This window comes from Lygodium microphyllum, chromosome 20 (genome assembly GCF_053477565.2).
Source record: "Lygodium microphyllum isolate KBCC chromosome 20, Lygodium_microphyllum_v1.1.10, whole genome shotgun sequence".
NCBI classification, from domain to species: Eukaryota; Viridiplantae; Streptophyta; class Polypodiopsida; order Schizaeales; family Lygodiaceae; genus Lygodium; species Lygodium microphyllum.
The window spans coordinates 47,448,281-47,520,369 of record NC_141154.1 but is presented as its reverse complement, the minus strand read 5'-3'; the positions used below and the strand labels follow the sequence as shown (position 1 = coordinate 47,520,369).

The 72,089-nt window shown below is 41.0% G+C and overlaps 1 pseudogene; it reads right to left on the bottom strand.

The window, feature by feature from the left end:
- Window positions 1-21,472: 21,472 nt before the first annotated feature.
- Window positions 21,473-71,706, bottom strand: LOC148018895 (uncharacterized; annotated as a pseudogene).
- Window positions 71,707-72,089: the final 383 nt, after the last annotated feature.

The window sequence follows — 72,089 nt, the reverse complement described above, 5'->3', positions numbered from 1 at the left end:
GAGGGGGAAAACAAAGATATAAAAGGGCTAAAGAAGGGATTTTTGCATGGGGGAGAACAAGGGGCTTAAGGACCACTTAAAGGTCCTTCAATGGCAAATTAGGGGGGAAAAAAGGGCCTAAGGGAGCCCTTAGAAGGGAATTATTGCGAGGGTGGGGAAAAAAAACTTAAGGATCCATATGAGGTCCCTTCACGGCAAAAGTCGGGGGGGAGGGGGGGGAAGGGGGCTTATAGAGCCCTACGGGAGAAATTTGAGGGGGGGGTAGTCTTAAAGGCCACAGGAGGGGGGGCTTAGGAAGCCCACCCTTGGAAGCTTCTAAGAAGCTTCTTGGAAGCTTCTGTGCTTGTAACGTGGCGTGGAGAGGGACAGCGAATTAGTGTCGGGGACTGATGGTGATGACAGCTGCGACCTGAGACAGAGTTGGTGGCAGCATTCAGCAACAAAGCTCCTCTCAGGCTTGCAGCGATCCGGCTCAGCTCCTTCTCTCCTCTCTTGGCTGGCAGTGCAATTTATCACTGCCTCCTGCTCATCACCCTTCCACAGCGTCTGGACTATTCCTTTCCTTCTCATGGCTCCCCATAGCACAAGTTTTATAGGGAGAGGGAGAGGTTCCTCCCTCCCCTACGCGGCAGGGCCATGGCCTCCTTCCCTCTGCAAGCTCCAGCAAGGAGCTTGCACATACCTTCTATTCCCCTTCCCCTCCAGCACGATAGTCGGCTGGGGGGGTAAGGAAATTTATTTTAAAAAAAAGCCATTATCTAATTCAATTAACCTTTATAGAGGCGGTTCATGCGTGAAGTTCGGAATGTTACATTCTCTCCCCCTTGGAGGAATCGAGATGTCCTCATCTCGGGATGAACTGGGGATATTGGTGGTTGAGATTGCTCTCATCTATCCAAGTGGCATCCTCTTCGGGATAATCTTTCCACTGGACGAGGCATTCTCTCAAGGTTCTGGATCTCAGTTGTCTCTCCCTAACATCTAAGATCCTATCAGGCCTTAGTTCAAGGACTCCTTGACTAGGCATTACAACTTGTTGGTCATCAAGTACATGTTTAGGATTCGGTACATACTTCTTCAATAGGCTGATATGGAATACATTGTGAACCTTTAGGTTCTCGGGGAGTTGCAATCTATAAGCATTAGGTCCTAGGCACTTGAGGATCTTGTATGGTCCACAATACCTTGAACTTAGCTTCTTGCAATCTCCTAAGGATAGGGAACTCTTCTTAGGGCGTACGCGAATGAAGACCATGTCTCCTTCTTCGAAGACTCTATCTTGGCACTTCAAATCCTCGTATGCCTTCTATCTATCCTTGGCAGCTTGGATGTCCTATCTTATTGACTTTATTTGGTCATCCATCTCTTCCAACATCTGCCTTGAAGCTTCAACCCTCAAGGTTGGATCTGAGAAGTTTAGGGGGCTTCGACAGTCATGACCGTACAATGCTTGGAAAGGGGTCATCTGAATGCTTTGTTGGTAAAGAGAATTTTAGGCAAATTCAACCAAAAGGCAAGTATTGAATCCACCTTTTTGGCTCACGACAGCAGTATGCCCTAAGCATATCCTCGACGATTTGATTGACTTGCTCTATTTGGCCATCCATTTGGGGATGGTAAGCTGTGCTAAAGCAGAGTTGAGTCCCAATGGCTTCAAAGATAACTCTCCAGAAGTGTGATGTGAAGAGAGAATCACGATCACTAATTATTCTTCTGGGTAGCCCATGTAGCTTGCATATCTCCTTGATAAATAATCTTGCAATGTCTGAGGCTTTATAGTTTGTCTTGACTAGAATAAGGTGTGCAACCTTAGTAAGCATGTCAACCACAACCATGATGGAGTTGTATCCTTCCTGAAATTGGGGTAGGCCAACAACAAAATCCATACTAATGAATTCCCATTTCATTTGGGGAATGTCAAGCGGTTGCAGCTTCCCTGGCATCTTGACATATTCGGCTTTGATAAGTTAACAAGACAAACACTCGGTGACATATTTGAGAACGTCACCTTTAAACCTCTCCCAATGTGTAACGTTCTAATTCTATTTTTCGTGTGAACTACTTCTAAAAGGAAATGGGGATAATGATATAGCAATTTTTATAAATTACTAAGGATAATGGAAAATTTTTTCCCTTATCCCCCCCAGCTGACGGTCGTGCTGGAGGGGGAGAGGGGAATAGAATATAGAGCAAGCTCCTTGTTGGAGCTTGCTCACACTTGGAGCCATGCCAGTCGACACGTAGGAGAGGGAGGATCCCCCTCCCCTCCCCTATTTAAACCAAGGGGGGCTACTACCATGAGGGGACAAAAGGACGAAAGGAAGGAAGGAGGGCCGCTATGATGCCACTCTGAGCAGTGGGCGAGAGAGAGAGAGGGCTTGAGGGAGGGATAAGCCGAGGGTGTTGCCACTCTGCACGGACGAGGGCTGCCGAGCCGCTAGCCGCCTGTACGTCGCCGCCAACAGACGGCTCCAAAATCCCCCCCCTGTAAGCTTCTGGAAGCTTAGAAGCTTCCAAGGGGGGGCCTTCTTAGCCCCCTTTCCTTTGGGCTTGAAACCCCCTTTCCCCCTGCTTTAAAAAAATTCTTAGTCCCCTTTCCCTTGGACTTTGGAATTACTCTCCATCCCCCCCCCCCCGTGTTTAAACCCTTAAGCCTTTTCCCTTGGACTTTGGGATTACTCCCCACCCCCCCGGTGTTTAAACCCTTAAGCCATTTCCCTTGGACTTTGGGATTACTCCCCCCCCCCCCCCCCCCCCCCGTGTTTAAACCCCTTGGAGCTTTGTATTTTCTCCCCCCACTCGTAAATGAAAAGAGAGTGTTGAGGGTCTTTTTACACTTCCCCACGCAAAAGCCCTCGTAAGGGATTCCACATCTTTTCATTCCTCGTTTGTGCGAGTCATTACAAGTCCATTAAGCCCTTCCCATGGCTTTAATGGGTCTTATCCGCAAATCATTTTGAAACACCCCTTCTTTCGAAATCCCTACTTCAAGGAGGGAGCCTTCTAAAACTACTTCCAACAGACGGTGCAAGTTATTGCAAAAGGGAGCCACAGTGGAATGTCAAAAAAGGAGTTGTAAAGCTTCTTTCACGTCCGAAAGACTACAATTCTGATCCCTCCTAAGAAAGTGCAAGGCGCAGCCGCCGCGAGAGGGTCGTCTCCCAGCATCCACGTGGACATCTCACCCCAAGCCCAGGTTTTCCTTCCTAATTTTTATTTGGTATTGTTGTAATTCAATCATGCAAGGTTAATTGTTAGAAGTATGATATATTTTTGTCCTAAATGCTCACGACGAAGGAACTTAGTCATTAATACTTTTAATGAAACATGCAAAATAAAGAAAGCATAAATGCATTTCTAGCAAATAGCTTTATGAATTGAAATGAATTAAAAATTAGATTATTGTCCATTAAAATAGTATACTTCATTTAAGCCTAGAAGTATAAACTGCATATCACACTATTAACCCACTTCCTCTTCGCAACGAATCATCGTGGAAAGTGCAAGGCATGAAATGATTCTTACAATGCATAACTCTAGGAAATTATCGTTGTCAACTTCATAAATTATAAAGTAAAAGGTTGCTTGTTTAGCATGAATTTTGTTCGCAAAGTATAGGAAGATTAGTTGGAATTAACCTAACCTATGCTTGACCTCAAATCAATAAGTTAGGGTTGAAAAATCAATTTACGCATAGACAACAAGTCATGTAGAAATGATCACGTAATTATTTTCTAGAGTTAAACAAAGTGGCATAAACCTAAAACACCTAAGCCGCGGATCACTAGGAAATTAATACATGACCTAATCGTACGTATTGCTAAAACTGAAACTCCTATACCTTAAATACTTGCCCACATCCACTGAATGTACGGATAGTGAAATGTAATTGGAAAGTGAGCTAGGGTTTGTCCCTAAGAATCTTACAAGATAAAACTTGGAAACCCTAGGTCTAACAACGTCAGCCTAAAGTAACTTGAAACAGATTGTTTCATGACTCCATAGTCTCATAGTTCGATGCGACACTTGCACAACAAGTGCGGAGTCATATGATCTTGTGATTGGATCACAAGGGAATGGCCAAATTCTCACAACGAGGATGGCAAGTCCTTACGCAAGTTATCTTGCAAGAGGATGAATAATCATACTAATTTAGTATCTTTCTTGAGTAAAGAAGATTGCTTGGAAGCAATAGACCAACCGATAAACTGAAATAACCTATGAACTTAAGGTTTGACCAAGTCGGGTTAATAGGGTATGCCCTAACCTAGGACATGGGCGATCTTGCCAAGTTGCAAGTCATCCCGGATCGAGTGCTGGATGCATTCAAAAGGAAGGATTCATTCCTTAGCAGTTTGCCAACAAAAACGATCAATGGAAATGTTTGTGCTTGCTATAGATTTTAGAGCACTGTTTTTGCTTGATCAATGAATTAAAAGATAAATGGATATCTATACTTCAGGTTGAAGGCCTCAAGGGAGAGGCAGCTTCAGTTACCCCCGACTGCCTGCCTGACCCTAACCAAGGGGGTTGTTAACCGCGCCGGGCATATGGACCGAACCCACCGCGAGAGGTCTCTCCGTTTAGCGCTACTTGGAGCAGGAGGATGCTTGGGTGCCAAGCGGGGCTCTGGCCGTAAATCCCTCGCCTTCCAGGCCTTGCACAAGAGGCTAACGTGACTTGGGATTGGATCTCGAGGCCCGCATCCTAGTCTACAGGCGGAAAACTTGGATTAGTGATCCCTGCGGATTGCTGGATAGTCTTCAGGCAGATTGTGGATAAGCCTACGGGCTAGACTCTTTGTATTTCAAAGATAGATATGATAACCTATTAATAAGGAACTTGTTTGATATTGTTTTTCTATGTGAAGTGATAAGATTACGTGAAGGAACCAGTGCCTAACGAGTTAATTAAAGAAGCTGATTCTTACATGTCCAACTAATGTGTTAGGTAATTAAATAACTAAAAAAACTCGAGGAAAGCGCGGAGGATGGGCCATAGGTTCGTCCTACGGATGGGTGGTCCCGGTTGGCCGTGAACTTTTCTCAAATCACGATGGACAGTAGGAAGATTATCAAAGAACACGAACAACAAAAGCGTTGACCTAGAGTTATGATTGAACCTGATTTACGCTGTTTTAGGGGAACGGAATGAAACTATGCCTTATGGCAAAGAGGTTGAGCTTTGCATCCCTCTCGTTTTCCATTCTCCTTGAACCAAGTGCAGCGTGAATCCGCTTTGGACCTGGCATTTCTGCGTAAAGTAGTTCGCTTGGGTTCGATAGTTGCCATTAGGAAATGACCAATAAGGAAAACCCTAATTCAGGTCGATCCTAAGTGGAAATGGCTGAAATACTTCCGCTACGTAGTAGAGGTGGAAAGCCCTAGATCGCAAACCCCGTAACATTCCATGGGAGTATCGGGCGGAGCTTTCTAGACATCCTTTCCGATGGACTGCTAAGACATGTCCTAAAGATACAAGTGGACACGTTACACAATGGTAGCTCTTCCTAACTGCATTGAGAGTCTTGGCATAGCCAAGATGTCCTGAGAAAGGGGAATCATGAGCTTCTCACAATATCTTCTGCTTAAGTGACTGGCTTGCCGGTATGCATAGCCTCGTTCTATAGTAGACAAGTCCATTATGGACAGAGAATTCATGATACTTAGCCTGCAACTTTTGATCTTGATCCTTGATAGAGATCTCCCTTAGCATCTTTTGATAGGCTAGATCATGGCATGCTTCATCTCTAGCTAACTCAAGTATTGGATTGTTTGGCATAGATACTTTTGTAGCTAGAGATCTAGCCATTTATGGGTTCTACAAGATTAGGGAATTAAGGAATGCCTTGCGACTAAGTGCATCGGCAACTACATTCTCTTTTCCTGGTCGGTACTTGATCTCAAAGTCATATTCCTCCAGCACTTCAATCCACCGACGTTGCCTCATGTTGAGCTCGTTCTGGGTAAAGATCCACTTGAGACTCTTGTGATCCGTCACTAGAATAAACTTGTTACCCAACAGGTAGTGTCTCCAAAGCTTTAGAGCATGGATGACAGCTAGCAATTCCAGATCATGGGTAGCATAATTCCTCTCATGACTCTTCAATTTCCTTGAAGAGTATGCTATAGGATGACCTTCCTACATGAGCACACATCCTAAGGCAAGTGCGCTAGCATCAGTTACTACCTCGAACTCCTTACTAAGGTCTGGAAGCTTTAGGATAGGTGTTGATACCAAACTTTGCTTCAATCTGCTAGTTTGTTCGGGAGTTGACCATGCAATGGATGTTTGCTTATTCAGTAAGTCCCTCAGAGGTGCTGCAATCAAAGCATAGTTTTTTATGAAAACCCTATACCATCCTATCAATCCAAGAAAGTTGCGTATTTCTTTGACAGATGTTGGTATTGGCCATTCTAGCACATCCCTGACCTTGGCTGGGTCCACTGAGATTCCTTCCACTGATATGATGAATCCCATATATTCAATCTGACGTTTGAAGAATGCACACTTCTTCATCTTAGCATACAGCTTATGTGACCTCATTGTCTCAAAGACAATCCGAAGTTGGGTCTCATGATCTTCTTCCTGTTTAGAATAGACTAAAGTGTCCTCGAAAAAGACGAGCACGAAGTCATCAAGATATGGCCTAAAAATATCATGCATTAATCTGTTGAAGGTGGCAAGTGCATTCGTAAGCCCGAATGACATAACTAGGAACTCAAAGTTCCCATATCTTGTGTTGAAGGCCGTCTTTGGGATATCTTCTTCCTTGATCCTTATCTGATAGTAACCCGACTTGAGATCAATTTTGGAGAAGATCTTCACACCCTGAAGATGATCAAGAAGCTCATCTATTCTAGGAATAGGGTACTTGTTTTTGACAGTCGATTGATTCAACCCTTTGTAATCAATAAATAGTCGAAGTGTTCCATCTTTCTTTTTCTGGAACAGTACTAGAGCTCCCCATGGTGAACTGCTAGGACGGATGTAGCCCTGATCTAGCAGTTGCTTGAGTTATTCCTTCAGCTCAATTGCTTTCGATATAGACATTCTATAAGGTCTCTTTGCAATTGGTGTAGCTACTGGTACTAACTTAATCTCATGATCCACTTCTCTTTAAGACGGGAGTTCTGTTAGTTCTTCAGGAAATACATCCGCGTATTCCTTTAGCCAAGAAGATCCTTCACTAGACTCCTGCTTCTGATCTAACTTGTTGAGCTTAATCAAGTAGACATGTAGTACCTTTCTGACTCCCTTTATAATCCGAGATGCCTTGGCCAATTGAATTTTTGGCACTCCAGCCTTACCTTGAGTTGTGACTAAATCCCCTTCAGAGTTACGAAAGGAAATTTGGCCCTTCCCACAATGAATGTGGGCATCATTAGGCTTAAGCCAATCCATTCTGAGTAGACACTCATGGATACCTAAATTCATGACTCTGAATTTGATCAAAGTCATTTTTCCTCCTAGAAAGAATTCCACCTTAGCAGTTTGCCTGGTACAAGTAACCTCACGACCATTTGCCAATTCCATAAGCAAGGTAGGTGCTTCTACTGTGGCTATTCCTAATCTTTTTACACAATCTGGTGAGATAAAGGAATGTGTACTGCTACAATCAATCAAGGTCTTGAAACTTTTACCTTGATAGTCTGACGGTGTCTGAATCACCGAGAACTGGCAATTCGGCTCTTTCTTATGAAGAGCGGCATGGACTGTCGCCCTTTCAAATTCTGCTTCCATAGGCGGATCTTCTTCTTCTTCGCATATTTGCCTATTGGCAACACAGGCGGTTCTTCCTTTGCCTCGGGTAGCGGCTCCCTAACCACGGCCTGTTCCTTGGAAAGGTGCTTGGCGATGTCCTCCAAGCTTGGGACATTGCCTCTTGAAATGACCAAGCTCGTTGCAGTGGAAACAACGGAGATTTTGGTCATTGCTTTGAGTAGGGACAAAGTTTTTGACGTTATTAGTTCTTGCTTTCTTTCTTTGTCCCTAATTCTATCCTTGAACTCTCTTTATTTGAGGCCTGAATGCTCCTTTGTTCAGGTCATTATGAGACCAAGTTTTGTTACCCCTTGGTCTAGCCTGCACCTCCTGAATTATAGGCGCAGCTCGAATGAAAGCGTTGTGAAGATTTGATGGACGCATAGATTCGAGACAGGTATTCACTGTTGTGTCATGTCCATCTGCGGGCATACTTAAGAAGTGAGACAAATTTGGAGTAGTATGCATCGAGAGTGAGTCCCAGCTATTTTAGCTCGTAGAACTCATTCGTTTTCTGCATGGAATATGAAGGTGGTAAATATCTTCCCTGCACAGCTTTCTTCAGCTTCTCCCAGGTAACAGATCCTTCCGCGATCCCTTGATCCCTGCACCATTGATTCCACCAAAGCCTGGCTTCGCCGATGAGCTTCAGCTTGGCGAGCATAGCTTGATTGGCAGGTGCAGTATCGACTGCTTCAAAGTAATCCTCCATGGATTCAATCCAAATTTCAGCATCTGCTTGAACGGACCTGCCTCTCCCATCAAATTCAGGTGGCTTAATCTGCTTGAGAAGAAACTTCTTATCCTGGATTACAGCAGTACTTGATGTAGGAGGCGAACTGGGAACTTGTACCTGGGGTTGTGCCTGGATAAAGGTTTCTTAATGTTATTACAGGATAATCGTTATTGATTTATATTACATCTCCAATTCCACTATCATCTAAGCAATCTAACCACTTAACTTTTTATCAATTCTCATGCAACAATTAGACATTAAAAAGAAGCCTTATTTGTATTTATATGGGCATAGCCCTTTCGGAATACAACATTTCTTGCGATGATAAGCCAACTGTTACATTTAGTTTGGGGAGAATAATGTTGTATTACATTTATCTACAGGAACTGTATAATAGTATGGTTTCGGATCATGGATCTTTAGGAATCGGTAAGTCATTGGAAGTTCAGGGTATTCTTTCCTTTGGAACCCATTCTTCTCATGGCGCCCCAACACTTTAATCCTGTCGGCAGGGATTACACGAGTCACTTCCTCATATACATATGAGTTCAGTTCAACCCTCCGACCTCGAATATGTAAAGTTGAGTTTACGTGAGCTTCCACAAAAATGAACAGCTTCACGACTTTTAGGTCTTCCAACCACTTGATCCTCTTTAGGTTGGTTTGAAGGTATGCAAACCGGTGGGCAACTATATAGTAGATTCCTGAGGCACCTGTCCATCTTTTTTTCCATGTGCAAAGGTGATGAATTATAGATTCGCTCTAGAATTTTCATCATCTCAACCCTTTGTCGATAATCAGGGGAATGCATCGCAGTCATAAACATGACTCGAAACACTAAGAACTTGTTCCATGCTTCATAATTCTGCGAGACAGCATTGAAAGTAAGGAAATGTTTGGACAGCAATATTTGCTTTACTTTATCTTATTAAGAATTCACAAAAACAATTCATTTGTTGGTTCGCTCTAATACCAACTGTAACATGTCTACATGTTATCTTTAGGACACGTCTTAGCAGTCCATCAGAAAGTATATCTAGAAGGCTGTGCCTGGCACTCTCATGGAATGTTACGGGGTTTGCGATCTAGGACTCTCCGCGTCTGCCACGTAGTGGAAGTATTCCGGCCATTCCCACTTAGAATCGACCTGAATTAGGGTTTTCCTTATTGGTCATTTCCTAACGGCAACTAACGTCGAACCCAAGCGAACTACTTTACGCAGAAATGCCAGGTTTGAGGTGGATTCACGCTGCACTTGGTTCAAGGAGAATGGGAAATGAGAGGGATGCCAAGCTCAATCTCTCTCCCATAAGGCATAGTCCCATTTCGTTCCTTTAAAACAACGTAAATCGGGATTAGTTATAACTCTAGGTCAACGCTCTTGTCGTTCGTGTTCTTTTGAATGATCTTCTTGCTGTCCATTGTGATTTGAGAAAAGTTCCTGGCTAACCCGGACCACCTATCCATAGGACGGACCTATGGCCCATCCATCGCACTTTCCTCGGGTTGCTTTAGTTATTTAATTATCTAACACATTTAGTTGGACATGTATCAATCAGCTTCCTTAATTAGCCCGTTATGCACTAGCTCCTTCACGTAATCATATCACTTGACATAGAAAAGCAATGTCAAACAAGTTCCTTGTTAATAGGTTATCATATTTATCTTGGAAATACATAAAGTCCAGCCCGTAGGCTTATCCACAATCCGCCCAAAGGCTATCCAGCAATCCCCAGGGATTACCAATCCAAGATTCCGCCCGTAGACTAATATGCGGGCCTCGAGATTCAATCCCGAGTCACGTTAGCCTCTTGTGCAGGGTCCGAAAGGCGAGGGATTTACAGCCAGAGCCCCCCTGGCACCCAAGCGTCCTCTTGGTCCAAGTAGTGCTTAACGGAGAGACCTTCCGCAGCGGGTTTGGTCCACCTTCCCGGCATGGTTAACAACCCCATTGGTTAGGGTGAGGCAGGAAGTCGGGGGTAACTAAAGATGCTTCTCGCTTGAGGCCTTCAACCTGAAGCATTAGATATCCATTTATCCTTTAATTCTTTGATCAAACAAAGCAAAACAGTGCTCTTAAATCTGTAACAAGCACAATCATTTCCATTGGTCATTATTGTTGGCCAACTGCTAAGGAGTGAATCCTTCTTTCCGAATGCCCCAGCACTCGATCTGAGACTCAATTGCGGTTTGGCAAGATCCCCTATATTCTGGGTTAGGGCGTATCCTATTAACCTGACTTGGTCAAAACCTTAAGTTCATAGGTTATCCCAATTTATCGGCTGGTCTTTTGCTTCCAAGAACTTATCTTTACTCAAGAAAGATACTATATTAGGATGATTATTCATCCTCTTGCAAGATAACTTGCATAAGGATCTGCCAATCTCATTCCGAGGAATTGGCCATTCCCTTGTGATCCAATCACAAGATCATGCGACTCTACCACTTGTTGTACAAGTGTCTCATCAACTATGGGACTATTTACCCATCAAACAAATGGAGTCACGAAATAGTCTGTTCTTGATGGCATTAGGCTGACTTGTCAGTCCTATGGTTTTGAGTTTCATCATTTTAACGAGAGATTCTTAGGAAAACCCTAGATCACTTCTTACAAGTAGGTCCTACTCTCCCTACATTCCGTGAATGTGGGCAAGTATTTAGGGTTTAGGAGTTTCAGTTTTTGGCAATGCGTGCAATTATTTACCCATCGAATGGAGTCACGAAATAGTTTGTTCTTGATGGCATTAGGCTGACTTGTCAGTTCTATGGTTTCGAGTTTCATCATTTTAGCAAGAGATTCTTAGGAAAACCCTAGATCACTTCTCGCAAGTAGGTCCTAGTGTCCCTACATTCCTTGAATGTGGGCAAGTATATAGGGTTTAGGAGTTTCATCATTTTAGCGAGAGATTCTTAGGTCACTTCTCGCAAGTAGGTCCTACTGTCCCTACATTCCGTGGATGTGGGCAAGTATTTAGGGTTTAGGAGTTTCAGTTTTTGGCAATGCGTGCGACTAGGTAAATGTCTCCACCGGGCTAACCCTCGTCAGTTCCTTGGGATACGTCGTATTAACTTAACCCTTTTCTAAACAAGTACTCCGCGGTTTTTAGGTGTTTAGGTTTATGCCAATTTTAACCTATCTATTCTTGAAGATAATTATGCTATTATTTCCATAACCACCTGACTTATTGTCTTTGCGTAAGTTGAATTTTTAAATCCTAACTTTTCACTTTAAGATCAAGCATAGGTTAGGTTATAGCCTAATTCCGATCAATCATCCTATAACTTGCGAACAAGGTTCAAGCTAAAACATGTAGCCTTTTCTATTAATTATACAGTTGAAAAATGATATTTATACAAATTTATGCAACTTAGGAATCATTTCATGCCTTGCAATTTCCTATGGATTATTAGCCCTTTCCAGAATGACTCATTGCGAAGAAGATATGGCCTAATAATGCTACATGCAATTTTATACTTCCATGCCTAAACGGAGTGCACTATCTTAATTCTGTTTTTGTAAATATGGACTAAATGCATATCAATTTTCTAAGGCATTTAAGACGAAAAATGCATCCTATTTCCAACAATTATCCTCGCACGATTATAACAATACCAAATAAAAATTAGGAAGGAAAACTTGGACTTGTGGTGAGATGTCCATGTGGATGTTAGGAGATGATCCTCCTACGGTTGAGCCTTGGGCTTTCTTAGGAGCCATCGCAAATGTAGCCTTTCCATCTTGGATGCGGCTTTGCGAACTCCCTTTTGAAATGCCACCGTCCTTTATGAGTTTTCTGTTCCTTCCTTTCGTAGAAGCTCTTTGAAGGGATACTTGTGGAGGAAGGGGGTGTTTTTAAAAATCTCCGTGAGTAAGGCCCATTAAAGCCACGGGAAGGGCTTAATGGCTTTCTAAGGACCCATAGGAAAGGAGAAGATAAAAGTTGTAAAAGACCTTTACGAGATTTTTTGTATGGGGGAAGAAGGTGTCAAAAACCCCTAACAGTGGATTTTGTGTGGGGCTTAAAGAGGGGTCTTTTCGTTTTGTGTGGGGGGGAAAACAAAGACATAAAAGGGCTAAAGAAGGGATTTTTGCATGGGGGAGAAAAAGGGGCTTAAGGACCACTTAAAGGTCCTTCAGTGGTGGCAAATCAGGGGGGAAAAAGGGGCCTAAGGGAGCCCTTAGGAGGGAATTATTGCGAAGGTGGTAAAAAAAAACTTAAGGGTCCATATGAGGGCCCTTCACGGCAAAAGTCGGGGGGGGAAAGGGGGCTTATAGAGCCCTAAGGGGGAAATTTGAGGGGGTGTAGTCTTAAAGGCCACAAGAGGCTTAGGAAGCCCACCCTTGGAAGCTTCCAAGAAGCTTCTTGGAATCTTCTGTGCTTGTAACGTGGCGTGGAGAGGGACAACGAATTAGTGTCGGACTGATGGCGATGACAGCAGCGACCTGAGATGGAGTTGGCGGCAGCATTCGGCGACAAAGCTCCTCTTAGGCTTGCAGCGATCCGGCTCAGCTCCTTCTCTCCTCTCTCGGTTGGCAGTGCAATTTATCACCGCCTCCTCCTCATCACCCTTCCACAGCATCTCAACTATTCCTTTCCTCCTCAAGGCTCCCCATAGCACGAGTTTTATAGGGAGAGGGAGAGGTTCCTCCCTCCCCTATGCGGCAGCGGCATGGCCTCCTTCCCTCTGCAAGCTCCAGCAAGGAGCTTGCACATACCTTTTATTCTCCTCGACCTCTAGCATGACAATCGGCTGGGGGGGAAAATGGAAAAAAAAATAAAGGCCATTATCTAATTCAATTAACCTTTATAGAGGCGGTTCACACGTGAAGTTCGGAATGTTACATAGAGACCAATAAGAGAAGAAACAATATACATGGAAGATATCAGAGGCTCAAAGTATCCCAAAACCAATCCTTGATCAAGAAAGCTTGTTTATAGTGAGTCTTCCCTTCACCATATCATATTTTTCAATGTTATACCCAAAAACTTGCATTGAATACTAGCTTCTACTCTATTGCTTAGATGGAAATTTTGATGGCTCCATTGGATTTGAAAGGGTGTAAAACTCTAGGACACCTAATCAAAACTCTCCGAGATTTCTCCTTCTACACTCCTTCCCCACCTCGAGTGTTGTTTGCTATCTTCCAACTGCGATTGCATGTGATGCAAATTAAGGAGCCCTTCTTTCTCCATGAGATCTCCAAACTGACTGATAAGCAACTTGTTTTATGCATGACACCCTATTCTAGAACTTTCATCTAGCTTTTGAGGAAGAAACTATGTCAAAAATGTCAAAAACTGTAAATTATTCAAAAATCCCATCATTTTGAACCACCCATACTATGGACACTAACACTAGTGACTAATATGACATTGATCCTCTAGATTAATAAGAAAGCTAGATGATGATGCACTCGAGGGTTTTTCACACTGTGTTTGCATAGTGACTTGACAATGTTACCAATGATAACCCTCACATTCGGTCAAGCTACATAAAAATCTCTTGGAGCATTATTTCATGCTTGCATTCTCCATCCATCATCAATAACTATTGGCCATCTATTGTTCTTATAGAGGCTTCCCACAATAACCTTGATCTCTAAACCATTATCAATAAGTGCAATATATGGTGTTTCAACTTACCTTGCTAGTGTCTAAAGGTTGAATGCAACCATGAATTCTTAATCTTCATCTTTTATATCTCTTAACTAACATGATAATGACTACATCTTTAACATGCTACCACTCTATTTTCAATACCAACTTTGTCGTCTTATCTTAAAGGAGGTGTTCTAAATTGAGTTGTAAAGTAGGATCTATTGTTTGCAAAACTAGCTCTATCTTTTCATTCTCTAGAGCCTCATGCTCAACAATGTCCAATTGATGAAACCTACACTCAAGCTCATGAAATAACTCTATAATTATAAGAATTTTATTAATCTTGGTAATCCATTTTATGAAAGTCTCGCATGCCAAACCTCTATTCTCAAATTAAAAAATACTTTCTTAAACTTAGTTCAAAATTTGCATCTTTCATATAAAACTTAGTGACATGTGACTTTATTTTATGCACTCAAGCCACATCAAATACTAACTCCAATCAATTTCATATATCCCTGAATATCCAATTTGTGCATACATCATTAGATAGGCCAAAAAATTCTAACCATCACACAATTTCAACTAGCTTTCAAAAGCTTGCAAACATTTAGTGACAATAAATTCATGCTTTATAGATGTTTATAGAATTGTTCCGAATAGCATCACCCATATTATAACTTTCAAATGATCTTTCACATTGGATTCACCAAATATTCGGGGGTTTTAAGTGAAAGGCCTTACTCACATGGATTCAATAATAACAATCACAGAGAAGAGAAATAATAAATATCTAAAAGAAACTTTTATATTCTACCATAAAGAGATAAAGAATATAAAAAACCCAACTAGTACAATAGATTCTTTGTAGCCAATATAATTTCAATAAGATGATAGCTCAAAAATACATTGCATGCATCAATCCAATCACACTACACATGATCCAAAATCAAGACATAGACCCCTTTCCTAGGAAGAGAACCCATATAGATATAGATTCCATTCAAGTTGATGTAGCCCACACAAATCCAAAATTCCTATGCTAGATCTCTTACAAGACAATTATTTCAGCCCAAAATAAACTCTTGCATGAAGAGCTTTAGTAGTAAATCAAGAAATTCTCAAATCTATCCATACTATATCTCACTATGATAGCTATAGGTAAGACAATTTACCTAGATTTACAGAACTATGATTGTCAAAGCTATAGACTATCACTGTTTAGCCTATATACATTGTATTATAGTAGTAATGTACTATATATTAGACCAAAATAGTCCTCAAATAATTCTCCTCCAACCATCAATACTTGCACTCTTAGTGATTCCCTGATATTAGAAGCTTGAGATCATGACCAAAATGCATATAGATCGGGAAGAGATAAGGACAATAGTAGTGTTGCCCCTATTATGCCCTACATTGAGCCATGAAATACTATTGATGTGTTTATAAAGGAACTCCAAGAACTCTCTTTCTCTTCAAGATATTTTCTCTCTTTATGTTACCCTACTATTAGTTACTTCTCTTCATGAACAAAAAGTACAAGGTATCTTCATTTTCTTTAACAGTTTTCATTAGCAAATTTCCACCCCTCTTCTCACTAAAGTTTTGAGTTTTTTACCCTTATTCACATCCAATTTCAACTCAAAATCCCCTTAATAAAGTTACCAAGAACATACATTAAGGCTAGGTAAAATTCTTCCTATGTAAAGTGTCCAATGGACATCTAAACTTAATCAAGAAATGCATGAATGTTTCAAGTAACATAAAGAAGACAAAAGTTCCATTGAGCATGTAAGACACTTGTTAAATCTCCACATTCAATCGACTGAAGTAACTCAACTCCTCATGGAAATAACCCAAAAAGTGTCAATAGGTGTATAATGAAACTCCTTATAAAGACTATAAGGAGATAATATTTTACTATTTCATCCATTCAACATGATTCAACTAAGATGGCATTCAAACAAGAATTGATTCAACTAAGTCCACCCTCAATGAAAGGAAAAATAGAAAGAGTAAATAATGTCTTGGGATAATCTCTCTAACAATCTCTCTAATATGTACAATCAATTATCATCAAGATAATTGGGTGGATTACTTTCCTTGGATGAATTCACATATAATAATGATATTCATATCTCCACTAGGTAAACTCCATTCCTTGCCAATATGCAAGAAAACCAAAGTGGGTATTTATACAAGTGATGTAGTGAAGAATCTAGTAGGTATGAATCTAGCCAAACATTTGCCAGTTGAAGAATCTAGTAGCTATGAATCTAGTCAAACATTTTCTAAAGATATGTAAAGAGTTAAAGTCTACTACTTAATGATCCCAAGAAAAAATAAAAAGATAATGTTAATCACAATTGATGCACCACCCAACTTATGACATTAGAGATCAAGTTTGGCATTTCTTGCCAGATTTTTGTTCCTTTCACCCTTCTCAAAATGTGGATTATCCAACCTTGAGTCATTCAATTTTTTTTTCTTACAATAAGATCTATGATATTTTCACCCTTCCTAGAAGATGCATGATCAAAATCAAGATCAATGCTCTCCTCCTCTTGCCCAGAAAATGAGTTGTACTAGACTTGGGCCACTCAAGATAATTTGTTAAGTGGATCCTATCACTTATCATCTCTAGACTCACCACAATCCATGAGGCTTCACCTAGTAATTATGTGTTAGTGTTGAAGCCTTTCTCTATATCCTAAGAAGTAGGACCCTACAACCACCACTACTTCTTGAAGTTGGAGGTCACCTAGAGTGAGAACTTGGGACTATCCTTGATTCGATAATCTCTTGCAATAGAGGCTTGAATACCTTTCTTAGTAGGAGGGCTATGCTGTTATTATGACAGAATATGCAAACTTTCCTCACACCTTCATGAAGAAAGTATTAAAGTAAAGGACGTTGATTAAAGACGTCGATTGAAGCCAAAAGTATTATACCAAACTACCCCATCGCTCCACATGAAAATCACCGCTAAAGGAAGGGGTAATATCATGGAAACCAAGGAACCTAGCATCTTCTAGAAACTTCTAAAAGATTCAAGTCTTAGAAAGCTCTAAGAAGGTCCTAGAAGATTGTTTGAAATGTTGTAGAAGAGTGCTTGCATCACATTGCTTAATATCATCCCTTATATTAGCGATACTTATGATATTAATGATGTCATCATCTAGAAGCTCTCCTTGACCTCCTCAATAGGCATCTACATTTGCTACTCTTCTTTTATTAGGCCTATTTATAAATATCCTTATCTATGAATTTTTCTTGAAAATTCATGAATAAAACATGATCATTTTCTATTCAATCTACAAATAACCCCTTTATATTACACCCTTCTGTATGTAAAAAATGCATAAAAATGTTAGTTTAAAAATACCTTATTTTGAGCCCACGTGATGCACACATACATTCATGAGTAACTTGCTCGAGATTAGTTTATGGCTCATTTGAGTAGCTATAGCCACACATTTTAGTCATAGAACATTGCTCCTTCGTATAGTTTCCTATGTGCTATGCAAGCTTCTTAATGGAAACACATGGTTGCCAAGCATTACCTATTTATTTTATTCAAGTAGTATAATCAAATATTCTGATTTTGCATGTTCTATATTTATCCCTATCTTCAAAATTTCCTATACTCTGATAACATCATGTTTTCTTATAGGAAGGTAGATGTTTTATGCTTATGAGTGTTTCTTTGGCACATTCTTGGCAAATCAAGGAAAGATAATAATATTATATGACAAGTATGGATTGATTATTCACTTCTAGAGAGGACGTGTTTATCATGACCTTGTCATACATACTATCAATGTGAGTAGAGATGTGGATTTGGATTAGCTTAGTAGTTGGTGTACCCTAATAGCAAATGTAATGGGAGATAATGATGTTAATAATTAAAAAACTAGTAAAACAAATCACCAAAGGAAAGAATATAAGTTCAAAGGACTCAATGCTAACATTCCTTATCCATTTGATCTAATTAAATAAATAACTACATGTTTGTGTGTTTATTTGGGCATAAAATGAATTTGTTATTCATAAACATCAATAGTTTAGTTAATTGAGCTCCAATTATCCCAATGAATGCCATGGGCATTGATAATTGGTTGCCTCCTAAACGAATATACTGTCATTAATCTTGAGTGGGCATACAAGTCCCAAAAGAATATATTGTCATTAATCTTGAGTGGGCTCTTGATGATGGTTCTTCCTATGCTCAAATCCACAGCAAGGATAATGAATGAGGTGTCCAATTTTCTACTTTGTGTTAACCATCATCGAAAGAAAGATTGAATGCGTGATTATCTTGTGTCTCCTAATGCCCGAGAATTCAAGGGTTTTCAGGCTACACTACTATAAAAGGAGGCTATGGTAGTGCGTCATGTAAAAAGATTGAACCTCCTTACACTACAAAAACTGTGTCTCTAGCAAATTTGTATATATATACAGCCAATAGTATGGGCTGTTATAAATCTCTTCCATCCATGACTAAAGCTGAAAGAAAATATTTATGTCATGTAAAAAGGGTGCTGAAAACTTATGACATGATGGTGGCTGAAAATGAAAATATTTTAGGCATTTTTTTTAACTGATTACTACTGACACATTGGTTGAAATATATGCAGCTACTCATACAAAAAACAGGTTGAAAATCAGTCCATAGAAGTATGTACATTGAATTTTTATCAAACAATTCAAGAAATTGTTGAGCAGGAAGACATTAGTTTACTCAACAAGGCTAAAGCGCAAGTGGAGACAAAATACAACATAATGGATAAGAAAGTCAAGCCTATGGTAGTCCCACTTCTTGTTGAAAGTGAAGGGCTGCTGATAGGGCACCAAATCAACCAGTTCTTCATGGGGCAGGAAATCAACCAAGTCTTCTTGATCCTTCCAACATTGGTCAAAAGTTCACATGTGAAAGTATAAAAGAGCTCAAAATAGGTGAAAATTATTTCATTTCGCCAGCTGAAAAATACTCTTTTATGCAAATGCTAATGAAACATGGAAGCTTTTGCATTTCAACCAAGTGAAGTGGCTTCTATTGTCATTTTTACGATCCCACATGTGCCTTGGAACCTCAAGCCCATTCCCGTTCCAAGGGCGCATTTGCCCAAATTATTGGAACTTCTAAATGACAAGATCACAATGAAGATTTTAGAACCTTCTTCAATAGCTTACTCAAATCGATGGTTTACCGTACCCAAGAAAAATGGATCTTAACGATTCATCCAAGATCTACAGCCTGTTAGTCATGTCACAATCCAAAATGTTGGTTCGGGTCCAATTGTTTACGAGTTTGCTAAAGCTTTTGTGAGTAGAGCAATGTGTTCTATGGGCAACCTATATTCAGGATATGACCAATTTTAGCTTTCATTAGAAAGTCGAGACATTACACAATAAAGACACCTCTTGGATTGGTCTGCATGTACAGTCTACCATAAGGTACAACAAACTCCGTAGCCCATATGATGAATGTCATGCACAAAGTCTTAAGGGACTTTCTTCCACAACTTACTCTTTCATTTCTTGATGATGTACCTATCAAGGGATGTAAAGTTAATGAAAGGAATGAGGAGCTTGATGAAGATGGCTGCAGGATATTTGTAGTTAACCATATTCATGATTATGATAGGATTTTGGCAAGGCTAGAAGAGGTATATCTTACCCTTTCTAGAGCTAAGTCGATTTTTGGAGTAGAAGAAGTCCTAGTGGTCGGGCGTCTATGTGGCCCCTACGGACGTAACCTTCACCAATCAAGATAGATGCCATAAGCAAAGTGCAAGAAAAATGAACAAATATTTCAGAGGTGAGAAGATTTCTTGGCGCATGTGTATTCTATCTCATATGGATACCACATTTTGCTCATGTAGCCAAAAATATCTATCAATTATTAAGAAAAGGCCAAATATTCTATTGGGGGAAAGAGCATAAACAATATGCATTTGTAAGACTTCTACTATAAATTGAGAGGATTTTTTGGATGCTCTACGTAATCAAAGATTATTTAAAAAGTTGCAATTTGGAAAGTGGATGTAGATGAAAATATTGAGATGGACTTGGGATTGATATGAGTAAGGACAACAATAAAAAATAGATCATTGTTATCCTAGTGAAGGCTACCTTCAAGATTAAAGAAATACTAGATTTTGATGTATTAAACAGAGCTTCATGGTGGATAGGGAGACATTGAGGCACTTTTTTACAATATTACCATACATGATCCATGATTTCAACCTACAAATTTAGGAAAAATGAAACTAGCTACTCAAGAACTACATGAAAAATGTATCCTCATCAAGCTAAGTGTAGATGAAAAGTTTAGATGGACTCAAAGTGTACAAGATTTTGGATAAAATGACAAGGACACCCTTGATATAAAGGGTATCATCAAGTTATTCAAATCACCACATTCTAATGCATCAAATGGAGCTTGATCTCAAGGATAGAGAGAACATACCATCACACTAGTGCATGCAACCCATGTTCCTGATCGAGAAAGCCCACCTAGATATGAATTTATAATGAGTGTCATCTTGTTTCAAACATTTTATGTCTTGGTTATATATTTTTAGGAAAACTTTTTGATGAGTTAAAGGGCACCATGGCCATAAGAGCTCATTCTATTTAATTCTAGAATCTTATTATTATTACAGTTTACTCTATCATGAAGTTTTCATGCATCAATAGAGAGACAAATAGAGAGAGTAGGAGGGAGAGAAATAGAGCAAGAGATCACACATATATTCTCAGGGTGCATATATCCTTGGCATATATCTTAGTATTGGCCACCGAATCACAAAGCAACACTATAAGATATAGGCCTTATACCAACGTTAAAAGTGACGAAAATGTAAATAACAAAATCTGCCCCCGTCATCGCAAAAAGCGTCGTTATTGGTGATGCCATAGAACAGTCGGTATCAGCATCGGTATCAGCATCGTTATTGGTGTCGCTATCAGCTGATACCAACGCCAATAACGACGCTAATATCGACATTCTATGATGATAATAACGACACCAATAACGACATGAGCAGTAAATTTGCGACGCTAATAGTGACGGTAACAGGGGAAAAAAAAATTTGTGGCAAGGCAGCAAGCTGCCCTACCACATATAGCACTGTGTGCTTTATTTGGGCCATACAAAATAGTTTCTGCACTGTGTATAATGCTCATGAAAACAAAAAAAAAGTATACTGAAATCATAACACTGATACATGAAATAAATACACAATCGCATAATGAAAGCGATTGGTACAATCATGACAAGATGTCACTAATACATAGAAAATGTCTACACATATCAGGTGACCAAAAAAGAAAAGTGTGTAAGCTCCAGGGATCCAAGGGCGAGCTACATATCCTCGCCATGCAAAAGCTTGTCCCGCCACAAAGGCACATCGAACGGACTCTGTAAAAAAAGAAACAACAACACATCAGTCCACCATACAATAATGCATTCTAATTAAACATGGTAACTACGGACAAGAAAGATGAGTGACTTATAGGGCTATCGTGTCTATACAATTAGTCGATCAATGCAGTGAGACCGTGCCTCTCTGCATATCGAGTCTCAAGGCCAGTCGGATCGCGATTTGTAATGGAGTGCTGCAAAGAAAACAAAATACTAACTGTTAGAAACATGATTGTCAGTACAAAGGATATTGCAAAAAAATAAACAAGCAAAACAAAAGAAAAACTTACAAAGTTCTCTAAATATGTCCTGTGGCCGCCACTCCCAAGATGATGGACCACTCCGGCCTCGAGTCATGCCCTCGCGGCGTTGCGATGCTGACTCCAACGTCCTGGAGAATCTGTACCCTCCTCCCTCAGTCGGCACAAGTCGTTCGCATCTAACCACTTAGGCTTTGAAACCCCACTTTTGAGTGCCTTGCATGTGTCCGATCATCTGTGTGACATATATGCACGCATACAATCCATCATCCAGCCCATAGAAAATCTATCTACTGAGACTGGAAGCCGAAACTCCTCATGCAAGGATGCTACTATGTAGTCCTTGCTCCCCTCCAGTATGTTCTTCCAATGATCTAAGACATTGTGCCAAAAAACTTGTTGGCATAACTCTCTCATGCGAGCCATCACCCTCCTCCCCTCATCATTCATGATGATGGCTCCTAATCTATCATCGACTAGATGTGCATATCACCTTGGGGTATGTCTAATATGGGTCCTCTTCCATCTGCGTTCACGCTACTTGGCATATCCAGGAGACCCCTGTGCATCCGGTGTACCGACCGGGGTAATATCTATCGGAGTGGCACCCATAGGGGTACCACCTGTGCAGATGGCTGAGCAAAAGTCAGAGTAACTAGAGTAGATGTCCCCACAGGTGTGACAAATCCCGGAGGTGACACAACTCTAGCTGAAAGATGAGACAGAGACACCGCGTCCGTGCCTCCACAGCATTTACCTGAGCCTGAGTCATGCTCCCTAGAACTGCCATGAGAGCGAGGAGTCACACTTGTATCCCATGCCGATCGAGAGCTCATTGCCTCCGTATCTCTATAACATCCCTCTAACCCTGAAGCACTCCCTCCCTCTGGCCCAAGTTTGGAGTGTTGACCTTGTCTGCTTGAAGCTGAAGCATCCGATCGTGGTGAAGTAGATCTAGCAGAGCGGCCTGACGATGTCCGAGAAAACTCCTGGTCTGCCATGTCTTTGAATCTCATGATCTGTTCTGGAGACATGCGCGTGAAGATATCCTGCAACTCCTTATCGCTCATCCCTCGACTCATCCTGAAAATATCACCTACACAGACAAAAAATGATGTTAAAATAATCAATTTAAATCATACAAAGCACCGTAATATAAATCCTAAAAAAATAATCTCACTTAAAATGCATATCTTATGTACCCTCATAAGCGATTGATAAATGAATTGAGTAAGTGGATGCTCCAAGTATGAAGTATCCTATGGTCCCATGTCAATCTCCTGACACAACTCCGTATACACTGGAAGGTCGATAGACATGTCACCACAAAAGGATGAGTCCACCTCGTTCTCAAAGAATTCTTGGACTCCTGTATTTCCATCATTGTTAGTTGATGCTGGCTCCAAGATTTTGGTGGCCTCCACCCCTTGCAATATCGACCCCTCTATTTGCATATTGTCTTCATCTATGCTTGGAGCATCGCTTTGATCATATACTCTCGCACTTCAGGGAGCTGAAGGTATAACATACCACCATTGAGGTTGTTGGGTGTTAAGATAGAAGATTACCTGTTCACAAACACGTACAAGAGAGCTTAAACTATTGTGACATGTATCATGTCGTAATACAATTAACAAAAAAATGAGTCAATGCACTTGTTTACAATAGGCCGGCAACACAAAGGTGTTGTGCAATTAAATCCGTCAATTTTGTTTCAGAATCTATTTCGAGAAATCCCGATGGACCTTGTCGAACTGTTGCTCCAACTCCTTCAAGTACCACTTTGAACCACTACACATCGAATAGTATCATGGAGAAGCTACTGTAATCCACTGTAACAATACTTTGCAAGTTTCCAAAATACTCCATCTCATCTATAACCATGTTTAGATCCGTTGCTCGTCGCCGGCTCTCTTGCTCAAACCTTGCCATGATACCACAGTCCATTGTGGAGTGCATTCTGTCAATATGCTCCATGCGAAAATGCTGTCCACATGACCATGCTGCACTATATATTTTGTATTGTACATCGAAACACTCAAATTAGATGTCGCATATAAAATATAGATACGAAAAATCCTAAACACCTCATCACCTTTGGACTACATCCCCTCAAGAATTCCCACTCCTCCATTGAGACCTCAGCCCCTTCGCGAGACGCTGCAGTCAAAGCTCCATGCAACCGTCACATTGACATGAATCGCGGCATCTCCTCCATGCCTAGGGATATCAAATCGGTTGATGATGCATACTACGTCGGAATTCAGATCACGCTTCCTCTCTTGTCTTGCGATCTCGTAGTTGGTGAGCCACGTCTCCATAGAGTCATGGTGCAACATACAAAAGCGATTCACCTTCTCCTCCATTGTAGCATCCATTCTTTTTTCTACCCCATTTCCAACCACCACATCTCCAGTCAGTCTATTATTGTCCTTCAGCGACCACAGCATTTTGTTGTCTGGATCCACCATTGGTAGTGTAATATTCCGCGTAAATAATAAATTGGATAAATGGAATTTTTTTTTAAATTTCCCCCTATCCCTCCACCCGACTGACGAGCTGGAGGGGGAGGGAAATAGTAGGAGCCATTAAGCTCCTTGTTGGAGCCTTATGGAGGGAGGGGGGACATGCGTGTCGACACGCAGGGGAGGGAAGATCCCCCTCCCCTCCACTATTTAAATAAACGGACCTGAGGAAGGAAGGAAAAAAAAAAGCTGCTGCCGCGTGCTGTGCCGTCAGGAGATGCCATTGTTTAGCCTGAGGGAGGAAAAAAGTCGTGTAGTGCTGTGTGGAGGAGAGGAGCTGCAAGGCTGAAGGGGAGTCGTGAGGATCAGATTTCGAGAGGCCGTGGAGGTGAGGAGCCAAAGGGCTGGATCTGCTGCGCCTCCGCCAACATCTGAAGCCGACTTGACAGGTCGAAGACTGCCGTGAAGCGAGAGGGACAAAAAAACTGGCCACCAACAAGCATCGCCAAACCATCTTCTTCCTCCATGTGTCGAAATCACGAGCCTAGAAGACTTTAGAAGCTTCTTGGGAAGCTTCTAAAGCCCCCTTAGGAAGCCCCCCTTCTTGTGGGCTTCCATAAGCTCTTCTAAGTGGATGCTATACCCCCACCCCCCGTGTTTTATTCATTGACGATGGGAACCTAAACCCCCGTGTTTTATTCCATTAAGCCCTTTCACCCCCCTTCTTATGGCCTTTTTAAAACCCTTTTTTTCCCCCCTCCCTCGTGTTTAACCTTCAAAACCCCTTCTTTTCCCTCCCGGGTTTAATCCCCCCCCTAAACCCCCTTATTTCCCCCCCCAGGTTTAATCCCCCCCTAAGCCCTCTTTCCCCCCCCCCCCCCCCCCGGGTTTAATCCCCCCCTAAGCCCCTTTTTTTCCCCCTTATAACCCTTTTAACCCTTTTTCAACCCCCCTCATAACTCTTATTTTCCCACAACTCCTTAAGCTTTCTTCTTAATCCCCCCGTATCCCCATTATTATTTCCCTCCCCCGAACCTAAAAAAATCCAAACCATCATCATGGCCTCGGATGGTATCCCGTAAGGGAGAAATAGCCGTGAGATAAAAGATAGGGAGGGAAAGTAGAGGGAGTGAAAAGAAGGATTGAAGGAGGAAGAGTGGGAAAAAGATAAAAGAAAGGGAAGGAAGGAGAATAAGTGCTTTCTATTCCTTCTACCCCAAGTCAAAATCCTCCAAGGGTTCCGTGGTTGCAAAACCACACTCACCCATAAACTTTTTTTTGATTCAAAGAGACGGTGGAATTCCAGAAGAAAGAGGAAAAGGCTATCTCACATTCGAACTACGATGCCACCAAAGAAAGTCCGAGGTGTAGCTGCGGGAGGGTCATCTCCCGGTATCCATGTGGATATCTCACCCCAAAACCAGGTTTTTCTTCTTGGCTTTAATTCGGTTTTAAGCCGATCATGCAAAGAAAAATTGTTAAGGATAGGATATATTTGTTCGAGTTATTGTAACGAAGGAGTTAGCTTATGAATGACAATGTATAGAACTTAGTTTTCTTCAAATTGCATCGAGCATTATAAATTACGAGCAAGATTATCCATTTACTATAGTAGTATATTTTAGTTAAATCCTAAGGTGTAGAAATTATATCTTGCACCATTAGTCTTATTCCTTTCGCAACGAATCATTGTAAATGGTTAAATTCATGAAAGGTTTCTTTCGATGCTCAAATTACTAGGGAGTTATCTTTGCTAATTGCACATCTTAGCAAGGCAATTGTTGTTATTTGGCATGAGTTAATCTTTAAGGAAAACGGAAGTTAAATTAAACTGTATTGACTGGGAAAGTAAATTGTCACAAGGATAGCAAAACCGTGACAAGACGATAAGTATTACCTTCCAAAAGATAACTGAACCAATCTAAACATAGAAATATTCATACCCTAAATACTTGACTACTTTCCTTACTGTAGGGACAATAAATTCGTAAAGATAAGGAACTAGGGTTTGTCCCTAAGGTTCTTAAAAGAAGAAACCCTAGGCCTGACATACGTCAGCTTAAAGAATCTAAACAGATTATTCCATCGCAGGACTTGCGCAACAAGTATGAAATCATTTAGTCTTGTGATTGATTCACAAGGAGAACGGGTAAAAACCCTCATCAAGGACGGCAGATCCCTACGCAAGTTATCTTGCAAAAAGACGTATTTTTGGATATCCTTCTAAATAAGGAAAGTTGTAAACCGGAAACTAGCATATCTAAGGCACTTTAGGGTTAACCAAGTTGGGTATGCCCTACACCGGAATGTAAAAGATCTTGCCAATTTACAAGACACCTTGGGAATGAGTGTTGTTACACTCAAAAGGAAAGAACACTTCCTTAGCAGTTTGCCAAACAACTGGGTTGATTAATGGAAATGTTTGTGCTTGCTAGAGATTTTAGGGCTCTGTTTGAATTACGAATTACAAATTAAATGAGTACCTATACTTCAGGTTGAAGGCCTGAAGGAAGAGGCAGTTTCAGTTACCCCCGACTACCTGCCTAACCCTAACCAAGGGGGTTGTTTACCGCACCGGGAATGTGGACCGAACCCACCATGAGAGGTCTCTCCGTTGAGCTCTACTTGGAGTAGGAGGACGCTTGGGTGCCAGGGGAGGCTCTAGTCGTAAATCCCTCGCCTTCCGGGTCCTGAACAAGAGGCTAACGTGACTCGGGATTGGATCTCGAGGCCCGCATACTAGTTTACGGGCGGAAGCTTGGAATAGTGATCCCTGGGGATTACTGGATAGCCTTCGGGCAGATTATGGACAAGCCTACGGGCGGAACTCCTTGTATTTCAAAGATAAAATGATGAAATGTTAAAAGAACTTGCTTGATATTGTTTTTCTATGTCACATGATAAGATTACGTGAAGGAACCAGTGCTTAACAAGGTTAATTAATGAAGCTGATTGTTATATGTCAAATTAATGTGTTAGATAATTACATAACTAAAACAAACCGAGGAAAGTGCGGAGGATGGGCCATGGGTCCTACGGTTGGGTGGTCCCGGTTAGCCGGGAACTTTTCTCAAAAATCTCGAAGAACAGCGGAATGATCATCATCATCAAAACAAATAACGAGAACGATGACCTAAAGTTACGTCTTACCCGATTTACGCTGTTTTAGGGGAACGGAATGGGACTATGCCTTATGGCAGAGAGGTTGAGCTTTGCATCCCTCTCGTTTCCCATTCTCCTTGAACCAAGTGCAGCATGAATCCGCTTCGGACCTGGCGTTTCTGCGTAAAGTAGTTCGCTCGGGTCTGACACTAGTTGCTGTTAGCTAATGACCCAGGAAAACCCTAATTCCGGTCGATCCTAAGTGGGAAACGGCCAGGATACTTCCGCTACATGGCAGACATGGGAAGACCTAGATCACAAAACCCGTAACATTCCTTGGGAGTGCCGGGCGGAGTTTTCTAGACATCCTTTCTGATGGACTGCTAAGACATGTCCTGGATGATACCAGGGGACACATTACAAGTTGGTATCAGAGCCGACCAACAACGGAATTGTTTTTATGAGATCTCAATAAAATGAAGTAAAGAAATTGTTGTTGTCTAAACATTTTCTCATCTTCAATGCTGTCTTGCAGAACTATGAAGCGTGGAACAAGTTTTTGGTGTTTCGGGTCATGTTTATGACTGCAATGCATTCTCCCCTTTATAGACAAAGAATTGGGATGATGAACATCCTGGAGCAGATTTATAATCCATCACCTTTATACATAGAACGAAGATGGATGGGGACTTCAGGAATCTACTATATAGCCGCCCACCGGTTTGCTTATCTACAGACCAACCTAAAGAGGATCAAGTGGTTGGAAGACTTGAAAGTCATGAAGCTGTTCATTTTTATGGAAGCTCACGTAAATTCGACTTTACATATTCAAGGTCGGAGGGTTGAAATGAACTCATATGTATATGAGGAAGTAACCCGTGTAATCCCAGCCGACAGGATTAAAGTGTTGGGCCGCCATGAGAAGTATGGATTCCAACGGAAAGGGTATCCTGAACTTCCAATGAATTATCGATTCCTAAAGATCCATGACCCAAAACCCTACTATTACACAGTTCCTGTAGACAAATGCAATACAACGTTGTTCTCCCCGAACTGAATGTAATGATTGGCTTATCATCACACAAAACGTTGTAATAAAAAAGGCTATGCCCATGTAAATACAAATAAAGACTTCTTTTTATCAATATCTGGCTGTGCATAAGAGTTGTTAAAAAGTTAAGTAGCTACATTAATTACGAGATAGCTGAACTAAAAATGAAAGATAAGCTAACATCGATTATCATATAATAACATTTAGAAAACTTTTATCCAGGCACAACCCCAGGTACAGGTTCCAAATTCGCCTCCTACATCAAGTACTGCTGTGACCCAGGAGAAAAAGTTCTAGTACTGCTGTGACCCAGGAGAAAAAGTTCCTCCTCAAGCAGATAAAGCCACCCGAGTTTGACGGGAGAGGCAGATTCGTCCAAGCTGATGCTGAAATTTAGATTGAATCCATGGAGGATTACTTTGAAGCAGCTGGTACTGCCCCTACCAATCAGGCCATGCTCGCCAAGTTAAAGCTCACCGGCGAAGCGAGACTTTGGTGGAAGCAATGGTGCAGGGATCAAGGGATTTCAGAGGGGTCGGTTACCTGGGAAAAGTTGAAGAAAGCCGTGCAGGGAAGATATTTACCACCTGCATATCGTACGCAAAAAATGAATGAGTTCTACGAGCTAAAACAGCTAGGACTCACTCTTGACGCATACTACTCTAAATTCGTCTCACTTTTAAAGTATGCGCCACAGATGGACATGACGCAGCAAGTGTCCAAATTTTGTGCGGGCTTAAATCCACCCGTAAATATCCGTCTCGAATCTATGCGTCCATCAGATCTTCAGGATGCACTCATTCGAGTGGCACCTATAATTCATGAGGTGCAAGCTAGACCAAGGGGTAACAAAACTTGGTCCTATAGTGACCCAAACAGAGGAGCATTCAGACCTCAAGTGAAGAGAGTTCAAGGTCACAATCAGGGACAAAGGAAGAAAGCAAGGACAAATAACGTCAACAACTTTGTTCCTGCTTAAAGTAATGGCCGAAACCTCCGATGTTTCCACTGCAACGAACCCGGTCACTTCAAGAGGCAATGTCCGAAGCTCAGCGGAGGACATCGCCAAACGTCTTTCCAAGGAGCAGGCCGCGGTCAAGGAGCCGTTACCCATGGAAGAGGAAGAACTGCTTGCATTGCCAATAGGCAAAGATGCAAAGAAGAAGAAGAGGAAGATCCGACTATGGAAGCAGAATTCGAAAGAGCGACGGTCCATGCCACTTTACACAAGAAAGGACCGAATTGCCAGTTCTCGGTGATTCAGACACCGTTGGACTATCAAGGTAAAGGTTTCAAAACCTTGATTGATTGTGGCAGTACACATTCCTTTATCTCACCAGCATGTGCAAAAAGATTAGGAATAGCCACAGTAGAAGCACCTACCCTGCTTGTGCAATTGGCAAACGGTCGCGAGGTAACTTGTACCAGGCAAACTGCTAAGGTGGAATTCTTTCTGGGAGGAAAGAAAACCTCAGTCAAATTCAGAGTCATGAATTTAGGTATCCATGAGTGTCTACTCGGGATGGATTGGCTTAAGCCTAATGACGCCCACATCCAATGTGGAAAGGGTCAAGTTTCCTTTCGAAACTCTGAAAGGGAGTTTGTCACAACTCAAGGTGAGGGAGGACTGCCAAGAATCCAATTAGCCAAAGTATCTAGGATCATAAAAGGAGTCAGAAAAGGATTACCCGTTTACCTGATCAAACTCAATAGGTTAGATCAAAAGCAAGAGTCTCATGAAGGACCTTCTTGGCTAAAGGAATACGCTGACGTATTCCCTGAGGAATTGATTGAACTTCCGCCTCTAAGAGAAGTAGATCATGAGATTAGGCTAGTTCCTGGAGCTGCACCAATTGCAAAGAGACCTTATAGAATGTCCATAGCAGAAGCAATTTAGTTGAAGGAACAGCTCAAGCAACTGTTAGATCAGGGTTACATCCGACCTAGCAACTCACCGTGGGGAGCTCCATTACTATTCCAGAAAAAGAAAGATGGGACACTTCGACTATGTATTGATTACCGAGGGTTGAATCAATCAACAGTCAAGAACAAGTATTCTATTCCTAGAATAGATGAGCTTCTTGATCGTCTTCAGGGTGCAAAGATCTTCTCCAAGATTGATCTCAGGTCAGGTTACTATCATATAAGGATCAAAGAAGAAGATATTCCAAAGACGGCCTTCAATACAAGATATTAGCACTTTGAGTTCCTGGTTATGTCATTCAGGCTTACAAACGCACCTGCCACCTTCAACAGATTAATGCAAGATATCTTTAGACCATATCTTGATGATTTCGTGCTTGTCTTCTTCGATGACACTTTAGTCTATTCTAAACAGGAAGAAGATCATGAACCTCAACTTCGGATTGTCCTTGAGACAATGAGGTCTCATAAGCTGTATGCAAAAATGAAGAAGTGTGCATTCTTCAAGCGTCAGATTGAATATCTGGGATTCATAGTATCATCAGAAGGAATATTAGTAGACCCAGCCAAGGTCAGAGATGTGCTTCAATGGCCAATACCAGTATCAGTCAAGCAGATACGTAGCTTTCTTGGATTGACAGGATGGTATAGGGTCTTCATCAAAAACTATGCTTTGATTGCAGCACCTCTTACAGACTTACTAAAGAAGCAGACTTCCATTACATGGTCAACTTCCGAACAAAATAGCTTCGACAAATTGAAGCAAAGTTTGGTATCAGCACCTATTCTAAAACTTCCTGACCTCAATAAGGAGTTTGAGGTAGTAACTGATGCTAGCATTCTTGCCTTGGGGTGTGTACTTATGCAGGAAGGTCATCCAGTAGCATACTCTTTAAGGAAATTGAAGAGTCATGAAAAGAATTATGCCACGCATGATCTGGAATTACTAGCTGTCATCCATGCTCTAAAGCTTTGGAGACACTACCTGCTGGGTAACAAGTTTACTCTAGTAACCGATCATAAGAGTCTCAAATGGATTTTTACCCAGAATGAGCTCAACATGAGGCAACGTCGGTGGATTGAAATATTGGAGGAATATGATTTTGAAGTCAAGTACCGACCCGGGAAGGAGAATGTAGTTGCCAATGCACTCAGTCGCAAGGCATTCCTAAATTCCCTAATCTTGTAAAATCCATCAACGGCCAGATCTCTGGCTACAAAAGTATCTATGCCAAATAACCCTATACTTGAACTAGCTAGAGAGGAAGCACGCCATGATTTGGCCTACCAAAAAATGATAAAGGAAATATCTACCAAGGAGCAGAATCAGAAGTTGCAAGCTAAGTATCAGGAATTTTCCATTGATAATGGACTTGTCTACTACAGAACAAGGCTGTGTATACCAGCAAGCCAGTCACTTAAGCAGAAAATATTATGGGAAGCTCATGATTCTCCTTTTTCAGGACATCCTGGCTATGCTAAGACTCTTAATGCAGTTAGAAAGAGCTACCATGTCATGATGCCAGGGAAACTGCAACCGCTTGACATTCCCCAAATGAAATGGGAATTCATCAGTATGGATTTTGTTGTGGGCTTACCCCAAGTCCAAGGAGGATACAATTCCATTATGGTTGTGGTTGACATGCTGACCAAGGTTGCACACCTGATTCCAGTAAAGACAAACTATAAAGCCTCCGACATTGCAAGATTGTTTATCAAGGAGATATTCAAGCTACATGGGTTACCTAGAAGAATCATTAGCGATCGAGATTCTCTCTTCACATCACACTTCTGGAGAGCTATCTTTGAAGCTATTGGGACTCAACTCTATTTTAGCACCGCCTACCATCCCCAAACGGATGGCCAAACAGAGCGAGTAAATCAAATCATTGAGGATATGCTTAGGGCATACTGCTGTCGAGAGCCGAAGAGGTGGATTCAATACTTGCCATTAGTTGAATTTGCCTACAATGCTTCTTACCAGCAGAGCATTCAAATGACCCCTTTCCAGGCATTGTATGGTCATGATTGTCGAAGTCCCCTAAACTTTTCTGATCCAACCCTAAGAGTTGAAGCTTCAAGACAAATGTTGGAGGACATGGATGATCAAATAAGGTTAATAAGACAAGACATACAAGCGGCCAAGGATAAGAAAAAGGCATACGCAGATTTGAAACGTCAAGATAGAGTCTTCGAAGAAGGAGACATGGTCTTCATTCGTGTACGCCCTAAAAAGAGTTCTCTATCCCTATGAGAATGCAAGAAGCTAAGTCCAAGGTATTATGGGCCGTACAAAATCCTCAAATGCCTAGGACCCAATGCTTATAGATTGCAACTCCTTGAGAACCTAAAGGTTCACAATGTATTCCATATCAGCCTATTGAAAAAATATGTACCCAACCCTAATCATGTACTTGATGACCAACAAATTGTAATGCCTAGTCAAGGAGTCCTTGAACTAAGGCTGGAAAGGATCTTAGATGTTAGGGAAAGACAGTTAAGATCTAGAACCCTGAGAGAATGCCTCGTCCAGTGGAAAGATTATCCCGAAGAGGATGCCACTTGGATAGATGAAAGCTCTCTCAACCATCAATATCCCCAATTTATCTCAAGATGAGGACATCTCGATTCCTCCAAGGGGGAGAGAATGTAATATTCCGCGTAAATAACGAATTGGATAAATGGAATTTTTTTTTAAATTTCCCCCTATCCCTCCACCCGACTGACGAGCTGGAGGGGCAGGGAAATAGTAGGAGCCATTAAGCTCCTTGTTGGAGCCTTATGGAGGGAGGGGGGACATGCGTGTCGACACGCAGGGGAGGGAAGATCCCCCTCCCCTCCACTATTTAAATAAACGGACCTGAGGAAGGAAGGAAAGAAAAAAAAGCTGCTGCCGCCTGTTGTGCCGTCAGGATGCCATTGTTTAGCCTGAGGGAGGGAAAAAGTCATGTAGTGCTGTGTGGAGGAGAGGAGCTGCAAGGCTGAAGGGGAGTCATGAGGATCGGATTTCGAGAGGCCGTGGAGGTGAGGAGCCGAAGGGCTGGATCTGCTGCGCCTCCGCCAACATCCGAAGCCGACTTGACAGGTCGAAGACCGCCATGAAGCGAGAGGGACAAAAATACTGGCCGCCAACAAGCATCGCCAAACCATCTTCTTCCTCCACGTGTCGAAATCACGAGCCCAGAAGACTTTAGAAGCTTCTTGGGAAGCTTCTAAAGCCCCCTTAGGAAGCCCCCCTTCTTGTGGGCTTCCATAAGCTCTTCTATGTGGATGCTATATACCCTCCCCCCCCCCCCCCCCCCCGTGTTTTATTCCTTGACGATGGGAACCTAAACCCCCGTGTTTTATTCCACTAAGCCCTTTCACCCCCCCTTCTTATGACCTTTTTAAAACCCTTTTTTTCCCCCCTCCCCCGTGTTTAACCTTCAAAACCCCTTGTTTTCCCCCCCGGGTTTAATCCCCCCTAAGCCCCCTTGTTTCCCCCCCTCGGGTTTAATCCCCCCCCTAAGCCCCCTTCCCCCCCCCCCCCCCCCCGGGTTTAATCCCCCCTAAGCCCCTTTTTTTCCCCCTTATAACCCTTTTAACCCTTTCTCAACCCCCCTCATAACTCTTATTTTCCCACAAATCACTAAGCTTTCTTCTTAATCCCCCCGCATCGCCATTATTTCCCCCCCCTCCCCCCCCCCCGAACCTAAAAAAATCCAAACCATCATCATGGCCTCGGATGGTATCCCGTAAGGGAGAAATAGCCGTGAGATGAAAGATAGGGAGGGAAAGTAGAGGGAGTGAAAAGAAGGATTGAAGGAGGAAGAGGGGGAAAAAGATAAAAGAAAGGGAAGGAAGGAGAATAAGTGCTTTCTATTCCTTCTACCCCAAGTCAAAATCCTCCAAGGGTTCCGTGGTTGCAAAACCACACTCACCCATAAACTTTTTTTGATTCAAAGAGACGGTGGAATTCCAGAAGAAAGAGGAAAAGGCTATCTGACATTCGAACTACGATGCCGCCGAAGAAAGTCCGAGGTGTAGCTGCGGGAGGGTCATCTCCCGGTATCCATGTGGATATCTCACCCCAAAACCAGGTTTTTCTTCTTGGCTTTAATTCGGTTTTAAGCCGATCATGCAAAGAAAAATTGTTAAGGATAGGATATATTTGTTCGAGTTATTGTAACGAAGGAGTTAGCTTATGAATGACAATGTATAGAACTTAGTTTTCTTCAAATTGCATCGAGCATTATAAATTACGAGCAAGATTATAACAAGACGATAAGTATTACCTTCCAAAAGATAACTGAACCAATCTAAACATAGAAACATTCATACCCTAAACACTTGACTACTTTCTTTACTGTAGGGACAATAAATTCGTAAAGATAAGGAACTAGGGTTTGTCCCTAAGGTTCTTAAAAGAAGAAACCCTAGGCCTGACATACGTCAGCTTAAAGAATCTAAACAGATTATTCCATCGCAGGACTTGCGCAACAAGTATGAAATCATTTAGTCTTGTGATTGATTCACAAGGAGAAAGGGTAAAAACCCTCATCAAGGATGGCAGATCCCTACGCAAGTTATCTTGGAAAAAGACGTATTTTTGGATATCCTTCTAAATAAGGAAAGTTGTAAACCGGAAACTAGCATATCTAAGGCACTTTAGGGTTAACCAAGTTGGGTATGCCCTACACTAAAAGATCTTGCCAATTTACAAGACACCTTGGGAATGAGTGCTGTTACACTCAAAAGGAAAGAACACTTCCTTAGCAGTTTGCCAAACAACTGGGTTGATTAATGGAAATGTTTGTGGTTGCTAGAGATTTTAGGGCTCTGTTTGAATTATGAATTACAAATTAAATGAGTACCTATACTTCAGGTTGAAGGCTTGAAGGAAGAGGCAGTTTCAGTTACCCCTGACTGCCTGCCTAACCCTAACCAAGGGGTTTGTTCGTCGCACCGGGAACGTGGACCGAACCCGCCGCGAGAGGTCTCTCTGTTGAGCTCTACTTGGAGTAGGAGGACGCTTGGGTGCCAGGGGGGGCTCTGGCCATAAATCCCTCACCTTTCGGGTCCTGCACAAGAGGCTAACGTGACTCGGGATTGGATCTCGAGGCCCGCATACTAGTTTACGGGCAGAAGCTTGGAATAGTGATCCCTGGCGATTACTGGATAGCCTTCGGGAAGATTATGGACAAGCCTACGGGTGGAACTCCTTGTATTTCAAAGATAAAATGATGAAATGTTAAAAAAACTTGCTTGATATTGTTTTTCTATGTCACGCGATAAGATTACGTGAAGGAACCAGTGCTTAACAGGGTTAATTAATGAAGCTGATTGTTATATATCAAATTAATGTGTTAGATAATTACATAACTAAAACAAACCGAGGAAAGTGCGAAGGATGGGCCATGGGTCCGTCCTACGGTTGGGTGGTCCCGGTTAGCCGGGAACTTTTCTCAAAAATCTTGAAGAACAGCGGAATGATCATCATCATCAAAACGAATAACGAGAACGATGACCTAAAGTTACGTCTTACCCAATTTACGCTGTTTTAGGGGAACGGAATGGGACTATGCCTTATGGCAGAGAGGTTGAGCTTTGCATCCCTCTCGTTTCCCATTCTTCTTGAACCAAGTGCAGTTTGAATCCGCTTCGGACCTGGCGTTTCTGCGTAAAGTAGTTCGCTCGGGTCTAACGCTAGTTGCTGTTAGCTAATGACCAAACAGGAAAACCATAATTCCGGTCGATCCTAAGTGGGAAACGGCCAGGATACTTCCGCTACGTGGCAGACGTGGGAAGACCTAGATCGCAAAACCCGTAACATTCCTTGGGAGTGCCGGGCAGAGTTTTCTAGACATCCTTTCTGATGGACTACTAAGACGTGTCCTGGATGATACCAGAGGACACGTTACACGTAGCCATTGTGAAATATGCACTAGCGCCTTAGACATCAACCAACCTTCAACCATGCTACCTTCTGGCCGAGCTCGTTGTCGCACAAAGCCTTTCAGGGTTTTTATAAAGCGCTACAAGAAGAACATTCATCGCGTATGGATAGGTCCAGCAATCTCCACTTCATCTACAAGATGCACAAGAACGTGGATTTGTATCGTAAGCATGTTGATGGAAAGGTATTTCTCAAAGAGACAGACCGTATCCACTGCTCCCCTCCTCGCGGATTCAATAGAGGACGTCTTAATCTACTTTTGTGAGATCCATTGCACCAAAGTCAACAACCTGTACACGGCCCCGCGTATTTCTGGAGTAAGACATCCTGCGATCCCGATCAGTAGTACAAACTGTGATAAATGAGAAAGCATTATGAATAATGGCTACACTCCAAATAGCAAAATCCGCACGCCAATTACAATCCATTCGTAGTACAAACCTGATATATCTTATGTGAGTCATGGGATTTTAGCCCTGATAATTAGTCATCTTTAAAAAATACAGACCTGAGAGAACGCATCATACCCGTTGGAGCAGATAGACTTGAACTACTTGCTTCACAATGCGCTCTTCATTAGTGGACAAAACCCAAGGAGCACGAGGTAGCTGCATGCGACCATCAGCACTCGATTGTGGCCAAAGCGCCTCCATCTTACCTACCTCCTTCAAATCCATTCGTGCCCCTATAGTGTCTCTCCTTCCTGTGATGTGGTCCCATAGCAAGCTGCCCATATTCTTAAAAATATGCATGGGATCCAACAAGTGACCTGTAAGTGGGTCCAATATGGCAACTCGTAGAAAACTGAGAACCGCTGCATTCCGTTTGGATGTGACTCCGCACGGACCATTTTCAGCTCGTACCAGCTTGTGGCGTTCATATGTGTTGGAGGTCGTCCAAGAAAACCTTCCTTGAGTTCATGATCCTCTGGCAAGAAAGCGGCGCGTCCTTGATATACCATCTTCTTCATGGTTCGTGACCTTCGGGAAGCTAACTCTAGCCTGCACAATGGACATGCATGATAACCTGAGGTAACCAGACCTGTTCTAACACCACGACCTAATGAATACAAGCTTGAACGAGATAAAATATAGATATTACCAACGAGAACGGAGGCCTATTCACTTGAGCACTCTCCTAGCCCCGGAAAGTCATGCATCGTCCACATGAGAATGGCTCGAATATTGGCAGACCGCCGACCATCGCGCTTGCTCATATCTTGCACGGTGACCCCCTCCTCCCACAAAATCTTAAGTTCATCGACTAATGGACGAAGATACACGTCCATATTTTTGACTTTGTAGCGGCCGGGGACGAGTAAGCTAAGGATGAGATGTCCTTTCTTTATAGAAAGCCATGAAGGGATATTGTAGTTGACAAGGACTATAGGCCACACACTGGAAGAAGTTGAGCGCTGACCGAATGGGTTCACTCCATCCATTGGAAGACCGAGCCGAAGATTCCTTGGATCTCGGGCAAAGCCTGGGAAGGTAGAGTCAATGTGGCTCCATGCGCGTGAATCCGTTGATATTCGTTAAACTCCATCCATGGACCTATTCTGCGCATGCCACGTTGTTAACCTCGCCATGTCGGACCTACGAAACATGTGGTTTATGCGAGGGATAAGTGGATAGTGTCTAAGAACTTTTTGAGGGATGGTTTGTCCTTGCAAGTCCTGTCGATACATGTGAGCACCACAATTTGGACATGTCTCCATAGTCTCATATTCTTCTCTAAACATTATGCAATTACTGATACATGCATGGATGTCGTTGTAGTCTATGCCAAGCTTTCGTAAAACATGTCGTGCATCATCACGATGGAATTTGCAGGTGGTAATACATAATATTTCAATAACCTGAAAAAAATCATAAAACACCTTGAAAAAGCACAAATTTTTTTAATAATAGTGCTGAAAAAAATCAACGAAGCGTATGTACAAGGTACCTAAACAACCGGTCATACTCGCATTGCTCCACTCGTATTTTACTTGCACACTTAAGAGTGCAAGCAGTGTCTTCAGGTGAGATACTCTACACCCATCATATAATGGTATGGATGCTACCTCTCTAAGCGGATCAGAAGTCTCGACATCCATGGGAATCAATGCATCGATCATTGCATCCATCTCAGGCTTCAAGATTGTAGGCACGTTTGGAAGGCTGCGCGTCTCCTCTGGCATTGACGGTATAGATTGCCCTTGCAAGTGGTGGATTGCCTCATGCACTCCATCCATCACACGCCCACGAACTCTTCTAATTGGCCGCACAGGGTGCACTCCTCCTTGGGACGAGACGTCACTTCCCTAGATAGAAAATTTGCCATCCAAACCTAATCTTATTGTATATGGTATTCAATTAGCTTGCAAGTACAATGCATGATTAATATTAACTTTTCTTACCGTGTGCTGAAAATTTGCAATCGCCTAATCAATGATCTCAGATTGAAACTCGCTAAATCGTCATATGTGTTCTATAGACAATCGACGTTTTCGTCTCATTGCCAGCTTGCATTGAGAGCAAGGATATGGGACATGCTGATTAAGATACGCCTCGTGATCTTGAACAATAGGATCTTCATCATTTTCCATTTTGTCTACGTTACGACAAACAATTTGTTTTTGTTACCATTCTTTTTTTTTCTTAAATTGTTATCATCTCCTTTCATCTCTCTCTTTTTTTTTCTTAAATTGTTATCCTCTCCTTCCATCTCTCTCTCTTTTTCTACGTTATGACTATGACCACGACCACGACCACGACTATGACTACGACTACGACCATGACCACAACTACGACCATGACCACAACCACGACCATGACGACCATGACCACGATGACTATGACCATAACTTCGACAATGACTACGACCATGACCACGACGACCACGACCACGATGACTATGACCACGACTACGAAAATGACTACGACCATGACCATGACCACGACTACGACTACGACTACGACGACTATGACCATGACCACAACCATTACTAGGACTACGGCCAGGACCACCACCACCACCACCACCACCACCAGAACTACGACCACGACTACGACCACGACTACGACTAGGATGACCACGACTGCGACCCATGACCAGGACTACGACTACGACGACCACGACCACGACCATGACTACAACCACCATGATCACGACCACGACCACGACCACGACTACGAATATGACTACGACTATGACCATGACCATGATCACGACCACGACCACAACCACGACCACGACCACGACCACAACGACCACGACTACGACCACGACCAAGACCACGACTACGACTACTTATATAGAGATGAAGAGAGAGACAAGAGTTGAGAGAAGAGAGCGGAGAAAGAGAGAGAGATCCGACTAGAGCATTTGACACCCATAGTCAATGCACCTTGGAAAACACAAGCACAAATTGACATTGACTTATGGCAAGAAAATCCACCACAAAACAATAGTTATAATACTCGAGGTAGGATTTCAAAGTCTTATTGATTTCAATCGATCATGGATTCCATACTATGGGTTGGTTGCACTCACTAAGAATAGGATTGGTGATTCGCCTCATCTTCTCTCCATCGTCAATAGAATTCTCCTTTACCATTTACAACTCACCCACCTTCTCTCCACACTATTGCACACTACAATCTCTATGAGGGTATGAGATTGGGATCTCCATAGATACCAAAGTATGATCTCTAGCTTGATGGTTGCGTATATACTACTACTACTCGTGGAATAAACCTTAAAATAGTTATTATGCTCAAATATATGCTTGTTAGAGCAGAAATTTGTTCCTAAGACTATTCTAAGGAAGAAAGAGGGTTAATGATAAAAGAGTGTCCTTCTTTGCAAGTGATTTTATATTATATTTATTAATTAAAATTGATAGTTGAAGATGAGTTTCCTAAGAGATCTTGTGGTGATACTGTTTTAGTTTTTTGTATTTGTCTTTTTAAGGAGAGATTGATTTTTATGGAATATCCAAAGTTATTTTTGGATTTACATTATGAAAAATGAATGTTTCTCATACTGATAGGCTGATTGCCTTTGTTGTATACTTGCATGGTGGAAGCTAGGACAAGCCCCATGTATGAGAGGTCTCTTTGCAAGAAGAACATTATGCTAGGAGGCACAAGTATGCTAGGGCTCTCTAGCCATATATCCCTTAGGTTTGTTGAGGATTGGCCTAACCCCTATGCGCCTAGGATGAGCTTATTGTAAGGTCCTATTTACTTTTCTCTCTTTTTCTCCCTCTCTCATTTCCTCTCCCTCCCTCACCCTCACCCTCTCTTTCTCTCTTTCCCTATTAGGTTTAATGATTTTTCTCTCTCCTCTCTCTCTCTCATTTTTTTCTCTCTCCTCTCCCTCTCTCATTTACTTTTCTCTCTTTCTCTCTCTGTCTCATTTCCTCTCCCTGATCCTTCACCCTGACCCTCTCTTTCTCTCTTTCCCAATTAGGTTTAATGATTTTTCTCTCTTTTTCTCTCTCCTCTCCCTCTCTCATTTCCGTTTATCTCTTCCTCTCCCTCTCTCATGTCCTCTCCCTCCCTCACCCTCACCCTCACCCACACCCTCTTTTTCTCTCTTTTTCTATTATGTTTAACATCTTTTTCTCTCTCGTCTCATTCTCTCTTTTTTCTCTCTCCTCTCCCTCTCTCATTTCTTCTCCCTCCCTCTCCCTCTCTCATTTCCCTATTATGTTTAATGTCTCCCTCCCTCCCTCTCTTATTTCCTCTCCCTCCCTCTCCCTCTCCCTCCCCCTCTCTTTCTCTCTCCCTCCCTCTCCCTCTCCCTCTCCCTCCCTCTTCCTTTCCCATTTCCTCCCCCTCTCCCTCTCCCTCTCTTTCTCTCTCTCTCTCTCTCTCTCCCTCCCTCCCTCTCCCTCTCTCATTTCCTCTCCCTCTCCCTCTCCCTTTCTCATTTCCTCCCCCTCCCTCTCCCATTTCCTCCCTCTCCCTCTCTTTCTCTCTCATTTTCTCTCCCTCTCTCAATATACACAAAGTATACAAAAAAAAGTAAAAGAGAGAGAGAATGCACTCTCCCTCCCTCTCCTTCTCTCATTTCATTCCCCTCCTTCTCCCTCTCCCTCTCTTTCTCTCTCATTTCCTCTCCCTCTCTCAGTATACACAAATTATATTAAAAAAAGTAAAAGAGAGAGAGACTGCACTCTCCCTCCCTCTCCCTCTCTCATTTCCTCCCCCTCCCTCTCCCATTTCCTCCCTCTCCCTCTCCCTCTCTTTCTCTTTCTCTCCCTCGCTCTCCCTCTCTTTCTCTCTCATTTCCTCTCCCTCTCTTAATATACACAAATTAAACCCTAAACAAGTAAAAGAGAGAGAAAATGGACTCACTGTAAAGATTCGAAGAAGGGTTTGGCGGCTACTCTTCGAGACGGCGGCTCCTCCTCTTCTTCGTGAACGACAACGGCGGCGGCAATGAGAAGCCTTCTTTCTCTCTTTCTCTCCCTCTAAGCAAAACGATTTCTCTCTCTCTCGCTCTCCCTCCCAAAAACTTTCACGAATGCGCGAAATGAAATGCGCTTGGGTTTCAGCCCACGTTTTTTTTCTTTGTGGAGCGTCGTTATTTGCATCGCTATTAGCGTCGCATTTGAGATGCTAATAGCGACGCTACTATTTATCATCGCTAGTTGGCGTCGTGATGGCCTGATATCCTTGTAGTGATAGTATGATAATCTAGAGGCCTCTTGCAAGGAAGGGAAAGCCTTCAAGACTTTGAAGAAACTAAATGATCACTGACTTAAAGAGAAAGAGGTTCACCCTCTTTCTTCCGAGGGCACATATTGTAGACAAAAACATAAGACCATCCATGTGTTTGGCATTTTTGTTGTATGCGGGGAGTCATTAGAAGCAGCACATGTCATGGGCAGCTTCATACTCGAGTGCTGGCATCAATACTATCCTCTTTTCTATGGTATAGTTCTACATAGCGATGGATTTTATGTAAACAAAGGGTGCAACGTTTAAGTGCCTCTCATGGTAAAAGCATGGATCACTTATCATGGTAGTGTGAAGAGTAAGTTGGCACAGTGATCCATCATGGTTATTTTACATGCAAATTATAATGTTGATAAGGTGTGCTCATATGGTTGAGATCTCCTATGGTTACTGCGCAGACAAAGAACATGTGGTTGTGGTCATCAAAGATGGGAAGATTGTAAGTAATGTGAAATATAATGGACCAGGGTTAGCAAAATTTGCTACCAATCCCATCTATAATAGAGGGCTATTGTCCAATACTAGGATGGAATGTTATTATAATCACACTTTGCATTATGTGGTTCTTACACTAGCCATCCACAAGCTAGGTCACAACCAAACAATAGGAGGGAACTCCACCAATGGAATGGAACTCTCTCACTTGGTGCTGACCCATACAGTGTTCACACCACATGCACGGTTCACACCACATGTAGGACACCACCAAGAAATAACATGCTACAACTCCCTTGGATGGTGCCTCCTTCACATGGTGGTGGTACGTCCATTCAGAACCCTCCACACATGATGGTGATCTACTCAACATAATTCCCCAAAATGTCATAGTTACCATTGAAATTTTTAAGAGCCCAAAGATCACCACCTATCGCTACCTATAACATTGTTTCACACTTGGCTCTTGTGGTTCTTACCCTTGCCATCCACAAGGGCCGCCACTAAGTCATAGGAGAGAACTCCACTATTGCGATGAAGCTCTCTCATTTACTAGTGATCCATGCGGAGTTCATGGTATAAAAAGGTCACCACCAAGCAATAACCAACCATATCAACATGATGGTCACGTCCTCAACATAATTCCCTAATATACCATTGTTAACATTGGAATTTTTAAAAGCTCAAAGATCACCACCTATAGCCACATGCAATATCGTATCACACTTGGCACTTTTGGTACTCACCCTCGCTAACCATAAGGATCACCACCAAGTGGTAGGACGGAACTTCACTACTATGATGGAGCTCTCGTGCTTGGTGGTGACCCATGCAAGGTTCACAATACATGGAGATCGCCACCAAGTGATAATAGGCCATATCAACATGATGGTCACCTCCTTAATATAACTCCATAAGATACCATACTCAACATTGAAATTTTTAAGAGTCTAGATATCACCACCTATAGCCATCAAAAATTTCATGTTACACTTGGCACTTGTGGTTCTCACCCTTCCCACCCAAGAGGATCACTACCAAGTGGTAGAAGGGAACTCCACTACTCTTGATGCCAGGAGGCATATTCCACGGTGGATTCCGTGAGGTTTTACGGTGGATTCTGTAAACTTTGATGACCGGGGCTCATATACAAAGTGGATTCTTTGTGCGAGAAGTTGATGGGGACGCCTATCCTTTTCGGGCGTTTTATTAATTTAGTGTGTACATGGGTGATTCCATAGCGGGTGATTCCGCAAAATACATATTAAATTAATAAACGTTTATGAGTTTAGAGTGTGCACTCGTAATAAATTAAGGTTAGCATTTATTTCTAACCAGTTGATTTATTTATGTAGCTGAAGACTGCTAGGTATTCACTTTTGTCGGTTTAATTGCATTATTTTACTAACGATTGTGAATGCTTCAGTCGATGTGTAGAGATAGCAGTAGTGGCGGAGGAAAGCATTGGAGTCTAGCGAGTATTCGACCTATGTATTATATTTTGATAGGCGCCACGCCTATATTTTGTCATGTCTATTGAGGCATCGATTATTGATTATTATTTTGTATGCGCCTATGCGCACGGATATGTTATTTCTATTTGGGACATTATGTTGGGCGTGCCAGATTCCATGGGCACCGTCCATTAGCTTTATTTCCTATTTTTGTAAAAGCAAACTTAAAAGCTAAGAGCTTGTCATATTTTTGTAAATTGGGCTATTATTGAGCATGAAGATGGAAATATACATAAAATACATGCTTTGTGAAGCGCTCACACAAGGCATGGGGGGAGATTGAACCCAATTGGTCTCTTGCTCTTGTCGTTCATGCATTTTACATTATTTTTTGTGCAAAAAGGTAGAGTTCATTGTTCTTGGGGACCTTCCGGGATTCAATACGTGAGCATACTGCGACCGATCTGCGCACCAATGGTATCATATGACCGGGGCTCATATACAAAGTTGATTCTTTGTGCGAGAAGTTGATGGGGACGCCTGTCCTTTTCAGGCGTTTCATTAATTTAGTGTGTACATGGGTGATTCCATAGCAGGTGATTCCGCAAAATACATATTAAATTAATAAACGTTTATGAGTTTAGAGTGCGCACTCGTAATAAATTAAGGTTAGGATTTATTTCTAACCAGTTGATTTATTTATGTAGCTGAAGACTGCTAGGTATTCACTTTTGTCGATTTAATTGTATTATTTACTAACGATTGTGAATGCTTCAGTTGATGTGTAGAGATAGCAGTAGTGGCGGAGGAAAGCATTGGAGTCTAGCGAGTATTTGACCTATGGATTATATTTTGATAGGCGCCACGCCTATATTTTGTCATGTCTATTGAGGCATCGATTATTGATTATTATTTTGTATGCGCCTATGCGCACGGATATGTTATTTCTATTTGGGACATTGTGTTGGGCGTGCCAGATTCCATGGGCACCGTCCATTAGCTTTATTTCCTATTTTTGTAAAAGAAAACTCAAAAGCTAAAAGCTTGTCATATTTTTGTAAATTGGGCTATTATTGAGCATGAAGATGGAAATATACATAAAATACATGCTTTGTGAAGCGCTCACACAAGGCATGGAGGGAGATTGAACCCAATTGGTCTCTTGCTCTTGTCGTTCATGCTTTTTACATTGTTTTTTGTGCAAAAAGGTAGAGTTCATTGTTCTTGGGGACCTTCCGGGATTCACTACGTGAGCATACTGCGACCGATCTGCGCACCAACTCTAATGGAGCCTCTCGCTTTGTGGTGATCCATGCAGGGTTCACATCACATGCAAGTCACCACACCAAGTGATAAATGGCCATATCAACACAATGGTCACCTCCTCAGCATAGCTCCCCAAGATACCATAGTCAACATTGACATTTTTAAAATCCTCGAGATCCCCACCTATCGCCAGACCTGCAATATAATTTCACCACATAATCACAATAAAATCATTTAATATATAGTGCCTACATGGAGAATGAGGCTTTGTAGTTCTCTAATTATCTCATGGTGTCTGATAGTGCTTATAGCACATATTATAATACCATAATCAAAATTTATATTCATAGAAGCTCATAGATCACTACATATTGCCATCCACAACATCACATCACCACATAAGTTAGAATAATTGTCTCATAGAATTGGAATCATTGATGCTACCTCCATGATTAGTTGCCTTTTGAAAAGCACATCGAGCTTGCCAATGAGATCCGTCCATACCTTGAGTTGACTATACTGCCAAACTACCTTTATCTGCAAATTATGGACCATGTGCTTCAAGTATATGCTGCACAACAAGAGAGATTAGAAACAAAAAATAATTCAAAATGATGATTTTTTTTGTAATGGTGACAATACTGACCATGTTGTGTGTTATACTATTTGTCGTCCATGCCTCCACCATGGACTTATGAAATTTAGCAAATATCTCTTTAAATGTATTGGAATCACCATCCCTAAACCTCAACTTTTGTTACAGAGTTACTAATCTATCTAGGTGTATCCACACTTTGGCCTTTGCAATCCTCATTCGTCCCCCGTTGCTCCAATCCGGAACAACAAGGTGCAACTTTTTCCATGCTTCATACTTCTCTGGTTGTTTTACAAGTATATTATTGCCTTCCTCATCTCGAGGTGGAGATATAAACTTCCTAGCCTTGGGTCCACCAAAGCATGGTTTATAAGGGATATTTCCACTCTTTCTCAAAATTTTCTTGTCCTTTTTTATTTCTACTTGGCTCTCGTGCAATCCAACTTCAAAGAGGGCTGATTCTATCTTCTTGCATGTAGCATCAGCTTCTGACACTGGTTGTATCTTGTATGCAAAACATATATATTCATATACTAGCTTCTCAATTATTCAAACCAAACAATGCAATGTGCAAAAGTAAACCCTTGTTAGTGGTATTTCTAAAATAGGGCACTAGTTTGGATCCACTGGAACTAGCATTCCATTTCTCATGACTTTTTGATCACCTATTGGAGCACCTTGTTGTCCTACCTTGGCAAGCCATTCTTTATTTCCATATTTCCCTTTCTTCCTAGTTTGCATGTAGTATATGCACGGAGATTTTGCATTCGCTGCATTTGATAAACCAAACATACACTTCAATGTTTTTAAATCACCTGCAAGATGCCATTCAATTGGATAGTCCCCAAACCCCTGGATGTGTAAAATTGCTCCATTATTTTGTTGTTGAATAACATTGGGTATATTAGTGAGGTTAAAAAAATTTTAAGTACCTCATGGTCCTCCTTTGGTACTTCAAATGCTGCAAGCCACAATATTTCATTCTCTGACTGTACACTGAAGTTTAAAGGATGGTTTTCATCGATGTTGAGATCCAATGCTTGATTCATAAGTGTTATACTCACACATTCAAGTTTTTACCTCTTAATAATCTCACTCTCATCAAGTTTGAGAACAAACTTAAGCTTGCCTCCACATTCTTCCATAGACATATTGTAGAACTTGACCATAGCAATCTGAACCCTACATATATCCAATACAAAGTTGTTGGATGCATTCAATACAAATGCAATGTCTTTGGAACCATACTTCAATATGTGTATATTTTCCAGATGCATTGGCTCACCAATTAGTTCTAAAAATTTCTCATTTAGTTTTCACGTGAAATGATTTTGGCAAAGGCATTACTCGCTTAGTTTTGAAGACTTACTTAAATCATGTATCTAATTGTTGATAGAGCATACTATATGACTCAGAACTCACTCCCACCTTGTCACATAATCCCTGAGCATTTGTAGCATCAAACAAGTTGCTCATATCCGTAAGATGTTCACTTGCAACACCATCTACAATGTCCCTAAATTTACGATTTTCTAATGCATTTTTGACCATATCCTTGCTTAGGACTTTTGCAATAGTATCATTCTCTGCATGAGGGAACATACTTCTCATTGTAGCATATTGAGCATATATCCGTCTATGATATTTTCCACTTTCTTTAGTTTAACTAATCAAATGCGCCGATGTGCTTCTTTGGTTTTTAAAGTGGGCCCCATCTCCAAAGTTTTTGTGAGCTTCCTCTTTATGTTTCAATTCTCCTTCTTCAAGTCCATAACTTTAGACTATAACTCCAGATTTTGCAGGTGTGTAGCCTGCATAGCATCTTCAATGACAAACATTGCTCGTTGTAAGCTCTGGTTCTCCCTATCCTTCTCAACCAATAATCTATCCTTTTCCATCAAAGACTGCATATTCCCTTGTAATCTTGTCTGCATATTTGTCAAGGCTTGATAAACCTCTGCTAATCCTTGTGTGACAAGTCTGCATGTGTATCCATACAATCCTTCATTGCCTTCACAAACAAACTTTACAAATAATGTAAGCCCTTCAAATTGTGGTGGCCTTTGAGTGACTGGATCGGGTGGATAAATGCACCCCAGGGGGTCCACTAGGGTTTATCGCATGGTACCACATGAGTGTAAAGGACGGGGGTTATTTAAGGGAAGGAATGTATGATTACTTTCCTTGGATGAATTCACGTATAATAATGATATTCATATCTACACTAGATCAACTCCATTCCTTGCCAATATGCAAGACAACCTAAAGTGAGTATTCATACAAGTGACCTAGCGAAAAATCTAGCATGTACGAATCTAGCCAAACATTTGCCAGTTGAAGAATCAAGTAGCTATGAATCTAGTCAAACATTTTCTAAAGATATGTAAAGAGTTAAAGTCTACTACTGAATGATCCCAAGAAAAATAAAAAGATAATGTTAATCAGAATTGATGCACCACTCAGCTTATAACATTAGAGATCAAGTTTGGCATTTCTTGCCAGCTTGAGTCATTCAATTTTTTTTTCTTACAACAAGATCTATGATATTTTCACCCTTCCTAGAAGATGCATGATCAAAATCAAGATCGATGCTCTTCTTCGCTTGCCTAGAAAATAAGTTGTACCAGACTTTGGCCATTCAAGATAACTTGTTAAGTGGATCCTATCACTTATCATCTCTAGACTCACCACAATCCATGAGACTTCACCTAGTAATTCCATGTGTTAGTGTTGGAGCCTTTCTCTATCATTACAACAAAAAGGCCTCATAGACGCACATTTAGACGCGATTTTTGAATATAGAGAAATTCTTACGGGCGCGTCTATCCGCCCGTCTATTTGCGCGTCTACCATTTCGCATCTATAATCGCATGTATCAACGAATTTACACGCACAAATAGACACGCAATAGACGCACATATACACGCGCATATAGACACGCTGGTAGACGCGCTTTTACAAGCACTGATAGACGCGAACGGAAAACAAAAAATGTCCTTTAAAAAAAGATATTTAATTTCTTTTTTTAATTTGAATTATGAAGCGTGTGTATAAGCGCGTGTAGTCTGCATTATAGACGCGCGAATAAACGCGAATTATCTGCAATTTAGATGCGCTGATAGACGCGCAAAACAAAACTAGAAAAAAAAAACAGAGAGCATTCTCTAGTATTTTTTCCCCCCTCCCATACATCAGATTGTGTATTTGGGAAAAAGACAATGTATCCTACGGGCACGAGAATTGAAAATAAAAGTCCATGTATTCATTATATATCAAAGCATTTACAAGGGAAGTTTAAGTGCTTGCAACCTAAAGCGTGGCCGCAAGTAGTAGGCTCAAAGAGATATGATACATATACAAGAAAAGAAGGCCTCATAAGGAGGTATGGTGCTCCTCTACAAATCTGAAGAGAAAACATCTTCGCTAGTACCACCATGGCTACTAGCATCGCTATCCCCCTCCTCGCTATGCTCCACATCCGGGTTCGCCTACACACACAAAAGATCAGGGTTGCTTACATAGACAAGGTGGAGAAAAAGTTATAATTAGTTATACTTTTAATAGGAAAGTAAGAAAAACATACCTCCTCTGGCTGTTGAATCCGCATGGCCCGGTTGTATTGGTCCTCAGTGATAAGACCCTCCTCATAAAAGTGAAGCCATGTCGCTGTGCGGTTATGGCCTCGATGGTAACCTACCTCTCTAGGAGTAGGTGTCCTACCAACGATGGTAGTCTGCAAAACATTTAGAGATATACAAACAATTATGAGTCACAATATATTAGACTAAAATATATAAAGAATTTCAAGAAATATAAATTTAAAAAAACTAGAAATCAAAATATACTTACAAACTCTGCCTTCCACTAATGCGACGATCGCATGGTTTCCATTTGGATGCGTCGTGCCTCTGCGTGCTGGCGACTCTTCACTTTCTCTACTGCTTTCGTCTTGGCTTTCTTCCACTCTATGCGGTGGCACATAGGTGGTTGGCTATAGGCTCCACGCCCCTCCTCCAGCCTCCGCAGTGAGTCCCTAGCCCGTGTCACGAGGTGGGATCTTTTGTTGTGAAGCATATCCCTCACTTTTGTATGTCCCCAATCATCCGAGAATCATTGACCCTCAGGATTTGGGTACCTCCTATGGACTGCCCTCAACACCTCCTGCCACAAGCCGCTTTCCTGATTTTTGAAGGCAATGAAACAATCTTTATACGTCGCATGCATGACACTCCTCATGTACGCCATTACATCCCTTCCCTCATCATCATGAAAGATGCCACCAGCATCTGTAACTCTATAGTACTGGCGTACAACCTCCTCTACGTGATCTACTGGTGAGGGTGATCGCTCGCCACCTCCTAGGCAACCCCCACACAAGCCTCGTCCTCCCCCTCGACTCTCCCTCCTCCCTCTCTGTCAACTACCCTCTGCCTCGCTGGACGCACGAGCTTCTGCAGATGCACATGCTTCTGTAGATGCTTGTGCTTCAGCCGATGCACGTGGAGCACGTGGAGTACCTGCAAATGGAGTACCTGCATATGGAGTACCTGTATGTGAAGTACCTGCATGTGGAGTCTGAGAAGTAGTGCCAGGCAAAGACGCCAGAGGCGTCCCAGACATGGCACTGAAAACCTCGTCTGCTGTGGGAGAGCGGCCAAGGTGTCTGGTCATCTCTCCCATGAAGTCTTCCCTACTAGAAAAACCTCCAAAAAATGCATTGACCCCCTTGCCAAAGGAGGCCAATGTATCATTCATGCGATCCACATCTGGGTCATTGCTAGATGAACCAGGATACGACATCTGCAAAAAAACACAGGAAAAATACAAATTTATTTGCATACAAAAAATCATATATTACCTACATTTTCAAAGAGCTTTCTTTAGACATTGAGCATAACACTTAAGTGCTAATGCTTCTCTTAAACAAGAAAACTGATAAACATAAACATGGGATTGGTTACATTCATCATTGCAGAAATATATTGTTTACTATCAGAACTGGGAGACCTGGCGCGTGTATCCCCGTGTCTACGTTGCACGTTAGACATGCCCTCAAACGCGCTCCAGAGTGAACCTTCTGTCTAGTGCATCTATTTGCACATCTAAGATGCAGCACAGACGTGCTGTCAAACACGCATCCCAGGTCAATGCGCGTGTATAATGGCATGTAGACTGCAGGTCAACCTTCTGTGCAGTGCGTGTATCATCGCGTGTACACTGCAGAGCACACGCGCTCTAAGACGCGCCCTCAGACGCTCTGAGAGGAAACATTTTTTGTGTCTATGTCTGCGTCTACAGTGAGATGTAGACGTGCTATCAGACGTGCTCGGTCGGCCGATTTTAGGCCGACAACTGCCATTGATGATTTACAAAATGCAATACATAATGGAATCACAAATCCTAAATAAACAGACAGAGCAGAGAGAGGAAGAGAGAAACAAAGAGAGAGAGAGAGAGAGAGAGAGAGAGAGAGAGAGAGAGAGACTCACCTTGGGTGTTTTGTGTGGCGGGTGGTGGCGCTTCTTCCTTCTCCTTCTTCCTCTCCTTGGTAAGCTACCCTCCCTTGATACTTTCTTGCTGCTTCTTCTTGTTCTCCTTTTTCTTGTTCTCTCTTTTTTCCTCTCCTTGGCTTTCCTTTTTCCCTTCTTGTGTGTTTGAAATGAAAGAAGAGGTGAGTCATGAGGAGCTAAGGCATGAAGAGACTAGGTGAGGCATGAAGAGACTGCATGTCGGCTAAACTCAAGCTTTAGAACCGCAAAAAACAGAGGAAAGGAAATGCGCAGTTTGAAAAGAAATGATTTAAGTATGGTTTGAATTTTGACGTGTGCGTCTATTTTCACGTGTATATGTGTGTCTATTGTTCAGATAGACGCGAGTATAGACGCGAATATAGACGCGTAGTTAAACGCGGATATAGACGCGCATTTGGGATTTATCATAATTTTTTGTTTTTAAGATAAGTTTTGATAGTGAATTCTTATCATAAATTTTAATGTATTTATGATGATTTTGTGTATTTAAAATTAAGATCTTATGTAAACATATGAATGACAAATATTTTGATGTTGTCATGAATTAGGTTTAATCATGTCGACGTCATCATCACCTAGTGCGGTGCAAGTTGGTGAGTCAATGAGCACATCCTCAAGTGAGGATGAAACGTTGCATCTTCATAATCGAGATGCATGGCTACGACGAAAAATTAAATGCGTGTGTAATCGTTGTCGAGGGTGTATTTTTCGAGCATATCGAATTGCAATGTCACACCTCAGCTTGTATGGAGAATGGGACTGAGAAAAATCACCGGTATTCATTGTTTTTTTTTACCACTAAGATTGCATGTCTATGTTATGGGAATTATATATCAATGTTCATGAAACTCCCTTTTGTGGGGTTGAGCACGATGTGGTGCCACATCCTCAGATGCTCCCTCCCAGGCGTCGAGAGGCTGCAAAACGTCGACACAAGGAGGCAGAGTCTTCAAGAAGAGTAGAGACTCACGACCATGATAGTAGCCCTCATGAAATGCCCCATCAAGTCGTAGAGGATGAGATTTTGGACAACATGGTACACCATCTATTTTCGCAACCGGTTCAGGGAGAAGGTCACTCTACGAAGCCAGATGATCCACTATATGTAGCATCATCTACTCCGTCATATGAAGGTTGTACGTAGTCCGTTCTTCGTGCGTCCCTCGAGATACTTAACTTGCAGACAATTTATGGATGGAGTAATGTCAGTTTGGATGCGTTATTAAAGTAGGTATCAATTCAGTTTGGCTTATGAATCATAATATTAATTGTTAATTCTATTTTGAAATCATGCAGCAATATATGTTGGTGGTTTTTTAACTCACTTTTAAAAATATATGTAGGTTATTATCACAAATGCTTCCAAAAGGAAACAAATTGCCAACTAAGAGAGAGCAAGCAAGACATTACTTGACATCTCTGGGAGGCCTCGATTATGTCAAGATCCATGCATGTGTCAATGATTGTGTCTTATTTCGTGGGATTCATGAGTTCGCACGAGAGTGTCCTGTTTGTGACGAATCAAGATACGAAGTGGAGATGAAGTCAATGGATGTGCCTCGTAAGGTTTTGCGATATTTTCCGATTGTTCCACGTATAAAACTTATGTTTAAGTGTAAGTCTATTGGAAAGCTCATGTCATGGCATGCTAGTCATCGTTCAAGTGATAGAAAATGGAGGATCCCTGCAGACACACCCACATGGCAACATATAGATAATTTGTGGCCCGTTTTCAAAGAAGAGCCAAGAAATTTGAGATTTGGTTTAGGTATGGATGGAATCAATCCATTTGGCATCAAAAGCACATCATACAATGTATGGCCAGTGGTATTGGTGAACTATAATATTCCTCCATCCATGGCAATTAAAAAGGGACATGTGATGTTGTCCCTTCTGATTCCTGAAAAGCACAAGGTAAAAAACATGGACATGTACTTAGAGCCTTTGATTGAAGAGTTAGAAATGTTATGGGAAGGTATTGAGGTGCAAGATACAAGTGCATCTGCATCCTCTAGAGATTTCACATTGAAGGCCATGTTGTTGTGGACCATGCACGACTTTTCAGGATATGGCGAGTGTTCAGGTACATGTATATAACTCTATATTTGAAATTCAAGACTTGAATCAATTGTATTTTATTAATTCACTTGTTTTTTCAGGTTTAACCACTTCAGAATATCATGCATGTCCTATTTGCGGTCACTCTCTAGTTTTCTCTAGGCCGGCACGTTTAAAGAAGGTTATCTACGACAATCATCATCGATTTCTTCCTATTGACCATCCCAAATATATTCTCCCTACTAATGGAATGACTCCACAATCTCTAACCATTCGAGATTGGAAGGAGAGATGGATTAATGCCGACAGCCACCCTCCACTCGGCATGAGTCGGTAAGAAGTGCATTTCTCTCGATTGACTTTAAAGTATTTAGCATGATGAATTGTTTACATAATATATTGTTTGTTTGTTAGGTTCTCTATATTTTTTCGTCTTCCGTACTGGACTGAACTCAAGATCAATCACCTGTTGGACCCCATGCACATATTCAAAAATGTTGTATCTACATTATGGGATCACTTGATAGGGGCTCGTGATTCAGTTAATGTAAGGGAGGATTTACGTAACATTGGTCGCATGAGACGAGCCTGGCCACGCATTGGACCCAAAGGAAAGATTGAGCTACCCCATGCACCTTGGATGTTGTCAAAGAATGAGGAAAAAATAGTGAAGGAACAAATATATAGCTTTCGAACACCCACAGGATGTATGAGATGTCTCAAGGGAGCCTTCATAAAGAAAAAGAAAAGAGGTGTGGAGCAACTATCTGGTTTGAAGTCCCACGATTGGCACAAAATGATTCAAGTAAGGGTATCTCTAACCATGAATATAGTAATTAGTGGAGTAACTATGTGTAAACTTTGGGGTATGATGACTTTTTCCTCAACTAATCATTTGATCTATGAATATTGTTTACATTTAGTTCGTACTTCCTACTAGCATATCCCATTGTGTATCCAAAGATGTACGTGATATCATTTACAATATGGGAGAGCTTGTGAGGTGTGTATACATTGTATTTTTTCATTATATATCTTTGAATTTCTACACAAAAATAAACAATTCTCAAATACATCTTGACAGATACGTGAGCTCGAAGGAAATTGATCCAAACACATTGCAAGATGCTCGAGTATTATCTGTTGAGGTGGTTTGTTTGGTGGAGGAAATTTTTCCTTGATCCATTTTGACTACTCAATTACATTTACTCGTACATTTGATTGATGAGATGGCACTTTGTGAGGCAGTTTATGTAAGGTGGATGTTTTTTCTTGAGCGCTTCATGAAAACCTTGAAAGATTTTGTGAGGCAAAAAGCACGGCCTGAGGGAAGTATGGCTGAGGGTTGGTTAGTGCAATCATCCCTTGTTTATATCTTTGAATATCTTACTGAAGTGGATCCCTCTCAACCACGACTATGGAAAGATGATGAAGACTTGAGGATGACCTTTATAGTACCTCAAGGAAAAGGAATGAGTAAAGTGCTAACAAAAGAAGAACTTCGTAAGTTAAATAGTTTTTGTGTGCTCAATAGTGATGTAATGAGCAAATGGGTGACACTATGTAATGAAGCAAGGGCAAGAAGAAAAAGAGAAAGACAAAAATTTCGCACTAGATATGGACGTAATGTCTCATTTCCAGATCATCTAAATGCGCTCCCACGTCATATTGATATAGATTGGTTACATGAGGAAATGGAGAGAATGGAAAAAGAGGAGGAAATTAATATATCTCAAGAAGAGTGGGAATACGCACGAGGTTGCTTATCAAAGGTGAGACATACTATCAATTAATTTGTTTCTATAAGTTTTATTTTATATAAATAATTGACATGTTTGATCTTTTATCTTTTACTACTAGTGCACATTATTCAATGCACTTTGGTGTGAGGGTAAACATCTTCGAACTCAACGTATAGATGAAAAGAGAAATACCCAAGATTGTGGTGTCCTTGCTCACTTCGAGGATGCCAATGGTACCATGGAAGGTTATTGTGGCTTGATCCAAGATATTCTGAAGCTTGACTTCAGACGATTCTTTATATATGTACTGGATGTGAAGTGGTTTAAAGAAGTGGTAACAAATGGTGAGCATTGCACAATCAGACGTCATCCAAGTGGTTTTGTAATCATTGACTCTACAAAATTTCACCAAAACAACAATGACACATTAGTACTACCTCAACAATGCGAGCAGGTATATATGCAAAGGCTAATTTTTTTATATGTATACATGTGATACATATACACAATATAATAAGTACTTAAGTTTTTTGCTTTTGTTTTTCAAATACAGGTTGTGTATCATCCAATGGTAAACAATAACCGATGGTGGTATGTCATCCCTATATCTAATCGTTCAAAACCAATATATGGTAATATTACGGACATGGAGATAGCAGATGATCACAATCCAACAATTAATGATGATGTGCATGATGACACCATAATGAATGATATGTGTGATATAGTACAAGATGAACCTCGCAAGGATGTTCAAGGAAATGCAGAAGAAGACAATAATGTGATTGTCGACGATATTGATGAAGTTATTGAGCAATATAGCAACACATCTGATAGTGGGATAGACTTATTTGTTTCGTTACCTCTTGGTAACATAGACCTAGAAGTAGATAGTTTAGCAAGGGCTGATCTCATTGAAGATGAGATGGATCATTCACTGTAACATACTTAATTTGCTTATTGATTCAATGTGTATTCCTAATTCTATGCTTTTTATCATGCGCACACGTGCATACTCAAGAATCAATAGTCAATTTTAAAGCTAAATTGAATTTTTCATAATAAAAAGGAAGTATCTTTTATCATCTTCAAGTACGTAGAGAAATTACGAGATACATATTGCAATGCTTGCTACTGATTGTAAGGTTTCTATCAATTGCCGCTAATTATTTATATCAGGCTTGTCAACTGGAGGAACTGCCATTCATTAGAGAGCAATGAAAAAGTAATTATTAACTCTATTTTTTCAATTCAATGATTCAATGTGTATTCTTAATTCTATGGTTTTTATCATGCACACATATGCATGCTCAAGAATCAATTTCAGGTGGTTAAATAATTATTAACTTTGATTTTTTAATTATGTGAATTGCTAATTTTAGGTGGTTAAATAATTGTGCGTCTGCTGGCGCGTCTATATTAGCGTCTATTTGCATGGATATATAGACGCAAAATTCGTGTCTATTTACACGCACGTTTACACGCACTTATAGACGCTCTGATAGACGCGCCCGACTTTGCGCGTCTAACATGCGTGTCTATGCCTCGTTTCTGTTGTAGTGTATATCCTAAGAAGGAGGACCCTACAACCACCACTACTTCTTGAAATTGGAGGTCGTCTAGAGTGAGAACTTGAGACAGCTCTCCTTGATTCGATAATCTCTTACAATAGAGGCTTGAATACCTTGCTCATTAGAAGGTCTATGTTGTTACTATGATAGAATATGCAAACTTTCCTCACACCTTCATGAAGAAATTATTAAAGTAAAGAATGTTGATTAAAGACGTCGGATTGAAGCCAAAAGTATTACACCAAACTACCCCATCGCTCCACATGGAACTCATCACTAAAGGAAGGGGTAATATCATGGAAACCAAGGAACCTAGGATCTTCTAGAAACTTCTAAAAGATTCAAGTTTTAGAAAGCTCTAAGAAGGTCCTAGAAGATTCTTTGAAATGTTGTAGAAGAGTGCTTTCATCACATTGCTTAATATCATCCCTTATATTAGCGATGCTTATGATATTAATGATGTCATCATCTAGAAGTTCTCCTTGACCTCCTCAATAGACATCTACATTTGCTGCTCTTCTGTTATCAAAGCATGCAATCCACACTTCATTTAGTGTACTATTAGGTTCTCAGGGAAGTTACTATATGTATATCCTCTACATCACATGTGTTCGAGGCCTATTTATAAATATCCTTATTTGTGAATTTTTCTTGAATAAAACATGATCCTTTTCTATTCAATGGGCTAATAACCCCTTTATATTACACCCTTATGTATGTAAAAAGTGTATAAAAATGTTAGTTTAAAAATACCTTATTTTGAACCGACGTGATGCACACATATATTCATGAGTAACTTACCCAAGATTAGTTTATGGCTCATAACTTGAGTAGCTACAGTCACACAATTTAGTACATAGAACTTTTGCTCCTTCGTATAGTTTCTTGTGTGCTATCCAAGCTTCTTAATGGAAGCACATGGTTGCGAAGCATTACCTATTTATGTTATTCAACTAGTATAATCAAATATTCTGATTTTGTATATTCTATATTTATCCTATCTTCAAAATTTCCTATACTCTGATAACATCATATTTTCTTATAGGAAGGTAGATGTTTTATGCTTAAGAGTGTTTCTTTGGCACATTCTTGGCAAATCAAGGAAAGATATTAATATTATCTGACAAGTATGGATTGATTATTCACTTCTAGAGAGGACGTGTTTATCATGACCTTGTCATACATACTATCAATGTGAGTAGAGATGTGGATTTGGATTAGGATAGTAGTCGGTGTACCCTACTAGCAAATGTAATGGAATATAATGATGCTAATAATTAAAAAACTAGTAAAACAAATCATCAAAGGAAAGAATATAAGTTCAAAGGACTGAATGCTAACATTCCTTGTCAATTTGATCTAAATAAATAAAAATTCTCATGTTTGTGTGTTCATTTGGGCATAAAATGAATTTGTTATTCATAAGCATCGATAGTTTAGTTAATTGAGCTCCAATTATCCCAACGAATGCCATGGGCATTGATAATTGGTTGAGTCTCAAAAGAATATACTATCATTAATCTTGAGTGGCCATACAAGTCATGGAAAGATAAGATATTGAGACAACATACATATTGAGTGGGCATACACATTCTTGCCACTATAAATCTTCCCAGTCCATTGTTCATAACATAATTTGCAACAAGATTCTCAAGCTCCTCTCTAACATGTACTTCCTTTAGAGCATGTTGTATAGCCCCTACTGAGGTGCATGTTGGTGATTGTATTATCTCTTCCTTTAGCATATTCACATTTATATATCCTAGATTAGATATGACATAAGTAACTAATGAAATAATGTAGATGTTAAAGACATTTTTGTATATAAAGTACAAGAGAAATGTTTGGGATTTGACTGTATTCATGAAATAGTATTGTAAATATGAATTCATTTCTTGTTATATTTTATTGATGATAGACATAAATTTATAAGAAAAAACCAAGAAGTTGTTAGTTACGTGATTATAACTTAAAATGGAGCTCTAATTCTACAATCAAAAGCTCCTTGGCTTTTGAAACATGTAAGAGAATATAAGCACTTATATATTTTAACAATCATCAAATTTCTTGCAATTATGAAGATGTGGTCTCTAGAAACTTGCACACAATGCTGGCCATCAAGTGGTATAGACCGCACAAGAGGCAACCTAGCCCTTGTTTTATGTGCCCTCTCACGTCTAATAATTGGTCCTTTACTGTACTAGATATTGTTGGGTCGGAAGAACTGTATGGTCTACCTTCACATTATAAAGCATGGTACTGTCCCTGTTGGATGGGAAGATGATGCCATCCTCTTTGATTAGGCTCAATAGGTGCAATGACCTCGGGTGCCCAGACGAAACTCACTCCAGCCCCAAATTCTGAACGGCCCCTCCATTTCGGCCTCCTGCTCCTTCATCTCTGTCCTAGTAGCGCTGCACGGTTTTAGTCCAAGACCCTGGCCAAAATTCTCTCGCTCTCTCTCTCTCTCTCTCTCGCCTTCTCGCTCTCATTTCCTGCTAGCTCGCCTCCTCTACCAGCTCAAGTAGGCAATGTGTCCGCATTGATATCCATCTCTGCTTAGTCTCCCTCTTTTCTTCCTCTTCCCATCACCTCAATTATCCCCTCCGAAAGATAGCTCTTCTAGATACATTTCCCACATGATTATGATCACTATTGTGGCAGCAGGGTTCTTCTCTCTTATTACATACTATTCCTTTATCCCTCTTCAAACGACATGGATAACTTTTCACACGGGCCCCACCTCGTGCGCCTGGTCTCAATCCGAGCTGCCTCACCCGTGAAATGAACTTCTGCGCTCCTACAGCACGTCCACGACAGTCCCATCATGCTCGCACAGAAGATCACGTTTGAAACGTTTGCAATAATACTATTGTAAAGTTTTTAGAAAAATGGACGTTCCATCAGTTACCGCTTGTGTCGGTATTCGTGAGTGACACATACGCAGTTACGTAAATCTATCCTCACACTAACAGTTAAGAACTATGATTGGTGTTTGACGATATGGTCCTTGTGTTGGCTTGATTTCGAGAAATGTAACAAAGGACTTTATTTGTTAGCGCTTCACATTTAGGGAAGAAGAAGATCGCCACTCACAGCAGTTGACGAGGGTTGCCCAACTTGGAGATCACGAGGGCAGACGGTGTGCCAATGATGGTGATGATGGGGATGGAGCTGCAGGAGCCGGAGATGATGAAGAAGGATGGAAACGGTGCAGGGTTCAACAGTGGATTGTGTGGCAGGTGGATTCGTCCAATCGGGGAGAGAGGTACTGGGAGTGACGACTCCTCGGCGGCTTAAGTGCTTATGATAGCTCAGAACCAGGCTGTCGACGACAAGGTGCTTGTGTGGGTTCAAGTGCTTATCGTAGCTTCAGGCGCTTGTGCGGGCTCATGTTGCTTGTGCGCTTGTGCCTTTGGTAGAGCTGGCCAACCAAAGGCACCTCTGCCAGCTCCAAAATGGTATGTGCAGCGCATTTCCGAGCTCGCAGAGGCGCCATTTGTTGGCCAGCTTTGCCATAACAGTCAACTTGAAATGACGAAATATTTGGAATTTATGCAAGTTTTGAATAATTGATCCTGTTTGAGTAACCAATCTAGAAAGGAGGAGTGATATAAGAGAATTGTATTTATAAATAAATGATTGAACTAAGAGTACGAGACCAAAGTCCCGTCCATTAGAGATACCCACACCTGAAAGTACCTGAGAGAAAATCCTTTATACAAAAAAGATTGAATCCATACATTGGCATTAAACATTTTACAAACACCACTCAAGTCACACGCGAAACCAAACGATTAACAATGCCTCTAGTAGCTCCAAAAACATAAAAAACACATTCCAAGTAGAGCATCTCACACACCTTGTGGAATGTTCGAAAACACAAATTTCGAAAAAAACAATTGTACTATACTCTAATACCTCATAGAACCTTGTTACAACACTTCACACTTCAACATCCAAGTTGTTGAACACTTCGCCCAGCACAACAAGACTCCACTCTCTTACGTACAACTCTCCACTGTCCTCACACAAGTTTCAATTTCTATGCCAAGGTAAAGCCCAAGCCTTTACAACTACTCTGTCTTCTCTTATATCGTTTTCTCTTCTCTTCTACACATGTTGAGTTTCTCAAAGGCTTAAGCTTTTAGCTTTCCAAAAAGCCATAACGCTTTTGAAACATGCACGTTTTTACATTTAATAAAAGCATAAGGCTTTCAACTCTTAAATAAGGCTTAGAAACTTATTGTTTAGAATATGCTAATGAAAAACGTTTTTTTCTTTTTCTCAGCATTTTTGCTTTCCCACCTTATGCTTTTTGAGAATGTCACCATCTCTTCTCGCGTTTCAGAAAGCCGCCACCTCTGCGTTTGAAAGCTGCTTTTGAGGCCGTTAATCTTCACGCAATGATCTTCAACACTTTCCCAAAATAGAGTATGCTATCAAAATCTTCTCCAAGTTGATCTTGCAACCAAATGGAATTGTTTCCTAATCGCAAGCCCGGAATGTGTTTTAATCAAAGCAGGCCTTCCGTTAACCATGACGATCCCCTCCTCATAACAAATTAGTTGGTGAAATGTAAGATCGATTAGTTCGCGTCGCATATAACAATCAAAAACCTTCGCTAGTCATGTTATATGATGCTGAGACAGCAGTTACAGCAGTAAAAGTGCCTTGCCTGATCTTCTAAATAGCCTCCTGATTACCTCCATACCATGAAAGATAATTCTGCATAATTGTAAGGCATCCTTTGCCTTTTGTGAAGTTCTCCTTGGTTGGCCGTCCCTCAAGGCGTATCAAAGAGATTCTTGGTCACTGAATCTCGGCCACCATTACCAAAGAAACCTGGAAAACGCCCAACACCGAAAGTTTGTCCATACTATCCCCTTCTTTGATTTCTTCTAACTCTAAGAAACTGCTCCAATGCCCTTACCTTATCTTCTGAAGCCTGTAGAGCCTCAATGGGAAGCCTGCATAAGACAATGCCACCATCCTTATTATCAAAACTTTATTCTCCTTTCAACACCATAACAGGAAGCACCCACTCTGGCCAAAGCAGCTTAGCTTCACAAAAACAAAGCCATAGGTTTAGACTCATGAACCACTTGTCCCATGTTGAATGCCATGCCTGATGGGGCTACTGTACTAGTAGTTGCACCTCCTCCCTACATAGGTGCACTTGGCTTGACTTCTCTCCCATCATAATCCACTCCGTACTTGCAAAGCTCATCCACCCTTGTGAGTATTATCAAGAATTCAACTCCATGGAACTTACACAATTCTACCTTCTACTTGAAAAGGTACTCACTAATGACATCGCTGTTGAGGACAAAGAATGGATCACTTTACCCATCTAGAGACCTCATGCCATGAAGCCTGTTGTGCCCATTGTTTCATATTTGTCATGTTTGATGTCTCTCCAAAAAAATTTAAATGTTCTTTTGTCTTCCACCTCAATAGCACAAAGACCAAATATATTCAAACTGAAGTCCCCCATAACTTCTCTAAGAACATATGACATTCCTTTGGTTCTTGAGCTTTCAAAAATATTTTCTTTGATTTGGCCATACATTCTTTGATGCAATGCAATGTGTCCTAGTAGGAATATGTTTTTAAAAATGAGCTCTGTGCCCATCCATTCGTGATTTGAGAAAGTGATGCAAGATCGAGTCCATGCTATGCAATCAACAAGCAATGCTTCAGACTAAAATTATGGATGCACTAGAAAAATGGTGCCTAGCCTATCTACATGTGCTCATGCGTCATGCAAAATGCACATACAATTCCTTGATTATATCTTATCCTTAACCTCATCTCTCAACACTCACGAAAGAAATTGTTGTACTCCACTCCTCCTACCCAAAACCTCAATGTCGCTTTAAAAAACGATGGTCCTCAAGATCTTGACCAGATAAAAACAACCCATCTCACAAGTGGTGGTGTCCTTCATGATCCTCAAACTCATCCAACCACATTTTCCACTAAACCACAGGTTCCTAATTTGGTTATGAGATTCCCAACTTTCGTGGGTGTAATTCCTTGATTATATCTTATCCTTAACCTCATCTCTCAACACTCACGAAAGAAATCATTGTACTCCACTCCTCCTACCCAAAACCTCAATGTTGCTTTAAAAAACAATGGTCCTCAAGATATTGACTAGATAAAAACAACCCATCTCACAAGTGGTGGTGTCCTTCATGATCCTCAAACTCATCCAACCACATTTTCCACTGAACCACAGGTTCTAATTTGGTTATGAGATTCCCAACTTTCATGGGTGCAAGAAACAGTGTGTACACATTGAAGGTACTCTCTCATGTGTGTATGCAACTAAGGTTTACTACATATAGCTACCGTGGGCCTCATGTTGTGCTAGTACTCAATGATGGTGCAAGACACGCATCAACCCAACTCATGGCATGGAAGTAATTGATAAAATCAAGAGACGACTCCCAAGTGCAGTGTATCACTTAAGTGCAATATGAAGTGCTTGTGAACCCATAATCCCTGTGATGTGTAAGAGTCTTGGCACAAAAAACATACATATTCGATGATGTTCGATAGCTATTGGCAAAGTCTGGCTACAACTTGTTCAAAAATAACCAAATCTCGACCAAGGCTATCAAGTTTCCACACTAAAAAATTCCAAACAAAATGACAAAACAATTCGTAAGCTAGACAAACACAAAAGTCCAAGTACAAAATGACAAAACAAACGGTCACACAAATAACTAAGCTAACAAAAATCAAACCTATGTACAATTTCACTCGGGGTTTTCAATTTTTTAAAAAACACATGACATATTAACCCTCACCATAGTCTGTAAACATTTATATGCCGAAGTGCTTTTCATAAAACGATGCAACGTTTCTGAGCCAATCAGAAATCAAATCCAACACTCCATCCCTCAATTCTACAAAATCAAGAATTAAAAAAATTAATGGCACATCACTCTCAAACAACTCCTCAATGAACACACAAAAGTTATCCAAAAATTTCGCTTTAAAATCCACAAAATTTTCAAATTCAAAGTCTAAAAAACCCACAATGTCAAAACAAAACACCTGATCATCCACAACAATCCACAAACCCCTCCCATTCTCCCAAGAGGAGGCCATGACAAATCCAGGGTTTTGGAACAAGGTTATAACCCTTTCTATGTTGCCAAAATCCATTCCATCCACAAAGATTGCAAATATCCCAAAGAGAACTAGAAAAAAATCTTCAAGTACCACAGATTATCTAAACATACCATCATCCACATCAAACTCAATCATCTCTTGACAAAACTCATCAAAATAAGAAACTTCTTCAAGACAGCCATTCAAACTACAAGACTTCATCTCTTCTAGCAAATAAGACTCCAACTCTTCAATTCCACAACTATGACAGTCAACCTTTTCCATAGCATTCCCACAAACAAACTCTAGAGACTTTTTACAAATAGAAACCTTCGGCAACACATTAGGGTTATCATCTTTATCCAAACACACAATTATTCAATCCTCTTCAACTACAACCTCACAATATTTTTCCAACTCTTTGTCATGAGTTTTAGATCTCTCTTCCCTCAAATTTTCAATCCTTTTCAAAGCCTTACTCAAATTTCCTCTCACATTCTCATTAATGTCTCTCTTAAGGTCCTCAAAAACCCTAATCAAAATCATCACAAACATCATCAAGAACTCTAGGAGAACTCTTAAAAACCAAAAGACTATCAAATGATGTTTTCTCTTTGTCATTGTTGCCTAAATCAACCATACAATCATCCATACAACTAGCAAGAAGCATAAGGTCATGTCTACTCAAAGCAACATCAACAAAACCATAAACAAAAGCCTCTCCGTGGCTACCCAAAACATCATCAATCAACTCACAAGACTCATGAGAGTCTATCACAGCAACACAACAACAAGAGTCAAAATCCAAAACCTCAAAACTCTCTTGATTAACACCCAAATCCAGAAACTTACTACAAATTTCAACAAACTCATTACGCAACAAATTTGAACCCTCAACTTCATCTTAAAACCTTAAATTTTCTAATCCTCCCCCTCATGGTATTCTAACAAACTCAAAAAATCCTATTCAAATCTCTTCTTCACTCAAACACTTAGATCTTTCATTAGAACTTTCTCGATTCTCTCGTTTCTCCCCATCTATCTCAAGATTAACTGACTCAATTGCAATAAATGACACCTCTCAATCAGAATCACTTTCTAAACTCTCATCCTCACTATCATCTTCCTCTTCTAAGCTATCACTCTCTTTGTATTCATCTTCATCCTTCTCCTCACTATTATCCTCATTCCCAGTTCTTTTCTCAAAGGCATGTCAAATTTCTTTGCTACTTCCCTACAATCATAAATTTTTATGATTCCTTTCCCCCAATCTTGACTTGCTCTTGCTTTCCTATGGTCAAGGTCTACCCAATATAAGTGAAAAAGCTCCCAACCTTACTAGCATAACATGACAATCCATTTTCATAAACATTCCATAAACCTTCACTTTCAAATTCCGAATGATACCTAAGCACCTCACTTTAGCATGATTAGCAAGCTTGATTCAAAACTTATGTAACGTGTCCACTAGTATCATCCAAGACACGTCTTAGCAGTCCATCGGAAAGAATGTCTAGAAAGCTCCGCCCGGCACTCCCATGGAATGTTATGGGTTTTGCGATCTAGGGCTTCCTGCGTCTGCCACGTAGTGGAAGTATTCTGGCCATTCCCACTCAGGATCGATCGGAATTAGGGTTTTCCTGATTGGTCATTAGCTAACAGCAACTAGCGTCGGACCCAAGCGAACTACTTTACGCAGAAACGCCAGGTCCGAAGCGGATTCACGTTGCACTTGGTTCAAGGAGAATGGGAAACGAGAGGGATGCAAAGCTCAACCTCTCTGCCATAAGGCATAGTCCCATTCCGTTCCCCTAAAACAACGTAAATCGGGTAAGACATAACTCTAGGTCATCGCTTTCGTTGTTCGTGTCCTTTGACAATCATCCTGCTGTTCTTTGAGATTTGAGAAAAGTTCCTGGACAACCAGGACCACCCAACCGTAGGACGGACCCATGGCCCATCCTCCGCACTTTCCTCGCTTTGTTTTAGTTAGGTATTTATCTAACACGTTAGTTGGACATGTAACAATCAGCTTCTTTAATTAAACCATTAAGCATTGGTTCCTTCACGTAATCTTATCACGTGACATAGAAAAACAATATCAAACAAGTTCTTTATTAACATCTCATCATATTTATCATTGAAATACAAGGAGTTCCGCTCGTAGGCTTGTCCATAATCCGCCCGAAGGCTATCCAGCAATCCAGAGGGATCACTATTCCAAGTTTCCGCCTGTGGACTAGTATATGGGCCTCGAGATCCAATCCCGAGTCATGTTAGCCTCTTGTGCAGGACCCGGAAGGCGAGGGATTTACGGCCAGAGCCCCCCTGGCACCCAAGCGTCCTCCTACTCCAAGTAGTGCTCAACGGAGAGACCTCTCGCGGCGGGTTCGGTCCACGTTCCCAGCGCGGTCAACAACCCCCTTGGTTAGGGTCAGGCAGGCAGTCGGGGGTAACTGAAGCTGCCTCTCCCTTCAAGCCTTCAACCTGAAGTATAGATATTCATTTAATTTGTAATTCATAAATCAAATAGTGCTCTAAAAATCTCTAACAAGCACAAACATTTCCATTAATCGATCTTGTTGTTGGCAAACTGCTAAGGAAGGAATCTTTCCTTTTGAATGCATCTAGCACTCGATCCAGGGTACCTTGCAACTTGGCAAGATCCTTTATATTCTGGGTTAGGGCGTACCCTATTAACCCAACTTGGTCAACCCTAAAGTTCATTGGATACTTTAGTTTCCGATTTTTAACCTTCCTTATTTAGAAGGATATCAAGAATGCATCCTTTTGCAAGATAACTTGCGTAAGGATCCGCCATCCTTTTTTAGGGTATTCAACCTTTCTTCTTGTGAATCAATCACAAAACCATATGACTTCGTACTTGCTGCGCAAGTCCTACATCGTAATATGTGATAAAACAATCCGTTTTAGTTTCTTTAAGCTGACGTTTGTCAGACCTAGGGTCTCCTTTTATTATTTTCTTTAAGAACCTCAGGGACAACCCTAGTTCTTTTACGTTAACGATTTATTGACCCTACAATCAGGGAAGGTAGGCAAGTATTTAAGGTATAAACGTTTCTTGGATTTTAAATCATTCCCAATGCATATTTCGCAGCATAGGTATTCCTAAGTTTATATTAATTCGGTTAACTTTTAGAAGGTAATATCGAGATCACCTCGGCACGATTTGTTATCTATGTGATAATTGATTTTTCAGTCCTAAACTTTATTGATTTGAGGTTAGGTAAATTCAATTAATCTTCCTTTTTCTTTGCGAACAAAACTCATGCCAAATAAACAATCTTTTCCTTGCTAAGATATGTAGTTAGCAATGATAACTTCCTAGAGTTTAAGCAACATAAGAATTTTTTCATGAATTTCACCTTCTATAATGATTCGTTGTAAAAGAATATAGGGTTTAATGGTGCAAGATGCAGTTTTTATTCCTTCAAGATTTAACCGAAATATACTACTTTAGTGAGTAAATAATCTTGCTCATAATTCGTTTCAGTGCATAATGCTATTTGAAGGAAAACTATGTTTATACTTTATCCATGTTGCATGATCAATTAAACTAAATTCCTTCATCGTAAATAACTAGGAAAAAATATATCTTATCCCTAACAATTCATTTTGCATGATTGAATTAAAACCGATATAAAACCAAGAAGGAAAAACCTAGTTTTGGGGTGAGATATCCACATGGATACCGGGAGATGACCCTCCCGCAGCTACTCCTTGGACTTTCTTAGGCGGCATCGCAGCTTTAATCCTTCGAACATGAAGGCAGCTTTACACTCCTTTTTGGAATTCCACCGCCACTTCAATACTCTTCTTCTTTCTTTCGAGGCAAGGAGCCGTTAAGGGATTGACCACGAGAAGGGGGTAATAAGACCTTTAAGGTCTTAGCTTCTTCGGGAGGGAAAGGTTTACAAAGCCTAAAAAGGCCCTATAGGGGTATATACACGGTAAAAAGGGAGTGTGTGAGTGTGGTTTCACAAACATATGAAGGGGCCTTGGGGAGATCTTTGGGCTTGGGAGTAAAAGGTATAGGAAGGGGGATTTTTGGAGAGGTCTTGGGACACAGAGTAATAAAGGCTTTAGGGATTTTAACCCAGGGTGAAAGGGGAAACGTGAAGGGTGAAAGCTTATAGCACGGGGGAGAGGAAAAAGGGTGTGTAAGGAAAAGGGGACACGGGGGTTAAAAAGGGGCTTAGGGGGGTGTGTTAAAAAAGGAATATGAGGGGGATGCAACACGGGCTTCAAAGAAAACACAAGAAGGGACTTATAAATTTAAGCATGGGGGGGGGATTTGTGGTTTATGAGGCCAAGGGGAGTGGGGGTTTAATGGCCCCACGGGAAGGGGTTAAGGGTTTAAGACCTGAAAGGAATAAAGGGAATAAAACCGAGAGGGGGGTGAAAGGGTAAGTGAAGGATATAGGAAGGGGGGCTTAGAGGAGCCCCCCCTTAGAAGCTTCAAGAAGCTTCTTGAAGCTTTTGTGGGGGTCAGGAGCCGACGGTGACGACGAGGGGGGGCAATCTGCAAGCGGCGGCGCTGAGAGGGCAACCTTTGTCTGGGCAGAATGGCGACGAGGTGGCGTATCCCTCCTTCCCTCCACAGACTGCAGGGCGGCAGCGTTGATTTAGGGCGGCAGCGTTTTCTTCCTCTTCTGTCCTTTTCTTCCTTCATCCAGTAGCCTGCGGCCCCTCCCTCAATTATATAGGGGAGGGGAGGGAATCCACCCCCTCCTATGTGTCATTGTGCATGCCCGTGAAGACGAGCAAGCTCGAGTGAGGAGCTTGCTGGCTCCTCTATCCCCTTCCCTCCTTCCAGCACGATGCGCCGCTGAGAAAGGGAAAAAAATAATATCTAAAATATTACAACTTAGATCCTTCAATAATTTGAAGTCCAAACTGCTCTACACAAGCCTAAGCAATCACAGTGATTTGTGCTCCTCCATTAATATATGCTTCACCAATGTTTTGATTGATGTACCAAGCATCAACAATAGGACAAATATCAGGTATCTCCTCTACACTTAAAACTCTCACTGTTTCTTTCTTTTTTTCCTTAAACTTGAGATTTACTAAATTTTTCCACTGTCCTCTCATGTTAGGGAGCAACTCCATTACCTAAGCAAAAGATATACCAACTTTCTCAACCATCATATCCCTTTTAAGGTCATAATCACTCTCTCATTCCCCCAATGGAATATCAATAGCATGATAATGTTTCCTAGGTGCTCTCGATTTATTTTCTTCTCTCTTCTCTCTCTTTTATCATCTCTTTGTTTTTTATCCTCTTTCTTTCCTCACCTATTTTACTAGTTTTAGGCTCATCTCTCTCAGCATCTCTCCTTCTTTTAATTGCACACATTACATCAAAAATTTTCTTTTCCTCATTTTGATTGTCTAGAAGAATACAATTAATGGCACTTTTCCCTTTCTCCTCTTTAGTCAACCTAGGAACTTGCAATATAGAATCATTTTTTATTTCTATCCCATAATCATTTTGTCTATTAGGCAAGTTTTGAGGTAAAGGATTCATATCCCCTCTTGCTCTAGGTAGATAAGGAAATTTTTTGCTCACATGACCTATCTCTCCAGAAGAAAAACATGTCACCATTGGTCTTCAAAAATATCCTATTCCATTTCCTCCGATTCCACTTCCAATGTTTTTCCTGACTGGATTATCCTATAGATCCTCCACTTCCTCTTCCCCAAGGTCTCCTTCTCAGAGCTCCTAATCTCGTGTTTTACATTTGACATGACAATTGATCTTCAATCTCTAGCGCTAATTGACCAGTTTGCCTCATTAAAATCTAAAAGTTTTACCCATCCCCTTGCCAATTTTGATCTCTATTTTCAACATTAGGTGTCCTAATTGACTATCTCTTTCTAATTTTCTCAAATTTTCTCCACTTTTCTAAGGAAATTACTATATCTTCCTCAAAAGTACTCGGTTTCTTAATTTTGAATTTTGTTCTCACCTCTCTTTGCAAATTTTCAACAAAATGTTTTATTTTTAACATTTCTGGGGCTCTTTCTTTTGGGCCTAGAGATTCCTTCCAATAATCCCAAAGTCTTATGTACTCTAAGGAAAATAATTCGATGGTCTAGTCTTCTTTTTAAAAAAATAAGTTTCTATTTTTCTCCAAAGATCTTGGGAAGTCTCAATTTCCTGAAAACAGTCAAGAAACGCGTGCTTGGTTGCTTCATATTCCATAAGGAGATATGAGGATTTCTCAATCTTAGAGTTTTCTCATAATCCTCAAACCAATTATGACCTTCATTTGACAACTGAAATTTCAAAATTTGGAGTTTCAGGGTTGAGTCACTTACTCACTAGATAATAAATCCAAGCTCCAATTTTCGAGGAATCCATGAGCATCATCTCCTCTTTCTTCATGGAATTCTGAAAATGAACTACCCATCTAAAAGCATTTCTCAAACAAGAAATCCATTCACAAATCACACACATAGTCAACTTTTTTGGCACTCCTCAGAAAGGGCACCAAAAAAGAAATATTAAGTGAGTTGTGATTGAGAATAAGCCTTAGTCACTAACCGATAATGAGACGTTAAGGAGTGCCGGTTAGGTTAATTGACTTTGTTGATGAACAACACAAACACAAAAAGTTTTAAAGTTTTTATAAATAACACACAAGCCACACACGAAACCAAACGAACAACAATTCCTCTAGTAGCTCCAAAAACATCAAAAGCACATTCCAAGTAGAGCATTTCACACACCTTGCACAATGTTCGAAAACATAAACTTGTAAAAAAACAATTCTACCATACTCTCGTACCTCATAGAACCTTGTTACAAGACTTGGCACTTCAACATCCAAGTTCTCGATCACTTCAATCAACATGACAAGACTCCACTCTCTTACGTGCGACCCTCCACTCTCCTCACACAAGTTTCAATTTCTATTCCAAGGTAGGGCCCAAGCCTTTACAACCACTCTCTCTTCTCTTACATAATTTTCTCTTCTCTTTTACACACATTGAGTTTCTTAAATGCTTAAGCTTTTCAAACAACCATAAGGCTTTTGAAATGTGCATATGTTTTGCTTTTAATAAAATCATAAGTCTTTCAACTCTTAAGGATTTAAAACCTATTGTTTAGAATACTCTAATGAAAAACGTTTTTTTCTTTTTCTCAATGCTTTCTCTTTCACCACCTTATGCTTTCTGAGAATGTCACCATCTCTACTTGCATATTCAGAAAGTTGCCAGCTCTACATTCGAGAGATGCTTTTGAGGTAGTTAATCTTCGTGCCATGATCTTCAACACTTTGCAAAAATCGAACATGCCATCAAAATATTCTCAAAGCTAATCTTGCAACCAAATAGAATTTATTTCAAATCGCAGGATTGGAATTTGTGTTTTAATAAAAGCATGCATTTTGTTAACCATGTTGATCCCCTCCTTAGAACAAATCAGTTGGTGAAATGTAAGATGGGCCGGTTTTTGTTGCACATTACCATAAAAAACCTACGCTAGTAGTCGTGTAATATGATGTTGAGATGGCAATTGCAGTAGTAAAAGTGTTTAGGCTAATCTTCTAAGCAACCTCCTGATTAGCTCCATACTTTTGACATTCATGACAGATAATTCTGCAGAATTGTAAGGCATCCTTTGCCTTTGTGAAGTTATCCTTGGGTGGCTGTCCCTCGAGGTGCATCAAATAGATTCTTGGTTATTGAATCTTGGATGCCATTACGAAAAGAACCAGGAAGACCCCCAACACTAAATATTCATCCATATTTTCCTCTTCTTTGATTTCTTCTAGCTCTGAGAAACTGCTCCCATGCCCTTACCTTATCTTCCAAAGCCTTCAGAGCCTCAATGGGAAGCGTGCACAAGACAATGCCACCATTCTTATCATCAAAACTTGCTTCTCCTTTCAACACCATAACACGAAACACCCTGATAGGTGCAAATCGGGTTGTGTTTATATAAGTTCGACAAAAAAGGAAAAGCAATGAATCCTTTGGTTTCCGGTAGATGGAAGATCTGCATGAGCGATACAAGAATTCTTGTATAATAACAATCGATTAATAAGAACCTATTCGGCCAATCCAAACGGGTTGCGCCATAGCAATATTTGTTGTAAAAAAAAAAGGCCAAAGCGACCTAGCTGCACACAAACAAAGCCCTTCATATGCCCCAAAGTAGATAGGTATACACTCTTGAACCACTTATCCCATGTTGAATGCCATGCCTGATAGGGCTAATGTACTGAGAGTTATAGCTTCTGCCTACATAGCTACACTTGACTAAACTTCTCTTCCATGAT